The 69,441-nt window shown below is 41.0% G+C and overlaps 4 protein-coding genes, 1 long non-coding RNA gene, 3 other non-coding genes and 1 pseudogene across 12 annotated transcripts; 4 read left to right on the forward strand and 5 right to left on the reverse strand.

Moving 5' to 3' along the window:
- Positions 1-2,021: 2,021 nt before the first annotated feature.
- RPS12 (ribosomal protein S12) lies at positions 2,022-5,881 on the reverse strand. 2 transcript variants are annotated; one of them, XM_027746678.2, is made up of 6 exons: positions 5,845-5,881; positions 5,654-5,705; positions 5,151-5,267; positions 3,382-3,484; positions 2,857-2,958; positions 2,022-2,108 (listed from the first exon to the last, which is right to left on the reverse strand). In XM_027746678.2, the coding sequence occupies exons 2-6, from the start codon at positions 5,665-5,667 to the stop codon at positions 2,046-2,048; spliced, it is 399 nt and encodes a 132-aa protein (XP_027602479.1). In that variant the 5' UTR covers positions 5,668-5,705; positions 5,845-5,881; the 3' UTR covers positions 2,022-2,045. The 2 variants fall into 2 exon arrangements, with proteins under 2 accessions (XP_027602479.1, XP_039237711.1); XM_039381777.1 differs by lacking the exon at positions 5,845-5,881 and having other exon boundaries at positions 5,654-5,755.
- Positions 2,417-2,551, reverse strand: LOC114001486. Its single transcript, XR_003545581.1, has one exon. It is a non-coding gene; the product is annotated as a small nucleolar RNA SNORA33 (small nucleolar RNA).
- Positions 3,029-3,115, reverse strand: LOC114001487. Its single transcript, XR_003545582.1, has one exon. It is a non-coding gene; the product is annotated as a small nucleolar RNA SNORD100 (small nucleolar RNA).
- On the reverse strand, positions 4,346-4,420 carry LOC114001485. Its single transcript, XR_003545580.1, has one exon. It is a non-coding gene; the product is annotated as a small nucleolar RNA SNORD101 (small nucleolar RNA).
- Positions 5,882-7,725: 1,844 nt separating the features above from the next.
- On the reverse strand, positions 7,726-10,441 carry LOC120323343. Its single transcript, XR_005563690.1, has 2 exons — positions 8,915-10,441; positions 7,726-8,876 (listed from the first exon to the last, which is right to left on the reverse strand). It is a non-coding gene; the product is annotated as an uncharacterized LOC120323343 (long non-coding RNA).
- Positions 10,442-10,543: 102 nt separating this feature from the next.
- On the forward strand, positions 10,544-29,163 carry SLC18B1 (solute carrier family 18 member B1). 2 transcript variants are annotated; one of them, XM_027746671.2, is made up of 14 exons: positions 10,546-10,669; positions 11,137-11,276; positions 12,333-12,428; positions 14,072-14,145; positions 14,917-15,064; positions 17,890-18,046; positions 19,479-19,615; positions 21,368-21,469; positions 22,457-22,548; positions 23,513-23,608; positions 25,313-25,387; positions 26,847-26,940; positions 27,038-27,084; positions 28,324-29,163. In XM_027746671.2, the coding sequence occupies exons 1-14, from the start codon at positions 10,624-10,626 to the stop codon at positions 28,388-28,390; spliced, it is 1,371 nt and encodes a 456-aa protein (XP_027602472.1). In that variant the 5' UTR covers positions 10,546-10,623; the 3' UTR covers positions 28,391-29,163. The 2 variants fall into 2 exon arrangements, with proteins under 2 accessions (XP_027602473.1, XP_027602472.1); XM_027746672.2 differs by lacking the exon at positions 27,038-27,084 and having other exon boundaries at positions 10,544-10,669.
- A 1,878-nt stretch (positions 29,164-31,041) lies between these two features.
- Positions 31,042-34,381, forward strand: LOC114001473 (annotated as a pseudogene).
- Positions 34,382-35,897: 1,516 nt separating this feature from the next.
- On the forward strand, positions 35,898-49,375 carry LOC114001475 (pantetheinase-like). Of its 2 annotated transcripts, none has more exons than XM_039381762.1 (8): positions 35,898-35,966; positions 39,573-39,814; positions 39,919-40,049; positions 42,255-42,447; positions 43,895-44,186; positions 45,361-45,734; positions 47,975-48,145; positions 48,403-49,375. In XM_039381762.1, exons 2-8 carry the CDS (start codon positions 39,602-39,604, stop codon positions 48,529-48,531), a joined length of 1,503 nt encoding a protein of 500 aa, XP_039237696.1. In that variant the 5' UTR covers positions 35,898-35,966; positions 39,573-39,601; the 3' UTR covers positions 48,532-49,375. The 2 variants fall into 2 exon arrangements, with proteins under 2 accessions (XP_039237696.1, XP_027602476.1); XM_027746675.2 differs by lacking the exon at positions 35,898-35,966 and adding an exon at positions 37,812-37,925.
- A 1,514-nt stretch (positions 49,376-50,889) lies between these two features.
- On the forward strand, positions 50,890-57,794 carry LOC114001474 (vascular non-inflammatory molecule 2-like). Of its 2 annotated transcripts, XM_039381771.1 has the most exons (8): positions 50,890-50,946; positions 52,116-52,271; positions 52,376-52,506; positions 53,570-53,762; positions 54,354-54,645; positions 55,528-55,901; positions 56,055-56,225; positions 57,404-57,794. In XM_039381771.1, the coding sequence occupies exons 1-8, from the start codon at positions 50,890-50,892 to the stop codon at positions 57,533-57,535; spliced, it is 1,506 nt and encodes a 501-aa protein (XP_039237705.1). In that variant the 3' UTR covers positions 57,536-57,794. The 2 variants fall into 2 exon arrangements, with proteins under 2 accessions (XP_039237705.1, XP_027602474.1); XM_027746673.2 differs by lacking the exon at positions 50,890-50,946 and having other exon boundaries at positions 52,054-52,271.
- The last annotated feature ends 11,647 nt before the right edge of the window (positions 57,795-69,441 follow it).

A 69,441-nucleotide genomic window follows, 5' to 3' on the forward strand; every position in this document is an offset into this window, starting at 1 on the left:
ATTTGAATGTCTATGAATTTCATCTTTTTAAAAATCTTCACCCACTACCCTGGAGAGGCTTACTGAATTGCACATTTGTTACACTGCATCCAGAGACGCAAAGAATTCAGACTACTCCCAAGTGATAAAAAAAAGTTCTAGCTGAGTGGCATATTCAGGTAAACAATTTTCAACATCAGCAACACAGAGGCCATTGAACCCAAGTACTGAAATCCACCTTTGGATCCCAATTCCCTTTGTCAATTTAACCCTGATAAACAGCCAGCCAAGGAAAGGCAAACCACAAAGCCAAACCACAAAGCCCGTTAGACTGCCACCATCACCAGTTGCAAACAACTCTTTTCTCTATAATGTAGCTACAAATGTTATAAAAATTAGAACAAAGTGCATAACTATTTTATCCAAAACTCTTGCAAGATGCACCTTAAGACAGGACAAAAGATGAAGCATGTTTTAGTGTGCTTCTGTATACAAGTCACATACTCAAAATTATTAGCCAAACTCAACTGACAAAGTTTATCAATATTTAAGCCTCTCAACTCCATTCAAGAAATACTCCCTCATTCTCAATGTTGAGAAACCTTCAATAATTTAATGAAATGAGATCTGCAACTAAGGCTCCTATCTACCGATGACCTCTGTAATTTCAACTACATACTGAACAAATCCAAGTGGAAAATTTAACATTTGTATATTTGCGTTAACTTCCCTCAATTTGCAATACTAGCTTGACGTTAACTTAAAAACCACTTCATCTCCTTCATGGACAATTTCACAGAGAAGACTGAACGTACATCAAGTTCAGCAAAAGGATATAGACCTTGCCATGAAGCAGCCTTGAACAGATGACTCCATCATCAAGTACACCTGAAATTACTACTACAGAAACCTCTCAAACAATCAAAAGTCACCCAGATCTAGCTACTGTAAAGCTGTGATGGGGCCAAAACTAAGGGACACATCAAGAGCTTAAATGAGAGCAACAAGTCCATCTGAACAGAGCTGGAGAAGATGCTTGCCTCCACACTACACGAACAACTGGGGATAACAAAAGTGGAGTTACGAACCATAACAAAATTTGAAGTTGAAGAGCCTGAGAATAGATAAACATTCCTATCTCCTCAGCCTGCAGGTGCCAACCCTGCATATTCACATTCATATCTTACAGTTTATCAGCATAATGGAGCAATTCCTTATGACTCCACTTAGACCTCTTCTGCAGGAAAGGTGAGACACATAAAACAACTCACAGCAGAGATAAAAGCAATTAAATTCCAGTCTCAATCCCACACATCTAAAAAAAAAAAAAAAAACCAACAAAAACCTGGCAACACCACAAGTTCTGTACATCACTGAACTACTAAGGAAACCAAGACTCTGGGCAAGTTGGGAGTGAAACACTGCCTCATCTGAGCAAGTGAGAGCTCTACATGGCTACCTTGCCTACCAAGAACTACAGAATCAGATCAAGAAGTACATGACAGTACTTGTTATAAGATGCCAAAACCCTCAATCTGCCTCCATTGAAGCAGGGGAACCCGTAAAACATCTTGTGCCAACTGAGATTCCTGAATAAATTAAGATAGCATTTATGAAATTTCTGCAACATCGCAGAAGACCTGGGTAACGGTTAAGGTCGCTCTCCTGTTTCAGCAGAGGGAGCCAAATTTTCATCACAGATGCAGCTATACTTCAAGTTTTCCTTAACAAATTAATCAGAATCCCTGCAGAAGTACAGACCTAAGCACTACCAACGCAAAGCTAGTAATTAGCTGCCTGCATTTTTGCAACTAAAGCCGTGCAAAGTTATCCCAGCTGGTAATCTCTGGGGTAGGAAGAGGAAATAGAAGCACCAGAGAATAGGAACAGAAGGGCTCGCCGTGATCTTTTTAGCCAACTGAGAGTTAACATACTAGTAAACTACACCAACACTCGCAAAGTGCTTTCATCTTCTGATGTTATCCTTTGTAACTCAAAGAACTATTCCACAGACACCCAACCATTAATCACACATACACTAGTCAGGTTTAAAATTTATTTTTCATTCATTTCTTGCACTTGAAGTACTCTTCAATGACATCTTTGGCCTGAGATTCCTTGCCATAGTCCTGTAACACAAGATAACCCATTATTAACATACAGACCCATTCAAAATTTTACAACCTATTTTCTAAAGGACAAATGGGATTCTGACACTTTTTCTCAAAGCATTCTGAAAATTCCACATAAGTAACCTGAAGCGATCTGTCAGCTGGTTTTTCTTTTTTCTCTAATAAAAAGACTATTTCATTCAAATGTAACAACCATTAATAGGGAACTAAAAAGGCATCTTATCTGCTTAAAAGAAGTCAAGTAAAATGTGTGAAACAGTTGCAAAAGTACGAAAACATACAGAAGGTATTAGTCCTTATTGTGAAGCTGTAGCCATCTCATGGGACCTCAGAGACAACAAAGTCTTCAAGGCTCGTACTGTGGCTTTACTTTACCAGTGTCATTGTAAAATATGCTCCGCAAAACATTTTTAAGTTGAGCGGACACATTGAACTGGCATTTTTTTCTTAAGCAAAGCTTCCTATCTTCTAGTCAGGTCTTTCCTTTTAATGCTTACTGGCAAGTGGGCATAAAGACTTTAAGGACACAACCATTAACTCACAAAACATATATGAGTGTTTTAAATAAAAATGAAAGGGAATATAAAACACGGGAGCAGTTTATGTTCACTATCAACAATATAAAGTAACCGTTTATAAAAATTAATATAAGAGTTCCATTTAACAGTTCCTTATCTAAAGCAACCTTGTGTTTACTGCCTATTTTCACAAGTCAAGAAATAATCTATAATTAACATAATCTTACTTTGACAACCACACAACTGCAGCCCACTACTTTGCGAGGTTTTCCTTCTCTGTCGATCTTGCAGAGACCTACCCATTCGCCCAGCTTCTTGTTGTCATCAACCTGAGGTGCAGAGCATTGCATCACGTTAGAACTTGCCATTTCTAACATAACTGGGTTCAGCCCAAAAGCTGCTGTACTGTCAGAAGCTTTGGGTAACGGATGGCTGATTTCCTCACAGGCATCAGCAGAGGGAGCCAAAGTATCATCATCGTACAGCTTGTGCCCTCACGGCAGGACTCCTCCTGTGCTCCACCCACTCACGGCAATAATTCTATGCCTTGTTATACAGGACACAAGAAGTCACTTTTAACTTTGTACTGCTTGTATGCCAATCACACAGAACTAAACAACCTCTGCAAAGAGAAATTTTGCTTAGATAAGCCATACACAGAATTACAGAACAGTGTTTTAAAGATTCAGCTCTCTAAATGCTGAAACAAGGAGCACAACTGTTATAAACTTGTGTCTTAAGTTGACACTTACCTTTATTAAGTTGATCTGATGTTCTGCACAGAGTGCTTCAACTAATTTTACATATGTGGGTTCATCACAATTTGAAGCCAGAACACAGAGATGGGCTTGGCGTCTAAAAAAGAATGAAAACTGACACATGTAACTTCAGACAATACTTGAAGATTCTTTATAATAAAAATCATAAGTGAAAGAATTCAGCACATGCTTTTCTAGAGAATCACTTCCTAAGCTTCATTTTTGGTTATGCTTTTGAAATACTAAATATACTTTTGACATCATGTATCACTTCTGTTTTTAATATACATAACAGGCTATTCATAGTTAGCTTTATGATCAGATTCTATTCCAGTTTTCAAAGCTTTTAAAAATCCCACTAAATAAATTCTCAGCCATTGGAAAAATGTCAAATGACTGGATAAACACAAGGTCCCATAAAGAACTGGTGTCATTGTCAGAAAGCAACCAAGTTACAAGTTGCTTTTTCTTGTTTACCACAGATCACAGTAATTTAACATTAGAATTGTAATAACTAAAAGCTTGAATTTCCACATCAAGGTGTTATAAGCTCTTCAGAACAATCTTTTCTACTTACGTTCAAAGAAGCTGTTTTGACAGGGCCCCAATTCTAATTAGGATCTTTGTATACTGTGGTACAATGTTAAGACACCAAAGGGATACCTGACAACAGAGAGAGCTGAGTAGGTCTTCTATGCTTAACCTAGTGCAATGTGACCTCTAGAGACAACATCGTTTTCCTCTGTGACCTTCTTCATTATGTGTGTCACCAGAATGTCAGAAACGTTTCAAAGCAAGAACCATCACACCCAAACGTGTATAAACGTTATCCTTTGAACACACAGCATATGAAGCTGCAGGTGAACTCATAAGAATTCTTACAAAGTAGTTGTCAGTCACCTAAATTTTATTTTTCTTCCATTATTTAGCACCTTGTCTTAGAAGTTTTTGCATACAGGTTTGTCAGACAGCAGTTATCACTCATAAAACGAGTGAAGGGGTATCCGACAAACTGTGAAGTCATCACCCAAACACTGCAGCATTATCCTAAAGCACCTTCTGTTCTTAGAAGTGTGCTTCTGCATATAAACACACATAGGTGTGTATGTATGTGTATATATATGCATATATATAGTGCTTCACCCTACAAAAGACCATAACTGATTACCATGGTTCGCACATGAGACGAGTTTATTATTGCTTTGATATTGTACCAAAGCAGTTATCTACAGTTGCAACACACACACAAGAAATGAAGACAGCAAAAAAACCCAAACAAGTTATGATTTAAGTTTTTTTCAAATGCTAAACCAACTCTTCCAGGTTAAGTCTGACACATATTTAACCCAATTAAAATCTCAGAAAGTTTTGAGAAGACTTTATCACTTCTGAAAACACAAGGTTCTTGAGCCCCAGGTTTTAACAGCTACATGCTGCAAGCACCATTCCATTTTCTTCACAAAACCCACACACCCACATGAACAGTTGGTGGCACTGGGGTCACAGACAGAACCTAATGCACCAGATGATGCTATTCTCAAAATATAGATGCTAAACTCGATAATTCAAGATCACAGTTAAAGACCTCAAAACAGAGATTACAAAAGACAAAGATTACTGGCAGAAAACTGTGGTCTTGTTAAAGTTTTAGACTGAACACCCGGACAAAGTGACCATTGTATGTGTTTAATGTACCTCATCACAACGTACTTCACCCAGTTTTGCTGTTCATCACAGAAATAAACTGGTGACACAATACTTACTTGTCCAAGGCTTTGGCTGCTTCACGGATACCGCGAGCAAGGCCATCATGGATAAGTGCGGTCTTCAGCACTTCTTGCAGGGCGGTGTTAACATCCATTACACCTCCAGCAGTAATGCTAAAGAGAAGACAGACAATGTTATGATCGTGCCAACCTCTCACAGCTATAAGCAAAAACTTCCCGTTCACCAGCAAGCATCCCACAATTAAAAAAACACAGAAGAAACACAAGTTGAAGAACCAAGTCAAAAGGGTTACTAAGAAACGATGAGCTTGAAAGAGACCAAGGCGCTAACTCCTGGCGAGCAGCGAGCCGCGCTCTCTCCCGCAGCAGGGCCGCCATGCGTTACGGGCCCTGTCGGGCGGCTCCGCGTCCATCGCCCGGCCCCGGCCCGCAGGGAACTCGCCGCAGCCCCGCGCCGGGGCCCGCGCAGCCCCGACGCGCCGCAGAGCGAGACCCGGCGAGACGTGGCCCCTCCGCCCGCCGCCCCCGGCCCCGCTCACCCTTCCTCGGCCATGGCGCTCTCGGTGGGTGTGGTCCCCGCCCGGGTTCCTGCTGCAAATACAGACACAGGCCGCCCCGGTGAGCGGCGCCGGCCGCCCCGGGGCCCCCGCCCCGCCCGCTCCCGCCGCGATGCCCCGCGGCCCGGAGGGATCCCGCCCGGACGGGCCCCGGCGCCACCGCGAACACTCACCCGGCACCGCGCGCGCCGCCGCACAAAGAGAGAGGGACGTTTCCGCAGCGCACTCTTATAGCGCCACAGGACCCTGGCCCGCGCGCGCACGCGTGCGCGCCGGGGCTGTCCGTCGCGGTGCCTGATCGGCCGCGCACCCCCCCTCCACCCCACCCCCCCCCACCCCGTAGCTATCCACATGGAGATATGAGGAGGTTTGAAACCAAGGACTGGGGACGTGGTTTGAAACCGGAATTAAAAGATGAACGTGAACAGCTATAGGAAACAGCTGCAAATTGGCTTTGTGAATATATTTTATGGGCGATATCTGTACTGTTATCAATACCTGACCCCAGCCTGCAGCCACAGCAAAGGCACCTCTTCACTGAGGATTAAATACAGTTTCACAAGAAAGTCGGTTGGCTATTTTCTAGGCAAAGAATAGTGCAAATTGAGTCTCTGAAGGAATATTGTCACCCAACAGGTTCCTTAAGAAGGTAAATTGTTCTTTTTAATGGAAAAAACATTCGGTGCTTAAAGTATCCATTTCATTTGGGGAAGCAGCTTCCGTGGGAAAGCCAATTGCAGCAGCCGGACAGGGGCGCCTGGGCTGGGTCACATCGGCTGCCTTGGGGCAGCAAGTGCTTCTGGTGCTGCCATAGTGGTCTGGCCTCACCTGGCACTGTCCTTCTATCGCTGGCAGCCAAGAGATGGGGAGCACAGGGTACAGGCCTTAATTCTCTGTCAGCGGGGCACAGCACTGAGCTGCAGCTCAGAAACCTCACAAATGTGACTGTGCATCCCCATTCCTGTCAGGGACTCACACACGCCCGGGTGATCCAGCTGATGGCAAGCACAGCACGGCCACTGCATTGCAAACGTGTTCCCTGCTCGGGTGCTGTCAGTCTGACACGAGGCTTTGTCCATACCAGCTGCTAATGACCAGACAACGTGACTGTTGGTTGCTCTACCTTTGTAAAAAATACATAGTGGCAAAATATAAGAGAAACAGATAACGAATATTGACAGCCATGATTTGTGGCTAAAGCAATCAAACACATTTGTCACCATCATTGTCAGTCACCTTTTCCACAATATGTTCTTCTTTGATTTTCCTGGTGTTGCCAAGCAGCAGGATGTAGGCTAAATCCAGGTAGGGAAAAGAGAGTGCAAAGCAACCCACTGGAGCAGGTCAGGGCAGGGGAGGACAGAGATGGAAAATGGAAACTCCTCAGCTGGCTCATACCTGCCCCACATGCCCCCAGCTCGGGCAGCACCACCTTTTGTAGCCTGCCCGGGGGAAAGGCCTTGCTGGGGGCTGTAGCTGCAGCACTCACAGGCTCCAGCTGTGAGATATAGCTAATGTCAACTCTGAGGCAGGCACCTACGTACCTTTTATATTACTGAGATCTGGAAAGGGCAGAGGCTAACCTCTGAAAAAGTAAGGGAGACAGAAGTGTAGTGTGGGGGCTCCTATCTCCCTGCACTCTGAGCTACTGAGCAGGAATGGCACTGCCCACTTCTCACACTGACAGCCTCTGAGGTGCGATTGGCACCTCCAACTACTGACGGATGTTGTTTGAAACTCTGAACTGCAATCCCGGTTGCAACACACCAGTGGGTTTGTAACCACTGGAGTCACAACACAGGTATTCTAATTTAGCAGCTCCTGTGGGACATTTGTCCATGACTTCTTCCCTCCTTCCTCCACAAGAAATGGGAATGTGTAGTTTCACTTATAGTGCTCGGAATCATTTTCCCTATATCCACCTATCACTTAGTCTTCTTGTGCCCTTGAAAATCCCCAAAGACAGCTAATCTACAGAGTAGTTTTTGTACTGAGTGGAACAATAGACCATTATCTCCCCTAAGGGTTTGAAAGGATAACAAGAAGTCCATATCTAGCCATAAGACACATCAGTATTGCCAGAAAGTGCAATATACATTCAGTCCAGGAGATGGAAGTATGCACATATGAACAAATTTATGTTACAGCAAAAGTGATAATAACAAAGTATAATCTAATCTAATATTCTAGAAGCAGGATATTAAAAAACAGTTTTCCTAAAGCAGTTGCAAGAAAATAAAGCTGTGCTGAGATAAAAGACAGTGTAGAGAGGAGGTTTGCACTGGCACTGAACTCTGTGTGGAAATGTTGGTATAGCATAGTAGGAGTGTATATTCTGTGTAATAATTAATGGAAGTGTGTGATCTTGATGGAAAAAGTCCACTCTGCTGCACAGTGTGTTAATGTGAGCTCAGCATTCATGTCGGTGCTCTGCACACTATTGGCACTACTCCACCTGCTCCACTTTTCAGTCCATATTCCTACAAGGAATAGCTAGTTCCTTAAGCTCTGCATTTTCCCTTAGAGTTATGTCCATTCATCACCCTGCAGTTTAAATGTTGGCATACAGCCACAGGGAGGGAATGACATGTTTAAGCCAAGGATTGCAGTCCTGTATTAAAAGTACTTTTAGTCCACTTGAGGGTGAGTGGGGTAACAAGCAGTGTTAGAAAATGAGGAGCTGCCAGATGCAGTGCAAGAGCCTGTCTAGGTTCTAGAGGGCTGAGGTGGTGTTGGTGCAGACATTGATCTGCTGTTTCACTGAGCAGCCAGCCCCAGCACAGGAACTCAGTCCCCTCATTATAAACAGCGTAACATGCTGTCTATAAACTTGGATTTGGGGAGAGGAAGACGAGCTGCTGTCACATGACATTCAAGAATTTGGATTCTCTCCAGCCTGCTGTTCTGGGGTGATCCATTTGGACTCACTATCTTTCCACATATATTTAAAAATTCTTTGGTTATTGCTACTGCCCTCTGTGTTCTCCATTCAATTCCTTGACTCCCCCTGACTATCCCCCCTATCCAGGCTGGCAGCCTTCCTCTTTTTTTCCACTATGATCAAAATAGGAGCTGAACTTGGAGACTTTTTTGGAAGACCAGTACTGCAGTGAGGATATAATGGTTCACTCTGTCTCAGTCATCCTCTTCCTGCTCCTTTTTCCTTCCTCCATTTCTCTTCTTGTCTCTTGCTGGTAACCTTTACCTTCTCCTAACAATCACAACCCATATTTTAACCTTTACCTTCTCCTAACAACCACAACCCATATTTTCTTCAAAATGTCAGACTTCAGTGATAATTTTCCCATATTGTAAACTGTGGAGACTCAGGAACTGAGTTCCGAGCCATACAGACAGCAGCACAGTACAGTGAGGCAGCCAGGGAGGCAGATGAAAGTATCAGGTATTCCAGACTCCCAAGAGAAGTCTATGACACTGCTAAACTCTAAACTTTCTGAATTTCAGTTCAGAACAAACCTTGTGAAACTTACTCCCCTCTGACTTCTTTTTCTAGAAATACAAAGCACAGGCATGTGCTATAATGAAATTTCCAATGTCATGGGATAGAATTATCTCATTTTCCTTGCAGAACAAGATGTGATTTCTCAGTCTTGTGGAACATCAAGCTAGAAGCCTTCTTGCAAATAACACCAGTACGCATTTCACCTTACTCTTCCTAAACAACGATCTTACTTATTTCCTGGTATTTCCTGGTCATACAACAACAACAACAACAAAAGGTTCTGCATTATGAAGCTGGGAGGCCAGGCTATTTTTACCAAATTTCTTGCCCTATATCCACAGAAGTTTTGCTAACCAGCCCAGAGGTTTCCAAGTGCCTCCACACAAAGAAAAGAACAAGCAACCATATGCTGTTACTGTTTTTTGCATATATCATGCTTTTGTTATTGTCCTTTCGTGAACTCAGGATGACTTGCAAGTGCTCTTCCTTTTTTTTTATTTTTTGAGAGAGGGGTAAGGCTGCTCAAGAGGTAATATATATGAGAAGGATTTATGTTTATGTCTTTTTCTGGAGGTAGACAGAAAAAGATGAAGGTAGTTCTTACGGATTTTTCAACTTCACCGCCATTAATATATGCCACACAAAATATATTGTCCAAATAGGCTTCAGCAAAGGAACATGTTGCTGTTGTTCTTTCAGGCTGCTAAATAGCTTTTAGGTTTCCTAATCTTGTGATAAGAAAGTAGTTCTGCTTTTTTCCTGTCATGTGGGGTGTGGGATTCTAAACTTAGGTACATGGCAACATTTGCTCTGAAATGTCTTTTTTATGCATCTTAATATTATAACTGGTGACTAGATGGAGTACTGGCCTAGTTAAAATAGCACTTTTAAGATGTAATTACTGTTTTTTCTCTTCAAGCAACAGGTGGTCTTTTACCACATTTGGAAGAGATCCTGAGCTCACACCCCATCTCTCTCCTCATTTTCCTGCCCTGTGGATAGAAACTCGGGCCAAGTGCATTGATTATACCACCTCTCCCTCATCTCTAGCTTGAATTTACTCCTGGCCAGTTATAGCTATTAATTCTTGTGACAACTTTGTCGTTATGCTCTTGCACTTCTCTTTTATGGATCCTGTAACTTGCTAGAGGCCGTGTACGTCTCTAGATCGGCGATCTTTCTTGGTCTACCAGTCTTAAGAACGTATCGTGACTTCCCTGAGCCAGATGTGCAGCGTACCCCGCCAGCCGGCACGTTACTCTCAATGTGCCCAAAGCCCGGCGCTCTCCCGGCCCGGGCGGGCACTCCCCGCCGGCCGCACGCCGCTGCGGGCGCGCTCTGGGCGGGCCGCTCCCGCGGGCCGGGCATGCTCAGTGCCGGCGGCCGGGCTGGCGCTGGCCCAGGTGCTCGGTCAGCCCGCGGCCGCTGTCAGGCGGGGCGGCGGGAGGTGCCGCACGGTGTGGCTGTGGCAGGCGGCCGCTCCGTCCCCATGGCCAGCCGGGCGGCGGACGGCGCGGGCAGCGAGCGGCCCCCAGGTGGGAGGCGGGGGCGCCCCGCGCTTGTCCGCCCGCACGGCCGGGCAGGGGGCAGCTGCTGCCCCGCGGGCTCCGCACGCCGCGGCCGGGACGGGAAAGGGAACGGGAGCGCAGGGGAGCGGAGCAGGTCCCTGCAGGGGCTGGACGCCGCCGTGCCGCGCTCCGCGGCTGTCCCGGTGGGGCAGAGCGCGCACCGCGTGGGGCCGGGCGCGTCCGCGATGGGCTGACGGGCGGGGGCCGGCCCGCACCGCACGGGATCGCACCGCACGCAGCGGGCAGGTCTCGTCCGCACGGCGAAGTCCGCGCTCCTGCACGAGGGAATTAAGCAGCACGGCTTGATTTAATTCTCAGAGCAGGAGGGGTAGAAGCTCTTTTTGTGCGGCGTTTAATTTTCCAACCCGATTTGTAATTTGTTCCCCTCTATCAGGGAGATGATACTTTGTTGTTATTTTATTTTATATTTCTAGATGGTGGTGTGTCAGAAGCACTTGGTGAGGAATCAAGAGGGTTTACCAGAGAACAGCTATTTACGCTGGCTGCGACAGCTTCTATAAACTTCAGTTCAATGTTATGCTACTCAATCCTGGGACCCTTTTTCCCTTCAGAGGTAAACAAACAACTTAGTCAGCTACTCTTTACACTACTTTTTTTCCTTGTCGACACTTTTAGAAGTATCTTGAACTCCATGGGACCTTTATGGTTGGCTGTAAGCTCTGAGTTAAGACTTTTCAATTGGGGGAACTCAGCGATAGCCTGATGCTGGTGTAGTTTGTGTGTGTATGATGGTGACCTGGATCCCGTCCGTGGACTAATCTTCCCTGTGACTACAGAGGTGACAGCAAAGTAATGATATGAGATAGAAGGTGGATTCTTGGAGAACTTGAAATAGTTCTTTGCTCAGTGTTGCGTAGAGCTGAGATTAAATTCTGCCAATGTCCTGACTTGCATTTCAGTGCTCTTACCACTCAATGACTTTATTTATATCTGCCTCTCTGTTAACTCAGGCTGGGCCATCCTTAACTGTGTTAACTTCCTGATCTAGCAACTTTAGGGAAAAAAAAAAAAAATCTCTGCTTATGTGGAGTGAATACAATGTTTAAATATAGGATGAAAAAACTGGTCACAGTGCCTTCGGAGCAGAAGTCCATTTCTCTCATGACCAAATTGTTCCCAAGTATTTAAAACAAAATGTTTTTTTGGTTTAAATATTCCTATGTACTGCTTGTGCCCAAGTAAATATACTTTGCCAACCGAAGTAAGTAAAGAAATCGGTGCTTGTTATAAGGAGGCATGTTACAGTGAAGGTAACAGATATCTCCATTTACTGTCCTCTCACCATGCAAAGGATCAAAGTTTTGTAGCTAGCACTGTCGCACACCAGTGCGCACTGTATAAAGTCTCTCCGCTTGTTCAGCAAATAACACATTTTTCCATTCACTGAGGAATGAACATGGTTTTTCTCTTAGTTACATATTAGAAGTGCAATATGTCTTTAAATTGCTGTGTTGTTTTACCTTTGTTTAACCCCTGCTGCCTTTGAAAAAGGAAATTGCTTTCTAACTGCATTAATAGACAATTAAAAAAATTAAATGTACAAAGCATAAATGTTTTTCACCTCAAAAATTTGACTACATCTTTACGTGGTTGTGATCTTTTTTTCCAGGCAGAAAAAAAAGGTGCCAGTAACACCATTGTTGGCCTGATTTTTGGATGTTTTGCTTTGTTCAATTTCTTGTCTTCTTTAATCTTGGGAAATTATGTAAGTATAATTGGAGCTGTAACTTATTTCTATTCTGACACAGGTTGATACATGAAGACAGTTCTTTAAGGCTGAGGAAGAAGATGTCTCTTCAGTAGCGTTCCTGCAGACTTATGTATGCACTAATTGGAGTCTGGCCAGTTAGTCTGAATCTGATCTAAGTCTTGTCAGTGCTTCTGTAGTTCTTGAGGTAGCGCAGGGCAACGGACATGTAGCTGTTTTGTTTCTCTGGTTAACTGTTCTGTTTGCTTTGTAATCTGAGTAATTTGATGGTCAGTTCTGCTTTCTGTTACCTCCTTTCCCCTATCCCCCATTTTATTTGTTGCACTTGTATGTTCTGTTTGCCTTTGGCAACATTCTTAAGGTGTTTTGTTTTTGTTTTTTTTTCTTTAGTTAACTACGCCCCTTCTTCTTTTCTGGTATGTTGTCTTTTTTTTTTCTCTGCTGCTTAACTCAGTTTCCCCTTCAACTTCATTATGTAGTAATACGAGATAAATGTCTCCAGTTCTTGCAACTTGAGTTTTCCCACAGATTCAGGATTTTTCTCATGTTGGAGAAATTACAAATAAATTATATAACTGTTTGTTTATGTGCTGGAGCACTGCTGTCTATGCATTATTGGCTAGGGCTGCTCAGGATCATACCCTAAGCTGGGGCTGCTGCAGAGTTTGGCTGGGCAGCCTCTTTGCTGACCCTATGGTGAGTGCTTTTCTCTGGTGGTGAGGTGGCTCATCAAAGTGTCACCCAAGTGCCATTTGTAAGTCCAAGTCTTGGTGCCTGTGACGGCATTCAGCTGTGGCACAACCCCTCACTAAGTACTTTACAGGGGAGAGAGCGAGCGTGCCATCCTCACTGCAGACAGCTGAAGTGAGCATCAATAGACATAGACAGTGGAGCAATCAGAGATCCTGAGGGTTATAATGAAACTCAGCAAAATATGGGCTTTAGTAATAATGGCTGAAAGGCAGGGACTTTGTCCAGGTCTGGAAAAAAAAGGAGTCTGAAGTACCTGCTGCCCTTAGGGGAAGTTGCAGCATGTAATTAGAAGTTCAAATGTACTTTGTTATGGAAGTGAGTTAGCTTTATGGCATACCTCCTATCGTCCTTCACTCTACTGGATAGAGTGTAAAATGAAGAAAGGTGGGGTCCTTTCCCTGATTGTGAATGGGGAAGCCTGAAGCTACTGTACTTCCCATGCCAAAGCTTTGTGGTATTAAAAGTAGTGATAAATTTGCTTTAAAATCAGCTTCCATTGACTCCTCAACCATATACGTGACAGGTATTGCTGGCCTTCCCTCAGTGATGGTGCTGAAGCAGGAATGTATTACTTTGTGTTTGTTTATAGTGAGGACTGCTGCTGTAACCTGCTGCTCTGCAGAAGCTGCAGCATGCTGCTGCGACATAGTTAATTGCAGCATTGTCTTACCATTCTGAAAACTGGATTAAGTCACTTAACCGTTCAGAGTACTGTTAGGTTCAGTATTGCATAAAGGTACACCAGCAGAAGCAGTATCTCCAGATCTTTTAGTTACACGTGCTATAAAGTGCCCATAGTGTTTGATTTCTTAATAGTAACTTACGTTGGAAGATTTTTGATCTTTCCTTGAAGTACTAATATGTAAAAAATGGTACTTAATTTACAGCTTACACACATTGGAGCAAAATTCATGTTTGTGGCAGGGATATTTGTCTCAGGATGTGTGACCATTCTGTTTGGGTGAGTAATTTTTGTTGCATTTGTCTTCTAATCATTTTCATCCATATGAAAAGATGAACACAAAACCAAACTAGAAAATCTTGGGCATCTTTTGTGTGTTGGTTAGGTCACCTAACTTTTTACATCTTTAGTTTTTATCTTCCCCTTGTAAAGCAGAATGAACACTTCTCCCTTTCAGTAGGTTTCAAAGTCTGTTTACTACTTTGAAAACAGAGGAGGAAGGTTCATATATTTAAATAACTACTGTAGTTCATGAATAGTGAGAAGCCTGTCAAAATGCAGCAAAAAGGGAACTATTTCTACATAACGTTTTAATTTTTTTTTCCTGAAAATATTGAGTGCAAATGGGAAGCTTTACCTGGCAGGTGAAGAGGCTGTCACTCATTTTAGCAAAATAAATGTTTTATTAGCAAGGTAAGAATCTTTTCTTAGGTAGCTGTAACACATTGCATCAGACTGCTTGCACAGGTGATTGGAAAAGCTGTAAAATACAACAGAAGATGGCATTGGAGTTTTTCAGAAGTTAGGTTTTCCATGTTTTTTCCACTGCCAGACCAAGGGGAAAAGGAGAAAGCGGCCAGAAAGAAGTTGGTAGAGTTTCAATGACTTCAGCGATGCGATTCAAAAATATGTCACAATAGAAAGCATTAACTGTCTTGTAGCTGTGTCCTTTAATGAGTAAGAAATGATGCTCCAGGGCCCTTAGTAGATGACTCCTTGCATCCTGAGAGAGCTCCATTTACTGTTGGGAATTTTTTTTTTTTTTTTCAGAATGCTGGACAAGGTGCCAAGTGGACCAATGTTCATTAGTTTTTGCTTTTTAGTAAGAGCAATTGATGCAATAGGTTTTGCAGCAGCAATGACAGCATCGTTTTCAATCCTTGCAAAGGCGTTTCCCACTAACATAGCTACTGTCCTGGTAAGTGCAAAAAACAGTGTTAGAGCTGAGTACCTGCAATATGATAAATTGCCAGTGGGCAGCCTAAAACCAGGAGGAGAAAATCTGTTGTCTCATGTGCAGGTTTATTTGAAGTCACCACGTACTTTGTTTGCAATCTAGAATCACAGTCCTAGAACAAGTATAGACTTTAGCATAACTCCAATTAGGTGTAAATTAGGCGGTATATATTAGTTGCTTGTGCTTTGAGGACAGCTGACCACTGATGTCAGTATTTACCTCTTCAGTTGAAATCAGACTAATAAAATGCTAATACAGCTTTTAGTGACTACTTCTACATGGATAGTAAGAATCCATGTGGATTGATTACAAAAATTGATAAATTCATTCAAATAGTGTTGATTTAAATGCCTGAAAGATGCAAAACTGGAAACAATTTTGGCTTCATTTTTCTAGTCTATTGATAAAAGTTATGTATGAGAAGATGAGAGCTAGAACTTCTTGAACTCCAGAGGGGAGTATTTCTGCTCATCAATGATTCATTTCAACCTGAGATATTACCCTTATTTAGTTAGGTTTTTATGGTGTTAGGAAGAAAAATTTTGTATTTAATAAAATGCTGCTTTCTCTTTTTCAATAAATTCTGGTTTCAGTTCAAATATAGACTGACAGAAATAACTAGATTAAATTTTAATGAGTAAACAAATGTTGAGAACTTACTTAAGAGCATTAAATAAAATTGGAAAAGTTGATGGTTTTATTAAAACTGTTGTTAAGCTGTATAATTACTTCTGTAAGTAAATATCTATAAGAATATGTCCTCCTAACTAAAAAAAACCCTGCTAAATTGTATCAGCAGTAATCAGCTAGCATTTTCTTTGGAAAGCAGTTTGTATATTCTAATCATGTTTTGGATTTATTCAGTCAATAAGATTAAGGTTTCCTGTTTGCAAATTTTAAGATGTAATTTAAATAGGTAAGTAATGTTGACTTAAAGGGACTTAGCTATTCATCTTATAATCAGAATTAAAAAGTAATGAAATTCTGTTGTGGCAGCACAGTAACCGTGATATGTGGCTGAAAACGGTATGTGGTGATGAAGGTCATCTCAAGACCCCAATTAGAAATGCTACACAGCTCTGGCTTGGCAGCTACCTTTGTTTAAAATCTAGGAAGGGTTCTGTAAGAAGACAGATGACTTCTAAATGTTGGTCTGTTTACCATATTTTGTGTCTTGTTCTGCATGAGAATGAAATATCTTAAAATTCATTTATTTAGACATACTGTCCTTAAATGGACATGATGGAGAGTTCTTGTAACTCTGAGCTCTGAGGCAGGAGGCAGAAAAAAGAGCTCATGGTTTGAAGCAAGACACATCTTAGAGTAAAATTGTAAAGCCTGGGGGACTGGATGAGATATTTTTAGCCTTGCTTTTCATAGCCCTTCTTGATAGTGGTAGATACTGAAAAGCACTTCCTCTCCTTACCATTTTGGTATCAGTTTTCAGCCTACCTTTACTCCTTTGGTACCCTAGAGAATGTATGGGGAAGTTATTAAATATAGACACATCAGCCTTGTTGAAGTGGGAAGTTGAGCATGTGTCAACATGATCCCTCTGCTGGAGGAGGTATGGACTTCAGAACATAAGCAATCTCACTTTTCTTATGGAATCAGGTTTATCTTGTCCTCTAATCTGTACTAATGCAATGTCTCAGCTTCCCCTCCATCCCCGCCTCATTAATTTAGAATGTCTAAATGATGTACATCCTGATAAGAACTAAAATCTCGAAAATCAAATCAACCATTTTTTATGGTTGATGAGCAACACAAGTGAAAGCATTATTTGGTTACAGTTGTGTTAACAGCTATTCCACATGTCAGAATTTACCAAAATGTCTCAAATCTATCTGGAAATTTTGAAACTTACTAGTCATAGGTTGTTACTAGTTATTTCCTTTGCTGGGAAAACAAAAGGCTGCAACCCTAGGCTGACCTAGGGTAAAGAACTTGGCTGTTGCTGACTGTGCCTGGTTTTGGGCCATTTGACCACTCTGACTTGTATCAGTAAAATTAAAGATGAGGATGAGTACCTATACTATCTTTCTGGGTTCTAGAGGTTATCAAAACTTTAGCTGTAAGCAATTATTACCACCAGCTGTTACTGGTGGTCTAAGTGTTGATTAATCAAGTGTTGAGGCAGATGTTAACGGTGACTTGTAACACGAGGTAAGTATAATTTATTATTGTCCATTTACAAATTAGTATCTTAATAAAAAGGTACCAGATTATTAAATTATAGCCAAAACAAATCTGAAATTCCCCATTGCAATTTCATTATTATTTCCTACCCCTAAGGAGTGAATCGAAACAGTTATGAAGAGAAAGCTTTAACTTGGCACATGCACTTCATCCCATGAGATAATGACCCATCTGAATAGGTTTGTTTGGATCCTTCCCTTCACGCTGGAGTGTAATGGCAGGTGGGAGAGATATTTCGTTTAGCTTAAGTTTTCCTGCAGATACTCTCTGCCACTAGAGCATTCGCCTTGCCTCAGGACTGGGATCTGTTAGGTAACAGCAGAGTGGTGAATACTGCAGTTCAGGTGGTTCTCTGTAGTGAACCAAAAGAGGTCATGGCTGTCACACAGATAACTGTGAAATCCCTTTCACTGTTCCACCTTGTGAAGGTCACTACTAGCTGTTGTCCTTAGTGATGTAGTGTCTTTTTACTTTTCACTAGCCTGCCTAGGTTGTGCTGCCCCTTAGACAGATGGCTTGCTTTTTATCATTGCATCATATTTGCTCCACATACTGACTTCCTTTTTGCTTACCTTTTCATCCTTTAGGGCAGCCTTGAAATTTTTTCAGGACTCGGAATGGTGCTGGGCCCACCTTTAGGTGGTTTTTTGTATCAATCATTTGGTTATGAGGTCCCTTTCATTACTCTGGGATGTATAGTGTTGGTTTTCGTGCCTATGAATATGTGCATATTGCCAAAATATGGTAAGCATCCTTCTACCTGCCTCCTTCACTCACCTTTATTTTTCATGTATTTAAGTATCTTTAAAGCGTATCAGCTTCTGGAGTCTGATCCAAGTCAGAGGGCGAAGCTCCGGTTGAATTAGCTGATCGTCTTCATCAGGCCCATGTTTTAATGCTAACCTAAATGCATGTGTACAGATGGCCTGGAATGAATGCAACTCCTCATCCCTATTTCTGCAAACACTAAGAACTCTATGGAAGTGAACTGAGATATACTTTTGTTTTCTTTTGACTTCTTGGCTTCAGGGCTCATAAAGGACCAATTGCGTCTGCTTCATATAGGTTTGTCGTTGCAGCTAGTTGAAGAAAACCTGGAGATAGATTTTGCCTAAAACAAGAGAACTTGACAGTGTGTGTGGGGAAGCTAATTACAGGGAGAAAAAAAGAAGTTATTTGTACCAAATTATACAAGATCTGATTAACATGAAAGACTATTAAATTTAATAAATGAGGTGTTTAATGAAGTGCTGGAGGTCATGTAAATTTGACTAAATTTTATATGGTCCTGCTTGGACAGAAAACTAACTTAAAGATGTCTTCATACAAGATTGTAATTGCAAGGTTACAGTTCCATTATTCTTTTCTAGAGAAAAGAAAATGTAACTTTAAAATGCTTCTTTAAAAAATTGTGTATATTGGCTTTTAGAAGAAACTTGCAGTGATAAACCATATGCTGCTACTGCTGGCTTTCCCCCTGACCTCCCCAAGCTCTGAAGTTGTCTGGAGTCATGATATTACTGGCCAATTTGAAACGATGTTAAATAAATGTTAGCTCTGAGGTGGTGGATGCCAGTATTTGAACTTTTAGTTCTAATGTTTATTTTGAGACCACATTCAACTGTTAAAGGAGAAACAGCATCAGGAAAGAAGCCTGACGTAGAAGTACCATGTAACGATGATATCTGAAAGAAGTTTCCTGGAGTACAAACTGAACATATAGGAGACCCAAACACCTAGTTGCTTAAAAAGTCTGGAAGATCTCAACTGATAAATAACAATCTTTTAATCTTACTTTTAAACCGTGTTTCTTTGTTTGGATATGAATTGTTCATGTATGCGTGCATGTTGAGACATACCCGTAAGAATTTCACTGTGTATGTACTAGCAGAGAAGTAACTGTTTTTACACATAATTGGCGTAGTACATGCTTTTGTTCTTTTCAAGTTGGGGATTTGCAGTGTTGGAATCTAAATTGTGCACTTTTCTTCTTCACTACGAAATTAGGTTTTTTACTATAAAAATAGTATAGTGCATAGTAATCTACTATTGACTTTCATTTGTTATGAAAACAGGAGTAATAGGACTAGAAAAAGAGAAATACTGATTTCTATAGCAAAAAGATCAGTCACGAGCTTATGATAATGCAATTTTCCCCCCTTTTCTATTGAAACAGATTCAATCCCTAGCAAGGAATCCTTTTGGAAGCTTATACGTCTACCAAAAGTCTTAGTACTCTGTCTCACTATATTTTCTCTAAGTGCATGTTTGGGCTTTTTGGATCCCACAATGTCTCTATTTATTCTAAAGAAGGTAAGTCCTGCTAACATGCAGTGAACTCTTGAGTTGCTAAACAGTAAGTAACTGTTATAAATGTGGCTTAAATATCCAAAACAAAATTGAGCTTTATCCAATTACACTGCGTTAATTAACTGTTAATAGTATGATTTCCAAATAACTTGATTTCCACGGTACTGACAAGTCAATTTCCATTGACAGTGTCTCATCCTGCTGGATCTTGGTAACTTTGAGAACAAGGAAATGTAAGGCCTTTAAAAATGTGTTTTTTCCACGTAATTGGCTTTCAACAGCAAAGTACCTTCTCTGAATAGGGCACAGCAGCTGGTTTTGTAAGCAAGGGACTTTTTCTTCCTTCCTGAAATAAAATTCTTGAAAATTGCCACAGTCACTGACAGTGTTACATCTCTTGATGTGAACACTTGTTTTCCACAAAGTGGTGTCGCAGCTTTGCATTCTCTTACAGCAATCCTAAAATTAAACTGTTTACAACTATGTAGTTGCCAGCTGACTTAAGTCATTCATTAAAAAGGCAAATGACATTTTATTTATTTATTTATTATTTATTTTAATACTTATTTGTTTCCTACTTGATTTATTTATTTTTCCCTGTGGCGTTTAAGGTAATGGATTTGAAGTAAGTAGTTCCTCTGTGAAATTAAGCAATGCTCTTTGAGTGCTTTATTTATTGTTTTTCTAAGGGATAGTGTTTCACAGGTGGTTGTGCTCCTACTTTTTTCCTGTCTAGTACTGTACTTAGAGCACTCATCTGGGGTGAAGGCGACTTGGTGCTAACTGCTTTCATCAGTGGAGATGTGAATGTACATCTTCCATTACCCAGGAGGGGTCTGTAATTATCCCACTGTAGAATACTGTGTGCTTCTGTGGCTCTTCTGCTTTCCTTCTCTACTGTGCTAACAGATACTTGCTGTGAAAGGGCTATAGCCTTCTTGGCAGATGTTCTAACCACTGAATTAGAGTTATTATCATGTAGTTGCATATGGCAAGGAAATAACGAATATTTATTTAGTCAATGCCACATGAAACATCTTGGAATACCTTCTAACTGTTAGTCAAGGCACTCATTTGAGAGACTGGCATGCTTTTGGTTCATTACACATTTTGTTTCGGTACAGAAATGTGTCTCTGCATTAGGAAAATGTAAACCTCAGGGTGTTTGCAAAAGAACTCTTATTCATTCTCATAAAAATCATCCTCTGGTGGAAAAGTTGGAGCTGAGTTTTATAGCACTATTTACTTTTAAGATGCACTGATTAACAGTGGGTGGCTACAGTATTATGCTTTTCTAAATGCAAATCAAACTGAAGATTGGAGAAGTAAAGACTAAATCCATCTAAATTTCAGTGTCTGAAGTGTCTGTTTCAAATGTGTCAGATAGTAATGTTAGAAACCAGCGTGCTGTTGTAGGAGGCATAGCACAGTGTTTCGTCCTGTATATATATAAAGCATTATATTATATATATATTTATATATATATATATATAAAGCATTATTTAGGCTTTATATGAGTACAGTTGTGTCAGGTGTTTCTACCACTCCATGCTTAAAAGTGTTGCCGAAAGCAATGAAGCTGAAGCTCTGTTGATGACTTCAAATATTTGAAAAACCTCTGTATGGTATCAGTAAAATGCTTAAAATCATGCATTTCAGTATTTTGAACTAAAATATAATTCTTGAATTGTCCTCTAATAAATGTAGCATATATGGTTTGTTTTGGTTTTTTGTTTTGTTTATTCCTTTCCATAGTTCAAGCTCCCAGCTGGTTATGTGGGCTTGGTGTTCCTTGGTTTGGCACTCTCATACTCCTTGTCTTCTCCTCTCCTTGGACTTGTAAGCGACAAACTGCCAGTGAGTACTGTTAGGTAAAGATGGAGGACTTCCCATATTGAAGCAATGGATGTAGGTCTGGTCCTGTGAAGGGATCTGCCTTTCAAGATCTTGCGCATGGACCCATTACTGCCAAGTGGAAGGTCTCTTTTGCAAGGCCCAGGTAATTTAGGAATGTCCAATGCAGTAAAGGACATTGGACAAGCGGTTGAAGTGTGCTGAGCTTTTCTGGTGGACCGAGCACAAACTGTTTCCAGACAATATGGAATAGAGAGTGGGAAAATATGTCGCAGTTACCCCTGCTTTTGACCACATCTAATTGTATTAGCTTTTGAGAAGAGGATTAAAGGTGTTCTGGTTATCTGTATTGATTTTATCTCTTAAAAAGTTTAATATCCAAATTAGATCAGCACACTGGCTGGCTATAGTCCTTTAGCTCTTGAGAGCACCATAGAAAGAGACTTTGACAGTGATACGCCTAAAACTGCCTAGTTGAGAGGCACCGCAAATGGATCAAGAAAACCTACACTTTGAATGCTGTGCGTGAAGCACAGTGACAGTTTTCTGACACTGTGTTTTCTGACACTTTGTTTTCCTGACACAAAGTAATAATGGCCTTTCTACATGAGAATTACACAGAATCATAGAATGGCCTGGGTTGGAAGGAACCTTTAGGAGCAATGCTACATGATATTTCTTGTATTAAAGAAGAGTGAGACCTAAAATACTTTGCTAACAGAGAAGCACTATTGGTCAGTATCATAAAGAAATCTCTGTATTAAGCAGCTGCTGCCAGTGATTGCACTGGCGGTGAGGAAGCATGGATTCACTATTTCTTGATGGTGTTTAGAATTGGCAGAGAAAATTGAATTCCCATTTTGTCTGTAGTGATGGTCTCTACAGGAGTTGTACTTTTCAGATGAAGATTTAGAGCAGGAATATTAGGAAAGACAAAATAGCTACATTAGGAATTCACAAATTTTAAATTGCATACCTTGTCTTTCACAGTACATCAGGAAGTGGCTGCTGATAGCTGGAGGCTTACTGACAGCACTATCCTTTTTCATGTTAGGACCTGCTCCAGTGTTGCACATTGAAAGGTAATAACTGCCTCTTCTCGAGCCTGCCCCCTTATGTGATGTTTTCAGCCATGTCATGTGTGTCCTCAAGTTTATAATTAGCACCTCTGACCATGAAACAGTTTTATTTTAATGTCTAACATAAGACTGAGTGTAAAGCAGTGAAAGCATCTGAAAATGGAGATTTTACAGCTTCATAAATAGATCCTTTTCCTTTGTTTTTTTACTGTTACTGTGCTCATAATGATTTTTTCTCTCTATGTATAGCTTACTGAGGAAAGTGCCAGATTATAGTTTTGTCTTCAGCTAGCTAAGTAAAGGCAATGTCCATTGCACCTGAATGCTGTACTGCCATATCTCTCTGAGTTAATTCACAACAAAACACGCTGCTACATTTACAAAACAACTGTACAGTCTTTTGGCCCTAGGTCAGATACTGTGTTAAAGATGATAGGCTTGTTAATGTGTAGAATTCCTCCTAGGTTTCTAATTTTTAAAGAAGATTATATATTGAAACTGGTGAGGTGACATGTTTGAGCTGGTGAGAAAAAGAAATTAGTGATGTCTTCAATATTCTTTAGCTAAGTATATTTGCTTATAATATACTAGGCTACAAAATTTTAGCTTCAAAATCCTTCACTTCTGCAACAAACCAAGTCTGGAGCTTGGACAGATGCATTATTGAGTTAAGCTCATCTCTCGACCTCTTCTCTATGTGCTCCTCGTTAAATCAACTTAAGATTTTTAACTTATCAACAAAACTCCTTTTGATAAGAAAATATGTAATTTGAGCACAGGTTCTTCACATTCTTTTAAAAAGTCCTTTTTTAAAGCAAAGAACTGTATTTTTCAAGTCTTAGTATTGGCTTCAAGAAACATAGTTTGCTGATCAATCGTGGAGTGCTGACATAACAGCCTTCAGTCAAATGGAGTCCTTTGAAAAGAGTTTTAAGCAGCTAACTTCTTTTAAATGCTTCTTTTTCAGTCAGCTGTGGATGTTTGTGCTAGTGCTGGTTTTGATTGGCTTTTCCATTGGCATGAGTGCTATTCCAGTGTTTCCAGAGATACTGCAATGTGCGTAGTAAGTAACTTGGTCCAACCCATCTTTCATGCTACTGGCAGTAGGAAAATGCAACTATTTTTCAGGGGTGTTACACTCTGGATTTTAAGCCATAAACTGCCCAGAGCGGTTACATATTATTTAAGACTTTTTAAGCCTTTTGGTTCGTTATAACCTTGCATTTGTGTCTGGAGAAAGAGCCGCGCACACTTGTCTAAGAGAAATTTTTTTTAATTTGGCGAGAAAAATAAGACATTTTGGCAAAGGGTTTTACATATAACGGGTAACATATAACTGAAGAAAAGCATTTTACTAAAACACCCAGCACAAAGACCCATTCAACAGAAAACACCCCCTATAAATAAGCAATATACCAGCTTTAGTAAACCACAATTCATTTGTTTTAAGTTACCCACAAGAGAAGGAAAAGAGTAAAAGAAGACTGATGAAAAGCATAAAGAAAGAGAGAAGAAAGAAGGAAGGAGAAAGAGGAAAGGAAAAATGGTTACCAACAAGATTCGATGATTCACATGGTGCAGGCAGCAGGAGAGAAGAGAGAGAGAGAGCTCACAAGGAGTCTCATGTATTTATAGAGTTCAGTTTTCTCTCCCAGGTGGGATATCCAGTCAGTGCCTTCCAGGCCAGAGTGAGGTGTGCTATAGCCAGTCACAGGCTCCAGGGGTGTGGTGTCAATGGGCTACGGGGCAGGTCTGCCTTGACTGACAGCCCAGCTACAGGGCCTTCAGTGATGCCGTGTGCTCTGCATAGGCTCAGCCATGTTGGCTGCAGCCTTCTGGCTCTGCCATGTGCTCTCAGGGACCTGGCCCTCTTAGCTGCAGGCCGTGTGCTCTCAGCAGGCTTTATGTGATAAGACAGGCCTTACCTTGTACCTGCAGGTCTAGGCCCAGCCCTTCCCACAGACACGCACACACACACAGTGAGATGGTTCTGACCCATATCAATAGTTCAGTGAGATTTGGATCCCGTATCTCACAAGGGGTGAATATGAAGTGTGGCTTTTTTACCCCTCTTTGAGACAAAGGCAGCTAGTAACACTTGAATGCTTCCACTACTCCCTTATCTTAGTTTTTTCTGAATATCCTAGTCATTATACTCCCAATATAGCTTTGTAAATGTGTACCTCAGTACTAGGAACACACTGAAGTCCATCAGACTTTGGGTCTTATAGCATCTGGTGAACCTGTGTGTGATTTCATATACATTAGATTATTTCATCTTCTGAGGACTACTAATAGCAAGCAGCTTACACTGGATTTTCAAACTGTATTGGCTCTTACAGCTGCACCTGCAAGAGTCGTATGTGCTCAAAGTACAAGGTCCGTGTTGTGGCTTGGCAGTAATGACCTAGAAGGGTCTTGATTTACTCTTATTACTGTGTTCCTTTTGGAACAAGGTATTTTCTTCTTAAAAGCCAGCTGTCACTGTTTTACACTTGCCGTATGAAACATGGGGAATGAGTGTGATGTTGTGATGTTAGTGATTTTACTTGGAAGAAATTAGAGAGAAGGAGTAGCACTGCAATCCTCCAGAGAGGCAGCAAGGAAGAAAGTACTGGGTAAACAGACATTCTACTATGCACTTTGGATTGTTAACTAGTTATGTAGTGCGCAAATTAAAAGGAGGGGAAAAACTCCATAAGGAAAGGCTATAGACTGAGACACAATAATGTGTTGTACTACTCTTAACTGGTCTGTCTTTCTGCAGTGAGAATGGATTTGAAGAAGGTCTTAGTCTGCTGGGACTTGTGTCTGGACTCTTCAATGCCATGTGGTCCCTTGGGTATGTATACACCTTTTTGTAACCTAGGAGAGTTTGGTTGTTCTACACTATTGCCACACAAAACCTGGCTACATTATAACCAGAAGTCTTGCCTTGTAGCCATTATGTTGACCTTGATTCAAAAGTTTCTTGCTAGGCAGGTGACTAGTGGGCATGTTAAAATAAAGCTTTTTACCCAACAAAGGGTAAAACTGGTTTTGACAAGATCCTGAACTTGTCTTCCTTGAAATGTATTGTCCTGCATATCAAAAAACTGCAGTGATTAAGTGGATGTTTGCTTGCACTTCTGTGTGATCATTTTTCTTGTCATTTAATGCTCAGTACAGAGAGATCTGGACCCTAATTTTTCACAAAGCTGTGTCCACCCACATGAGGTGAGCTAGAAGGTCCCTGCTCCTGACTAATTCTGCTTTCCATTTTCCACATTTCCTCCTTTTGTATGTGATAGGGTAGAATCTTCTCTTTTTTTTCAGCCTCAGCAATTATTTAAGGTCTGTGTTTTTGTAACTTAGCAGAATGTGTCTGTATTTATTAGTCAGTGGTCATCAACACAGAAATGAATGAAAGGTGCTACTGGCTGAGTGACCCTTCAGAGTTGTCACTCAGTGGGAAGTGATAGAGTGCCCCTATTGACAGCCACTTCCAGGATATTTTCATCTGTCCTGGTAGTCCTCAGTGGCTGTGAGTTTGTTTCAGGGGCACAAATTTACACCATTTTTTACAAGCTCTAGCTGTCCAGATGTCATATTTATTTGGCATAGGATTCAGTACAGACATAGGTACTATAAAGTTACAAAACCTCAGTTTTATGCTGTTATCAAGCCCAGTTTTATAATGTAACTTTCTTCCAGGAAATCTCTCCAGTTTTACACAGTTTTGTCCCTTTTGTAGTGAGAGACCGTATCACTTAAGACCTTTCATAAAGGGACAGCAGCTGCATAACCTTTCATGGCATTTTTAGACAGGCATTAAAGGTGCAGGGCAGTTAAGATACAGCTCAACCTTGCAGTGACCATGTCTGTCACAATGTGCCTCCCCACCTGCCTATATTCACTAGTTCTTTGTCTTGAAGTTTGGAAGCTTTGTGTTTTGAGGGATCAGACTTTTAATTTCTCTTATGATAGAATTGATCAGTGTAGATGTTCTGATAGAACGTGGTCTTCAATGGGTTCTCTCTGCTGAAGAAGACTGCATTCAACTTTCTGATGTGGATCCTGTTTCCAGCTGAGGAGGTGACTAGACAGATTTACTGGGGAAATCAAAGAATTTACTTTGGAAAACAAAGAATTAATATTTACTGTGGGTAATAGGGAAGTTAGATCTGTGGAAGACAATTTCTTTGTTGACAAAAGTGAGAGAGTCTGTAAAGGCCACAAAACACAATAAAACAGTTCTCTGAGAATATGAGATGTTATCTTTTTTGTTTGGGATGCAAATACCTGATTTTTGTTTGTTACAGAGCATTTGCAGGTCCCATTCTGGGAGGATTTCTAAATGAAAAGCTGGGTTTTGAATGGGCCGCAGCCATCCAGGGAGGATGGGCACTGTTAAGTGTAAGTAGTAACACATTTTTTGTTTTATATCTATTGCAGTTACAAGCTATTGGATAAGGTTGTTATTATTATTTCAATTATAACTGTTTCCTCAAAGGGCCTTGCTACTGGAATATTCTATATCATTGAGGCAACAAGGAAAAGGTATGCTGAGATATTTATTCTTTATTTTACTTGCAGTCATATAAAGCAAACCTTTGAAATCTGTGCTTCCATTTTTTCCTCACTACCAACCTGATAATGAATGATGAGTAGTAAAAATACTGCTTAAATTATTTGTCTGTATGGTTTCCTAAATCCCTGCTGACCTAAACAGACACATAAACAGGGCAATGCTTATTCTATACAAGCAGCAGGACCATGACATTAATGAGCAAACCCTACTGATGTTTCCTCCAGAAGGGTGTCTGTGAGCTGGAGTTGGTTGGATGGTCATGTGCAGAGAATAGTGGTCAGTGGCTCAGTGTCCTGGTGGAGATCAGTGAAGAGTGGTGTCCCTCAGGGGTCTGCCTTGGGACCAGTGCTATTTAGTATCTTAAACAACAACGTAGATAATAGGATTGAGTGCACCTTTAGCAGATTTTCAGATGACTTCAAGCTGAGTGCTGCAGCTGACATACCTGAAGGATGGTGTGCCATCCAGAGGGACCTGGACAATCACAAGGGTGATTTTTCCCCTCCACCCCACTTTTCTGAGACCCCACTTAGAGTACTGCATCCAGCTCTGGGGCCCTCAGCATGGGAAAGATATGGACCTGTTGGAACAGGTCCAGAGGAGAACCAGAAAAAGGATCAAAGGGCTGGAACATCTCTTCTGTGAGGAAAGGCTGAGGGATTTGGAGTTGTTCAACCTGCAAAAGAAGGAGCTCTGGGGAGAACATATTGCAGCCTTTCAGTACTTAAAGGGAGCTTACAAGAAAGATGGGGACAAACTTTTTAGTAGGGCCTGTAGTGATAGGACAAATGGTTTTAAACTTAAAGAAAGTAGGTTCAGACTAGGTATGAGGAAAAAATTTTTACAGTGAGGGTAGTAAAACTCTGAACCAGGTTGTCCAGAGAGGTAGTGGATGTTTCATCCCTGGAAACATTCAAGACCAAGTTGGACATGGCTCTGAGCAACCTGATCTAGTTGAAGATATTACTGCCCATAGCAGGGTGGTTAGACTAGCTGACCTTTAAAGGTCGCTTTCAGTACAAACCATTATATGATAGTATGAATGAATAGTACATGGTTGGGTGCAATAGCAGGGAATCAAATCCAGTGATTCACATAGCTCTTTGCATGTAATATGCTTTTTTGCTTTTAATGCTGATATTGCATAGAAGTGTCTATAGAATATGCAACCTGTGTTTTCTCTCCTGTTCTTTTCCTTATGCAAACAGTTCCAGCCTGCAAAATTCTCCTGGTAATAATGAAGAAAGAACTCATCTCATGGGCAGTGAAACATAGCCAGACATACTTTTAATTCTCTGTTTACTATTGTGGTTTAACCTAGTATTGAGGTGACTGGACTTAAGAGTGCTTCATTATTCTGGAGCTGTGACATGATCCCTTATTGAACGACCAGTTGTGGTTTAGTTGTAGCTGCATTACTGTTTTGAAACACTAAACACTGACTGCCTTTCTTTTGGAAGTTCTCATAAGTGATGACTAACCCTCAGCTGTCAGCCTGTTTAATTGTGTTCCATGTACAGTGCACCGCTGTATGTGAAGAGACATGTTTTCAAATATCTGGTTTCTATACTTGTGTGTGCTGTGCATTATTCTTCGATAAAGGTCCTATTTTGCTACCATGATTTTCTGTACCTTTTTAAGGGAAGTTCATTATCTTGTAATACTGTAACTGATAACATAAAATGTTGAGACAGAATTTGAAATTATAAAGCATTACAAAGCACAATATTATTTTCAATAAAGCAACTTTTTTCCTAAGTTTTGTAAATTTTCTTAGAAAACCAAAGTCCAAAAGACTTTTTGTCTACCAGTATGTGTATTATCTTGAGAGTGCCTGAAGATAGGAGGCAAAAGTAATGAAGAGAAGAATTGCCATGTCTACACAGAACCAACTGATCTTCAATCCTGGAGGAGATTTGGCATCTTCTGTATATGTGTGCATACACACATGGACAGATATATGTATGTTTGTATTATATATGAAGACTCAGCTTGGTGTGTGTGAGATTTATATTGCTAATAAATCCTACCTGGAATGTTTGTACTAATTGCTTCTGCAACAGCAAATCTATCAAGAGTCTAGGGCTACTAAGGGAAAAAAAACATCTTCACCTCCTCCAGATGCTTGGCAAAAGAAACTCAAGGGGAACTGAGACAAGGACATACCTGGTAAACTCTCACTAGACTTCTTGACTTTGGTTGTGGCAAAAGTCTTTTAATTTGTCCTTGAGCTCATAACTCACTGGAAAGGGTACTGGAAGGGATTCTCTGTGGTACCCTTTTTCCATGAATAAGAAAAGTGGTCTGTCTCGCAATTTCCAATCAGTTTCTCTTATAAGTAGTTACTGGATTTTACATGAGAAATAATTCTTTCTCTGCCAGCGCTCTTTGGGACTAGCAAGAACAACTGCTCTAGTAGCCAGCTGTGAAACATCAGGGTATGAAAGGGCAGGCTTCCCCTAGGAACATCCTGTCAATATCTTTCTTTCCTTTTTGTATCAGGTGTTAGACTTTACTGAAATGAGGAGTGTACCCCTCAAGTTTTTATGAAATGCTGACCATGCCAGTGCTGATGATAAGCCAGGTGAGAAGGAGCTGAGAGAACTAGTTAGGCACAAGGGGCACAAGATACAGATCTATAGACATGAGACTTAATTAGCTTGTTTTGTGCAATGACTTGTTCACTTACCTCGTGTACTGTTAGGACTTCAGGGTGCCCAGGATTACCAGAAGAAACACAAATGTCATTGAAAGTAATGAGTTGTCCTGCTGCGTGTGAAAACTTCACCAGAGCACCAGTAGAAACTAGGCAGGCTTAACTAACTCCTCTAACTTCCTGGCAACATATCTTCTCCCTTGTTCATTCTTTCATGGGCACAATGGAGACAAAAGAAACATGAAAGGGAATCCTGATTTCCAAGTTTTTTGCCTTGTGAAATAATTCATAAGCATGTTCTCTTACTATGATTACCCAAAGGTCCTGGAACAATAGTTAAAGTAGGGCAGTCGGGTCTTCTATAGGAAGCTAAGCAACTCTCTGACTAGTGCTGTGCTTGTCTCATTCAGTGGCAGGTCTAAATACCCACCTGTCATTACCCACACAGTTGTACAAGCTGTGAAGCTGTGATGAGTGGGAACTGTGCCAGGTATAGCCAAACTACAACCAGCTAGACCAGAGCAGCCCTGAGCAGGAGTGGCACAGGTAGTGCCTATGTGGTGGTGCTGAGCTTGGAGTTACCTGCTTGCCTCTCGGAGCCCTGCCTGCTCCCTACGCCCTTCAGTTTCTATAGGAAAGTATGCGTGCTGGTCTCTGCTGAGATTTCCCAAACTGTTTTCCTGCGGTGACCTAGGCTTGCCTTGAGCTGTGTTACTGCAGCAATGCCACACCTGACTCATTCGAAGATGTGGCAGGTGATATTTCTTCGGCTGCCACACACAGTGGTGACTTCTCTGTAGTGGTGTAAGGCAGAATTGCTCAATGCTGGTGGCTCTCTTGCCTTTGATGCTGTGAGTTTTTCCAGGCAGGGTGATTGCATCTCCTGGTGTCAGCTTTCTGTCACCCTGGGAAACTTCCAGATATTGTGCAAGACTTCCTCTTTTTAAAGCCCTCTGCTTTTGCCTGCCTGTGGCCTCCTCTTGGATGATTTCCGGGCTCCAGACATGGGACTTCCTAAAGCCCTTTGGTGCTATCTGCTCTTGAGGCCTGTGCCCTGGGAACCTGTGTTGCAGCAGTCTGTGAGCACAACAGAGGACACTGAAGTGCCAGTTTCTCCTGAGGAACCCTTGATGCTGATGGACAAAAATATGGCAATTTTGGAAGTGGCCATCAAAGAAGCAGCCAGACAGCTATTGTGATCTCATTAGAGACATTTGTTTGAGTAAACATTGACTGTCTTTTCCTATCTTAATGGTGTTTTTGGTGGTTTGTATGTTGGTACCAGGATGCCCATATCATTGTGACTCTTGAAGATGGCATTTGTGGCTGGGTCTTCACAAGGGAAACAATATACCCTTGTCTTGAGGATATCCCAAATTCACAGGTGGACTGGATTCCATGTGCTGATCCTGGAAGGTATTGTCCCTATTATAAATGGGGGAACAGTGACAAGAAAGATGGCTACCTTTAGGAGCCGTGATTGATAGTTTTAAGTGTCTTGGAGCAACTGCTATGAAATGAAGCCAGGTTAGTCATGTAGTTGCCATAAATAGCTTCAGACAACTTTGTAGTTTTTCTCTGTCATTTTTCTTCACTGTAACTCTCTTTATTTGTACACCAGAAAGGTTGAGATTTATTTAAAAGAAGAAACTTATGGAATCTACATTTCAGTAAGTTATTCTATGCATATTGTAGAAAATGTTTACATTATGAGAATATTAGGAATATTTCTGAATAAAATAACAGCTACAACTGAAAGAATATACTGCACAATTCCAAACTTACATTTTTGAATCATGATTTGGTAGCCTTTTTATTCTGTTATTTTTCTTAATAAATTGCTCCATTTTTTGAAGCTGCAATAGGCAAGTAACAATACATACCATAGAAGAAACAAATCAGAAGCTACCTCAGCACATCAGCCAAAAGGAGAGCTGCAGCAGAATGGCTGAGATTAGCCCATGTGTTGGTGTAATATCGATGCTGTGCCACATGCCGGCAGCAGAAGGGAGACTTGAAGGTGCAAAGATTTGCTTTCACTGCAAGGAAACCCTTGTGTTCCTCAGTTAATGTGAGGTGATGCAAGAGTTTCAGCATGCTATGCTTTGAAGCACAAATCTGCTGCCTTCTGTCAAATAACAGAAAATAACAGTCTCTGATTAGATATGGCTAACCTAGACCTATCACTCTTGTGATCTTTAATCTTAGCGTTAGAATTTTTATGGATCGAATAGTTTTGATCATTTACTTCTTTCTTCCTTCCCTGCTGATTAGGTTTGCTTCCTCACCCATGCTGGAAAGACTGAGCTGTCTGGCAAGGAATAACTCCATCTGTGTGGTTGCAAATATGGGAGACAGGAAACCATGCAATTCCAGTGATCCAAGGTGACCAAGTGATTATCCAATATTATCTTTGACTCAGAAGGGAAACCTGATGGCTTGTTATCCCAAGGTGAGAGGATTTTACAATGTTCAGGAAGTGATTATGATTCTCAGGTGATTAAAGATGAGAAACAGAAACTGCTTCCCAGGCTTAAATGTGTTTCTACATAGAATTGTTATAGAGCAAGTGTCAGAGGGCAGGTGGAAGCCAGTGCCTTACAATATCTTTGTTCCTGCTATTCTGAATTTAATAGCAAGTAGTTAAATGAAATTAATTAGAGCTCAATAAGCCCTCTGTTTTTACTGCATCTCAGTAGGAAGTGACACTTAAGATATTTAAACATTAATGTCCTAAATAAACTCTTGCTAACTAAATACAAATCCCCTACACTGGTATAAATCAGAACCACAGTTATTTGTGCTTGACTTCTCTTGCAGTGGTATGATTCTCCTCTTTGAAACTGAGGTATAGCATGTTCACAAAACATGTTCTCCATTACCTGTATTTAAGTGAATGAGTATTCAATGTTTTTTAACTTAAATGGTTGGATTTCTTTTCTAATATTTTATTTCCTCCATTCTCTTTTCCATGAACAGTACAACCTTTTTATGACAGAGAAACAGTTTAATTACCCTAAGGATCCAGGATTTGTGACTTTCAATACATCCTTTGGCTACTTTGGCATTTTCACTTGCACAGGCATACTCTGTCATGTGGTAGAGTATGCTCTAGACCACTCCAGCTCTGGTCTTGGCAAGCAGATTTCAGGTTGACACCATTCTGTTCCCAACTGCTTGGATTAACACTCTTCCACTGTTGTCAGCAGTCCAGTTTCACTCAGTGTGGGCCATGGGAACAGGCATCAACTTTCTTCAGCAAATATGCACAACTCCACTTTAGGTGTCATAGGTAATGTGATATTGTTCTAATTGGTCTTGTTCACATGGGCAACATTTATATCTGTGTAGTGCAGTTCACCTGAGTAGAAATTCCTATCAGCAGGCATACACACATGTCAACAGGATTAGGACAGGAGTACTTGTAAAGATATAAAGGATTTAAAAATGTGCTATGTCAGAACTCAGAAATGCTTAAGTTGACTATAACACTTTTAGTTATTTGTTAAATAATGAGTCCTGAGAGTTTATGAGTGTTATTCTTCATCGTCTGACCCTGGTGTTTATCATTGTTTTGGTCACATGAAAGCCCAAACTTTGTTTTCTCCACTAGGTGGAAACCTGACTCTGAGAAATGTTCTTGTGAGTCCTGTAAATAGTACCTCTGGGCTGGAGACATTGTATCACGTTTTCTTTGCAGGCTTTGTTTTCATTATTTTTCCTAAGCAGATGCTAGACGTCAAGCACAAATTTTGTGTGCATGTGCTTGCAGAATTGAGAGAAACTTCCTGCTACAATGTAGCTCTAAACTTTGCCGTCAAGTAAAAGCAGATCCAGGCCATTCCGTTACTTATGTTGTTGATAACCCAGTGTCACACAACTCTTATTCCTTATGGATAGGTTTTCCTCTGGGCATTAAAGATTTCTGTATTTATGTAAAGCACTTGAATAAGGATGTGAATTTTGGTAATATCTTTTACATACAGAACTTTTTGATTTGACAGTGTTACCACTTATTTTAGTCAGAATTAGTGATTTCTAATGCAGTTAAACTCAAGGAAGAATGTATAGCTTCAGCCACTCAAATCATATATAATCAGCACACTAATTTTGTCACTTACAATACTTGAAACATCAGAGGTTGGTCTACTTTCTGTTGATTGCAAAAAACATTAGGTTACAATTGTAGTCTGTGAAGGCTTAATTTAGTTTCAAAACATTCTGGTAAACATTAGACTAAAATTTTGCACACATATAATTAGTGAATACTGCTTACCTGTCCCATGCACTTGCTTTCAGATTAGAAGCTTTCTGGTGTTATGTGTTTGCAGGGCGTGGTATTTATGCCCCAGACAGTCCAAAAGCATATTATTACAATGCTGTAATGGATAATGGTCACCTTTTGGTGACAGAACTGACTTCATGCTCACGTCTCTCTCCTGACTATGCTGGTGCTGTTAACTGGAAATTTTATGCCAGCAAGATCAAACAGCTTCCATCAAACAGACACTATTTCAGTGGGGTCATTTACCATGATCTCATCTCCTTCATAGTACTCACTGAGTCTGAAGGAAATCATGCCATTTGTCAGCAGGGCCTCTCTTGCTATCTGAGTTACAAGATGGTAGAGAAGCAGCAAGATGAAATTTATGTTCTGGGTGCCTTTGATGGGCTACATGTCATTGAAGGAGAGTATTATTTGCAGGTAAGAGTTTTCTGCTCTCATTTCAGCAGTGGGAAGGCTGCAATACTCTCTTTACAGTCCATTTCCATTTGTTCCATTTTTTATTTGAGAGCATTTAAGACAAGGCATTTTTTAGGCCCCCTGGAAAAGGTTTGTTTTCTTCATGATACATTTTGTCTTCATTAAGGGTGTTGATTTTCTAAGTTAGAAATGATGGAAGTGAAGACCTTGGGTTGACCATATGCTGCCACACTTCAACAATGTGAGGTCACTCAGCAATTTTGTCAAGGACAGAACAAGATAGATACATATCCGTGCTGGTTGTAATTTCTGGAACACATCTTGCGTAAGTTGCTCTTCAGGTTTTGCAGGTTGTAGGTTTGGGAGGATTTATTGCTGAGGGGAGACCTTTTTGCTCTCTGCAACTACCTGAAAGGAGGTTGTGGCAAGGTGTGGGTTGGTTTCTCCTCCCAAGTGACAAGTGACAAGAGGAAATGACCTCAAGTTGTGCCAGGGCAAGTTTAGATTGGGTATCAGGAAAAATGTATTCCCTGAAAGGGTTGTCAAGCATTGAAACAGGCTGCCCAGGGACATGGTTGAGTCACCATTCCTGAAGGTGTTTAAGGGATATGTTGATGTGGTCCTTAGGGGTATACTTTAGTGGTGGGCTTGGCAGTGCTGGGTTAATGATTGGACTTGATCAGTTTAAAGGTCTTTTCCAACCTAAATGACTCTGTGATTCTAAGGAGATTTCTGTATATGTGTAAAAAAGGGAGAGAAGAGTGTAGAGTTCTACCTGTCTTCATAGGTTGTTCTTGTCACTCTTTCTGCTTAGTAGTTTGTACCATTGTGCTGATGTGATTCTCTACCATGTGGTTATTTAAAAGAAATAAGAAGCTAAATACGATATAACATTTGTATTTACATTGCCAGTGTATTGATTCTTTAAAATTTTTCTGTTAAACTTTTTTTTAGCATGCTATATATCTTTTCTATATATATAAAAATATACAGAGAATATATAGAGTATGGCTTCAGTTTTTTTGGAAACTCAGTAACTGCTCTAGGTCACATCTGTGACTAAATGCATACATATTATGCATTAATGCACACACTTATAAACACGTGCAAATGCAGACACAAGGCTTTGCTGCAGTGTTGGCAAAGAACTGTCTTTTTACAAAGTTTCAAGTGCCATCCTTGGATATTCTTGGGCTAAATAAATGAGCAGATATGTTGGATCATTTTTTTCTCATAACAGCTTTTCTTGCTGTCAATTCCAGCTCTTGATTGTTGAAAGCTTAATGGTATTTTGCCTTCCTGTATCCTCCTCACTGCAGATATGCACACTGCTCAAGTGCAAGAGCACAAACCTGGACACATGTGGGCAGCCAGTGGAGACAGCTCAGGCCAAATTTGAGGTGTTCTCCCTCAGTGGCACATTTGGCACCCACTACATCTTTCCAGAAGAGCGGTACAGTGGGGTGCAGCTGGCACCTGGGGAGTTCGAGGTAATGGGGCACCCTTGTGATATGTCAGACTTGTAACACAAATGGTCAAAAAGCTACTTGTAGTTATCAGTGTCCTCTGTTTCATTAACTGCCTTGAGTTCAAGGCAGTTTTATTTCTGTCTGATTTTCCTGGTTGTATTCATACAGAGGGTCCATCTTGCCAATTCCCTTCTTCCCTGTCCCCCCCAAATCCCCTAGAACAAGATCTCCCTCAAGACAAAGTGTAGTTTTTTTTCAAACTTCACAGTAGCTCCATTTGAGATTGGAGGTCTCTCACCTAGATCGACATTATTAAATATTTTTTTTGTGTTTGCCATGCAATAGTACTGCTGTGATGATGTTCCTGCTTATTTTACTTTTCCATAACTAAGTGCTATCTGATGGATGTCTGATAAGTTGGACTACTACATCTAAGCCAGTTTTGAGTGTAACACTCTTTGGGAGGTGGTATGATAAGGACCCTCCACACACACAGCAAGTTTCACCATGATTTCACTACAGATCCTTAAATATTTAATCGCCTTTTTCTGTATTGCTAATTAATCATAATGTTAATTAATGTTAAATAATACTAATACTCATAATTATAATGGCATTCTATTTCTAAAGTTCCCTTATCTAACAGTATAGTCGTTGCACATTGATTTATTGACTTGATTTTGCAGCAAAAATAAATTACTCTGCTGGACGGTTGTGTTTGTGTTTTTATGTAGTCGCTTTGGTTGTCATGGGCTTGGGATAGGCACTGGGGACAATAGAAAATAAATTCCTCTGACTTTAATGGTGTAGGATTTAGGCACATAAGAGTGGGTTGTGGCCCAACAAAAACCAATTTTTAATTATTTGAAATATTTGATGGGGTAACAGAAGCCATTTCTACAATACTGTTCTGCCCCATCTCTGGACATGCACTGTTCTAAACCAGAACATCTAAAGGTTCTCATTTAATTTGAAAAAGAAAACAAGCCTCCAATCACCATTGATTCAAAAAACAATTATTCAAGTCAGCACACGATGTAATGTGTTATCACACCGTGCCCTAACTCACAGCTAGAGGAGTCTACTTTGGATCTTTCTTGGCCACATATTTAGGATGTGGAAAATTTCCTTTCCACAAAACTTGTTGATAACCTTTTCCAAGCAGGCAAGTGGGTGTGTTTCAAAAATTCTCAAAATGAGCAATTTTTCAAGAGTATATCTGTGTACCTATTAAATGGTTGCTCATGCTGGTGTGAGAGAGAGTCAAGACTATGCCAGCAGGTGTTGTTAAGGGGCAGTGAAGAGCTTGAACAGATGGAATGCACTGGCATGTGTGAGGGTGCAGGCCCTGAAGACTGTACTTTTTAGGCAAGTGGACTGGATTACTTTGTGTGGTGCTGCTAAGGTTTCTATGTGTGGCTAATTCTGTTGTTTGTTCTGCAGGTTTGTTTGGAATTAAAAACATTGTTTACATTTATTCTGACCAACATAATAAAAAAACCAGACTTCCAGGGTGCAAGATACATTGTTTTTTTAACAAAATGAATGTTTTAAAAACAAGATTTTTGTCTGTTAAAGTATCAAATTAGAATCCTCTACAATTCATATAGTAGAAATAATGTACTCTACTTGTTTGTGGAAGGCAAGTACTGTATCTTTAAGTTTATATCTGTGCCCTAGGATATGGTGTCCTGTTACAGCTAAGTAAAATGACTATGTGCTGTTGCAAAAAATAAACTGCTTCTGATTTCCTCATCCCTGCCCACATGTACTCACTGCTGTGTAGTGATTGCATGGTTGCAGGTCTGACGTTTCACACAGGCTTCTCCACAGCAAGATTAACCCTTCAAATGCACAGTAGTCTTCCACACACTCTGTCTTAGCACAAGAAAAGAAGCAGGAGCAGTCTGAAGACAAGACTCCCTCTATAGCTAAGCCGATTTAGCACCAAATTGCCTCCTGTTTCACAGAAGTTCTCAGGTAACCGTCATCATCAGGCAGTAGCAGAGATGGGGGCGGGTACGGTACAGGAAGAGTGGATTGAGAGGATAGAGGTGTGGAAAGCAGACAGACTTCTAGATAAGTTTCCCCTTACGTTGTCCACAGCAACATATAGCCTGGACTACTGCAGTTTTGTTAAGTTTATTCAGTGTGTTTGTTTGTTAACTTGTGTTAGTTCCTTGTTCCTGGGTGAGCTCCCAGCCCTGCAGGCAGTAGGCAGATGGAGGCAAACAGGGATGCCTCCGCCCCACTGTACTACGGAAACCCCCTTGTTCTGGCAGTGTGACTTGAACTTTGCAGGGCAGTAAATTTTTCTGTTTAACCCTGCCAGGTCAGTCACTTTTCTGGCTGACGTCCTCTCTACTGCTAAAGAAGGGAGCATTTACTACTTCCTCCTTTAGGCTGGTGTCTAATTGTGGTTAATATGATTCAACACATATTTGATTTGGGAAGAAAAATGGGGCGGAGAGGAGGGGAAGGCTTCCAAGCTACATTAGTTCAAGTATCACCGAAATCTCTATTGCAACCTTTAAAAGGCTCACATTTAGTAATGTGTAGAGAAGTACTTAGAGGTGAATGTTACCAAATAGAAATCAGTGTTCCCAATGGTTGAAATGCTCAGTCAGCACTACTCTTGCAGAGAACTTTGTGGTATCTACATTCATCCACAAGTCTGTAATTTCTGAGCCAGCTCTACAGTGGCAGTCTGTTGTAGCTGAAAGCAGACAGCCTATTCTGCTTTCCACTGTTCAGACAGCCTTTCTCAAGTGAAAATACTGCAACTCCTAGAAAGACAAAAAATTGAAAATGTCATAGCAACAAATGCATTTGAACTGAGTTGAAGATTAAAAGTGAAGGCCTCTCAATACACAGCATGTTCCTGGGGACAAGAAAGGTATGCAGAGGAGCAGGCATGCTTACTGCTCTTCTGCTTCAGGTTAGTGAGAGCCAGGCAATGAGTTACTTACCTGCCTGATTTCAGAGGAAAACATTCCCTCCAGATTTGTGTTTTCTGATGGAATGCTGTTGGAAAGTGATGTACAGCTAAAGTGACTGGGAGAGAAACTTGGATGAACTCAAGGAACAGTTCTGTTGCTGACATTTGAAGTATATGACATCAAGTACAGTGAGATGCTAATGCAATTACTCTGGTCTAAAGAAACTCACTGCACATACTAGCACAACATAGGAATTGAGGAATATGAAGATACTAGCATAAAGCAGTTTTTAAGACCCTCAGTTTTGCCACTCAGACTTCACAGAACACTAGCTCCATGGGTGACACATCCACCTTTCACCTGGGTGAAGAGTGAACCAACAGAGATAGCAAAAGTCTATTGAATCAGTGACAGAGAAAAGTATACAAAAAAAATTGGACTGTTAGTTCTAGACATGTTTGTAATGACTTACTTTTTTATTGGCACAATTAGTCTTGGCATTGTCGAGTATTTTAGTTTTGTTCAGTTGCAACATCCTTAGTGTGTGCTGTTATACCTTCCCGTATGTCACGCTTGGTTCCAAGGTAATGTTTTAACAGACCAGCAGTTCCTCCCTCTTTCAAAGTTGAACTTTGTCCCTCTTTTCTTTTCTATGCATCTTCCTTTTGCACTGTTTTCCATGGCTCAGAGTACTCCAGAAGCTGCAAGGCACCAACCATGCTCCTTTCCCAGCCTCTCCTGCATGCTGGGGTATTCGCACTCGCAGTCCTTCAGGCCCTTGCCTCCGACACCTTCATTGCAGCCGTCTACGAGCACGCAGTCATCCTGCCAGATCCCACTGACAAGCCTGTTTCTCCCGATGATGCTTTGGCCCTGATGAACAAAAACATGGATGTCTTGGAAGGGGCCATAAAGGAAGCCGCCCAGCAGGTACCAGATGTATCATGAGGGTTGTTAATTCGTGTTTTCTGCTCTGTCTGACCCCCCTGGTTATATGTTGATGGGCGAGCTTTTAACAGAGCTTGTTGTGACAGGGTGCCCACATCATTGTGACTCCTGAAGATGGCATCTATGGCTGGCAATTCACAAGAGAATCCATCTACCCGTACCTGGAGGATATCCCTGCTCCAGTGGTGAACTGGATTCCCTGCACTGACCCCTCAAGGTGATTCCTTCTGCAGTGATTTATGTGGTTTCAAACTAATATCTCATGGAGTCATGAGCAGCTCCCACTAAATGCATAGGAACTGCTAATGCTTTTGACATAAGTTTCAATTAAATTTGAGTTTGAAGGTAAGTACATGATAAAATATATAGCGTGTCCATGACTAATTGGTGAGGGAAACATTAAAAACTTTTTTTTTTATTTAATTAGACTCTTCAAGGAGAAATTCAAACAACATACAGAATTTGAGTTATGAAAAGTAGAGGAAATGTCTTTTTTTTTGGAAAAGCTTTGATGCCAGAATATGCTGCTTCTCATTCTACTTTCAATTTTTTCACATTATTTTGAATAGAACTGACTGTAAGTTATTAACACCGGGTTTTCTTCGTTTTTTGTTTGTCTTTTACAAATGCCATGTTCAAAAAATGCACACACACCATTTTTCTGAACAGCTAAGAACTAGTTTCTGAGAAGCTAATAATAGAGGTGATGAGATCAGTAGTCAAAGTTCAAACCTCAGAGTGATACAAACCCAGAAACTTCTAATCGTAGTTTTCCACAATTAAGGTAAGATAAAGTCTGAATTGCTAGAGTGTCTGTGATGTAGAACATGATCTGTCATTCAAGCAGCATATTCCAGCAGTGACAAACTAACCTGTAGTTGAGTGCTGGACTTCAGAGTCTTACAGCTTACACTTTAAGTGCTCAGCTGTGGAACTGCAACCATGGTCTGCCTTCTTCACCACAGTTTTCTGCACCTTCTTGATGAGGAGGAGCTTGTTATATCTGTGAGGATATAATTCTTCAATGGTTCTGAGAAGTGTCATAATGGGGAACCATGCAGGATGTGCAACTTTTTACTGAGATATAAGTAACTAAAATATACAGCCTTTCAGTGAATCACAGAATCACAGAATATGCCAAGTTGGAAGGGACCCACAAAGATCATAAATTTCAACTCCTGGCCCTGAACAGAACCATCCCCAAGAGACACACTGTGTGCCCAAGAGTATTGTCCAAATGCTTCTTGAACTCTGTCAGGCTTAGTGCTGTGATCACTTCCCTGGAGAGCCTATTCCACCACCCAACCACCCTCTGGGTGAAGAACCTTTTTCTAATATCCAACCTAAACCTCCTCTGACACAACTGCAGACCATTCCCTTGGGTTCTGTCACTGGTCACCAGAGAGGAGATCAGTGTCTGCCCCTCCTCTTCCCCTCACGAGGACATTGTTTCCCCTCAGTCTCCTCCAGACTGAACAAGTCAAGTGAGCTCAGCCACTCCTCATACAGCTTCCCCTCAAGGCCTTTTACCATCTTTGTTGTCCTCCTTTAGATGCTTTCCAAAAGCTTAATGTCTTTGTGGAGTGTGGGGTGGCAATGTGTCTAAGCAAGTCTTTATTCCAGTTCTTCACACAGTTTTTGCAGATGTGATCTCACTGTTCTAAATCAGGGGTTTCATTAGCAGCTTTTGGTAATATAACACCTACCATCACTGTCTGGCATACCTCATTCCTTGCTGCTATATGTGTATCTTGCATGATGGTCCTTCTTGTGTGGCCCATGCACACCTTGCAAAGCCATATGCATTGCCACATTGCAGAGGGGGATGGCTGCTCTCTTTATGGCCTAGTATGAGTGCTTCAGATGTGGTGCCAGTGTCTGGCACATGGCCTGTCATATCTTTAAATTAATAGCCCACTGCTCTTCATGCCATGGCTAGAGGTCTAAGTGCTCCTGCCCATGGGAGGAGGTGAATTGCCTTGACCCTTTCCTTTGCACTATTCCACAGCTCAACTCTCTTAGTGTGCTAAGGGCCCAGAGCTATGGTCCTTAGGTGTCACTATGCCAGATGCTAAAATATTTTCCAGTGTGACATCAAGTTAGTGTCTTCCTCTGGAAGAGAGTCCTCTTCTAGCCTTTCCCAACCCGAGGATTATCTGCTTACTGCAGAGCACATTCCAGGTGCTGAAGGTGACTGGCAGACATGTCCCTGCGTATGCCAATGGGAAGGGTCCAGGACCCACCCCAAGGTGCAGGAGGCAATCTGAGGCAGCACTGCAGCAACTCTGTGTATCTGCCTGCCCTGCCATGGCTACAGGGTCAAAGGTGCAGCTGGTGTGCCCTCAAGCACTCCAGTGATAGACATAACCGATAGCACAGGTTTTGTTAATGTTTTTTTTTTTCCTTCCCTAAAATGCATTAGATTTGGTCCAGCACCAGTGCAGGAACGACTCAGCTGCATGGCCAGGAATAACTCCATCTATGTGGTTGCAAACATTGGGGACAAGAAACCATGTAACTCCAGTGATCCCGGCTGCCCCAGTGACGGTCGCTACCAGTACAATACAGATGTCGTCTTTGATCCAGAGGGGAAACTGGTGGCTCGTTACCATAAGGTAAAGTGGCCTTGGAAAGGCAGGAACTAATTTTCCTCTACTTCCAAAATGTCTCATTTGGAAAGAGAATTAGATGCCAGTCATTGTCCCATGTCAGAGTTCTGCTTCTGTTTATAATTTGAAAGAATCTCTCTCTTGCTATGAAGTATTGATGCCAAATTTGCATTTCCTGTCATGTTTCTCAAAACAGACTGGTATGAAAAATGATTGCTCTGGTGCAATTTAGTGGCATATGATTTTGGTTGACTTCCTCAGATCATTAAATCCCTACTACTGGAAATCCTGCTGCTTAAGCAGCTTCAGTTTTCAATGCCAGGTTTTCACCAGACTACCCCTTCATGTTCCAGGATTTGAAAATATTCATCTGTATCTCATTATAGATGAGTACTCTGCTTTGAGAAAGACAGGCCCCTTCCTGTAAATTTTTTTCTGATGCTGTTTCAGCACTGGTTTTGTACAATGGGAATTATTTGGACAAAACCATGGACCTAAGAGGGATGTTAAAAGAGATGAGGGCTTTAAAACATTTGCACCCAATGAAAGTTCTTTCAGTATTATGTTCTTTCCTGCAAGTTCCATCAAAGTTGTTTATGAATTGTGTGCCAGGTATCATGCCAATGTGGCTAGAGTGAAGTCAGTTGTTTATTTAATGCACTTTGGGCCCAGTGTTTCACCTTGTTGTTCAGAGATGATGCCAAGATATTTATTTGTGAGCAAACTGGGTGATAATGCGAGTCTGGCCCCCCCCCTCATTCCAACCTAGCATGACCCAGGTGCTGAATTATAAGTTCAGTAAATTTGGACCTCTTTTCTGGTTTGGTGTCCATGTTTATTGTCCAGGCCACTTGGACAGTAATAAAGAGTTGTTAAAAAACATGTATGTGAAGGAAAAAGGAAAATGTTGGAAACCAAGAATGTTTGCAAACTTGGATTTTTCTGTTGGCTCATATCATCTGCCTTTCCCCCATCAGCCCATCCTTTGTTTTCTTCTCTGTTCTACAGTCTTCCAGTACTGTCTCATGCTTCATGCTGGTGTTGTGTACTTACAGTACTTCTGGGCATCTCCACACCAAGGTCACCAATTCTGTCTCTTGGGACCAGAACCTCCCTGCTCCTCTTAAATTATTATTATTATTATTCTGTGGGCATTTTGGTCACCAGAAGTATAAACCAGGTAGGGAGAGTGGAGAGATTATTTTTATGATGACATCAGCAGACCTGAAGACAGCCAACTGCTTTCCTAGCTAGATGCCAGGGCAATATGTGTGTCCCCATATCCAGCTTTTGGGTACTACGATCATACAATTTTAGCCTGACTTCCTACATGTGAGGGGTTCCAACACAGGTCAAAAATTTTCACAAGTCATTCTGAGCAGTTTTAGGGAATGACTCCAGGATCTCGCAGTAAGTGCCTCTAACTGATTTCTCTTTTTTCCTTCCCCTACAGTATAATCTTTTTACAACAGAAACTCAGTTTAATTACCCAAAAGAGCCAGAAGCTGTCACCTTTGAGACTCCCTTTGGGAAGTTCGGCATTTTCACTTGCTTTGACATCCTTTTCCATGAGCCTGCAGTGGTCCTGGTGAGCAAGATGCAGGTGGACACTGTGCTGTTCCCGACGGCTTGGATGAATGTCCTGCCATTTCTGACTGCAGTTGAGTTTCACTCTGCCTGGGCTATGGGTATGCGTGTCAACCTGTTAGCTGCCAATACTCACAAAACCAGCTTGGCAATGACAGGTAATTTCACTCTGTCAGAAAAATCTTTATAACCTTGAATCTATATGTCTTGTTCTACAAGGTGATTTTGCAGAGGAATATAATGTGTTTATCTGGAAGTCTAGTCACCAAATTTTAAACCTGACAGATTCCATCTGTTGCCATACAAGGCACAGCAAAACTTGTAGTGTTTTCTTTGCCCTAGCTTCTTAGGATTTTCCTTTGTTCTCTAATGTCTCTAAACAATTAGTAAGTTACTTACTACTTACTGTTCCTTATACCTGAATAGAAATTTTGCCACTTAGGCTCTTTTCCTCTCCACTTCTAAGTCTGTGATCGAATGCCAAACTGTAAATATACTGGTAAACCATGTACATGGCTACATTTATTCTGGCCAAATTAAAGACTTATTTGTAGCCGTATTTAACATGGTTATGGAAGAGCTTTAAAAACAAACTTTCAAATCTGTTGCAGTAACACTGCTAAGAAGTCCACATTTTCACTTTACAATGTAGGACTGATTTTTTAGAGCTTAGTTTATGGGAAAGTGTATTTCAGTTAGACCAGTATCTTCACTGAGCTGTGAAACCACAGTATTGTCTTTGGGCTTCTCATTTGACATGCCCGAGAGGCTTCTGCTTGTTGTCCGTTTTATGCGGCTCTTTGGCAGTGGTGGGTATGACAGGTCTACTTTGATTTCCCTTGGTTGCTTGGTACTGGTCAGATGTGAATTCCCCACACTGGGAGGAGTTCTCAACCAGTTTAAAGGGGGCTGGACAACTGCTCCCTCCTTAAGTTTTCACCAGGACCGGCCTGTGATACTTGACTATGTTGTGCTTTGGATTGTCTCAATCATGGGTGGTCCTTTCACTTCAATTAGCTGAGAATAAAGGAATTGCCAAGTAACTTAATTGCGTACAGGAGAAAAGAGAACGGAGGAGGCTATAAATAGAATCAGAACAGAACAGAAATAACATCCTCTTCCTTTGGCTACACTGAGCAGACCTCACCCAGGGGAATAAATGCTATTCTTTGCCAAAGCACGAGCTCTATGTACTGAGTTGTCAATGGTCACCTTTAGTGAGACTAAAATTTCTGTAATCTTTATGGAATAGTTGATGAGCTAGCAGTAGGGACACTTAAAAGGACAATATGATTTTTTTAATTCTTGAACTGACTGTTGTGCTCTCCTCAGGGAGTGGTATTTATGCACCAGACGGAGCCAGGACATACTCCTACAATATGAAAACTGAAGATGGTCACCTCCTCATTGCCGAACTAGATGCACACCCTTGTCTTTCTCCTGCCTCCCCACCTGCTGTCAGCTGGAGCTCATATGCTTTGAGTGTCAAAAGATTGTCACAAGATGACCGTGATTTCAAAGGAATCATCTTTCATGACCAGTTCACTTTCACTGAGCTCACTAAGCCTGGGGGAAATCTCACTGTCTGCCAAAAAGACCTCTGCTGTCACTTGAGCTACAAGATGGCAGGGAAACGAGATGATGAAGTTTACGTGCTGGGTGCTTTTGATGGGCTTCATGTTGTTGAAGGACAGTACTATCTGCAGGTAATTCTTTGGAGGGGCTTACTTGCTTTAGGAAGCTTTTTTACAGGGAGAAACTTTCAGCTCCATGGTGGAAAAACACAATGATTCTCTTGTATGCTGGAGTCCTGGTGTTGTTTTTGTTAGCAATGGAAAGGAGTTGCTAAAACATCCAAGCCTACTTACCTTTAAAACCAACAAAGGCAGTGGAGAGGTGTCTAAGCTTCTTTTAAATTCCCAAAGTACACTCACTATTTTTTTGGGTGTGCAATATTGCCTAAATTTAGATCTTCTGTGACCATCTGCAGTAATTATTCTGAATCTCCTCTGCATCACAGAATCACAGAATAGTTAGGATTGAATGGAGTTCTCTGGAGATCATATAGTCCAACACCCTGCCAAGGCAGGGTCACCTAGAGCAGGTTACACGGGAATGCATCTGGGTGGGTTTTGAATGTCTCCAGAGAGGGAGAATCCACGAATATCCTGGGCAGCCTGTTCCAGTGCTCTGCCACCCTGAATGTAAAGAATTTCTCCCTCATGTTGAGGTGAACTTTCTTGTGTTTTAGTTTATGGCCATTGCTCCTCATCCTGTCACTGAGCACCACTGAAGAAAGTCTGGGACCATCCTCTTGGCACTTTGAGATATTTATATGCATTGATAAAATCCCCTCTCAGTCTTTTCTAGACTAAACAGACTCAGCTCCTGCAGTTTCTCCTCATAAAAGAGATGTTCCAGACCCCTAATCATCCTTTTGACCCTCCCCTGGACCCTCTCCAGTATCCCCTTGTCTTTCTTGTACTGAGGAGCCCAGAACTGGGCACAGTACTCCACATGGGGCCTCACTGTATCTTCCTCAGAGAGTTACTGTTAAAAATCAGTTGATCATAGCTATCTTTATAAGACAGTTTAAAGTCACAGAGATGTTAATTTTTTTCATTACCCACATCATAGCAATGAAGTTTACTGAAATGGCATATGACTTTTACTGGAAATATCCTGTCTTCCTCTCTTTTAATCAAATGTTTGGGAAGACAGTGAGTTACATCCTGGCTGAATTTGCTTAAAGCCATATCTGAAAATATTCTTTGCCTTCATAATTAAGTTGTTGTGCCACCAGACTATACTTTTTTTTTAGTTACTTCTGTCTGTCAGCACAGCCTCTGCATACCAGCTGGTACAGACTCCAGGATATGAGGGAAGGTCTTAAACAGAAAACAGCTCATCTAATGCATTTATGAAGGTAGCTTGAACAAATTCAGTTCTTGGTGAGCTTGGTTGTAAAATTTATTTCAGTGGTTGTGGAAGCTGCCAGGTAGTCTCTACGAGTACTGAAAGTTCTAGAGAAGACAGGAATTTCTACTCTTCCTTTTTCCCTCAGTATTTTTTCATTTCTTCAGAACATATTCTTTATTTCTCTGCTTATTTGCATTTCAACACAAAACTATATTCATTGAAGAATAATACTTCTGATTTTTGCAAATATGCTTCTGTTCCCCCATATCTGACAAAATAGAAAAACTCCATGATTATGAGCAAAACCAGCCAACATCTTCGAATCACTCCTGAATAATAGGAGTGCTAGCACCCTATTTCATATTTCCTCTTGAAGACCATAAATATTTATCAGCTGGATAATTAAGGACAATAGGGAAACACTGATTCCTACTTTCCTCTATGTGCTACAATTGCTAACACTAAATTCTAACAGAAGATGCTAACTTCATCACCTTGGCCTGTATTCACCAGGATTTGGATAGGGAATATCAAATTGAGGTTTCCCATGGACTACCAGGCCATCTAATGAGGTGTCATTACCAACATGTACAAATACTAGTAGGCAGACCTGGGTGTATACTTGCACAGTGTACCCATGACAAGGACTTTGTTTCATTTGCCTAAAATTTCCATTCACAAACTTATCTTACACATGGGAAAGGAACCTTCAAATAAGAGAACTGGCAATAGGAAGAATTAGTGGAAGTGACAAGACTGGGCTTCAGAGGTGAAATAAGGTACTCTGGCAGCACTTACATCAGAAGCAGTCTATTTGTAACTACTAAGGCAATGCAGGTCTGGAATACTGCCAGTCAGATCAAGGGGTGAAAAATAAGGTACAACTAGAAAGGAGTTGCCCGAAGATTATGAAAAAGATCCTGTGACTCTCATCTGCTCTGACACATACCAGCTTTGATGACACAAGGCTTTCCTATCAGAGTGTTTCTATCTTGCTAAATACGTTGTTGTCTTCTCCTCCCTGCAGATATGCACACTGCTCAAGTGCAAGAGCACAGACCTGGACACATGTGGGCAGCCAGTGGAGACGGCTGAGACCGAGTTTGAGATGTTCTCCCTCAGCGGCACATTTGGCACCAACTACGTCTTTCCAGAGGTGTTGTACAGTGGAGTGCAACTGGCCCCTGGGGAGTTTGAGGTAATGGAATACCCTGGAGCTGTGTCATGCCAGGTCCTCTGCAGGATAGTCATGGAATTAACTGTGTCAAAGCAGCCAAAGTGAACTTGCTCATAGGGAATAATTGATCTATGAAATACCTTTTAATGAAATCACTAGTTTCGGTAAGAGATAGGGTCTGATGTTCCTTCTTCCTGTTTGTCACATTTTTCTGAGCTCTTAGTATGTTCATATAGGTACTTCTCTAATCACATTCTTCTCTTACCTTTTTCAATCAGGTACTGAATGATGGGCGCTTGATAAATAAGACAAAACCGACAAAACCAGTCGTTACTGTGACACTTTTTGGACGGTGGTATGAAAATGATCATCTGAAACAAGACCCACAGCCAGCAGCCTTTCTGTGATTGAAGCTGAACACTGTTTCCGAATGAGATACAGCATCCTCTACTACAACAAAGCCTGCCACCAATTCTTGGTCAGAACACGACATGAATCATCATTTCTTGGAAATCTCCGTTGAACCAAAACTTGGAATCAAAACCTCAAGTTATTCTGCTTATCAGTTCTGAAAAACAGCTTGGCAACACCTCCTGTCTGCACTGGATGCTATTCAGTGATGGAACTGTTTGCAACCAGTAAACAAGTCACTGAGTTACCTGGTATCACATAGCAGCTCCTCCCTCACGTGTTCTCTATGTCTTTCTAGTCGTATAACACCAACATATTTGAAATAAGCCTTGTCCTTTACTCCTTCCTGTTAATGCTGCCCTGTAGATGAATTTACTCTAGGGATTAGAGGATTTAGAATTCTACTTCAGACCAACTACTCCTGGTGAGAAGGCACTGTTCACATCTTTGGTTCCTCTTCTCCCCCAGTGACCTGTGTTTTGTTGCTGCTGCTGGACCCTAGTGACCTTCTTTCAGCACGTGAGTTTCAGCACATGTGCATGATTTGTGGCTGTGTCCTTAAGAGTGGTCAGAGACCTCTATTAATCTTCTTTCTCCTTCCTTTTCTCCACACTGGCACCATTACTTGCCTCACCATGATGCTCTCAAGGTCCTCAATCCCGTGTATTTCTGTTATGGAGCTGGTGAGACACTGGGAATGCAAATACTTTCCAAACACCAGCACTGATTACCACTGCTGTGTGCCATATGACCTTTTTTGTTTTCAAATGTAAATAAATACTCACATGTGACATAACATAGTCTCATGTCTAATAAACATAATGACATGTTTATCAAAAACCCCAGACAATATTCTCTGACTCATGAAAACTCAGCATCATTGCTGCTAGAGCCATGCTGTCTTAAAACCTAGTTCACTGTTGGAGCCAGTTACTGTCTGACCACAGACTGATCACGGTCCAGCAAGGGATTTTCCAGTGTGGTCCTCTTCCTGTGGGTAGAAATTCAGGGCAGATACTGTACTTGTGCCTTGGGAACCTAGTGGGTGATACACAACTTTCTCCCAGGGAAAGGATCTGGATTTACTGGAAGCACCCAGGAAAGTCTCAGCAGGAGTTGTGTGGCCACTCTCAGAACTGAGAGGCAGCTTCTTCAGATTTGCTCACTGCTCTTGCCAGTCCTCTGGATAAGGGAATGCGTGCGCTTGTAGTATATAGCTTAACCCTGAATCTGGTGAGTACCTTGAATCCAGGATTTGATTCCAGGCCATTGTTTTTTGGTTAAGGTATATTTGTATGTTGAGTATTTTCCTGTACAAGACTGGCATAAGCCATCATGGCACTAAATTCTTTTTGCTACAAAGATTGCATAACACTTATTGTGAAATGTGTTATTGTGTAAAATGAGTCAAGCATACAGAAAGTAATCTTATACAAGTCCACCCATTACCCACATACCAACTTACTCTGTATAAAGACAAGGCTGTGTATAGCCACAGATGGCAATAAACACTTCTTCGAGGGCAGTGCAGAAAAAACCATTTTGGTACCTGACAGCTGAGTCAGAACCAAAGAAGGTAAGAAACTTGGGTAACCAAATACAAGTGATTTTTGTGCACATGCAGCTTTAGCTTCAAGATTTCTTCTGGAGTGATCCGTAGGCATAAGAAAGCAGGTTGCAATAGGCAAAATTTAGAAACTGTGGCTCCTATTCATGATGCTCTTCAAACAGAGACCTTTGGGCATCAGAGATCTTCAGAGCTCGGTTATTGAGTGGTGGGTGTGCTAATGGATTTGCTCAGACAATCAGCCTGCCTGGCACCACCCTGAGATGTGCAGCAGCCCCCAAAGACCCTGAAACTCTGAGCTGGTGCTGTGCTGAGCTGGGGTGGCACAGGTAGTGCCCATGCTGGGGCCCGGCCACCTGCCTCCTGCAACCATGCCGACACCCCTCACTGCCAGGTTGGGGCAGGAATGTGTCCATGCTTGTCTCTGCCAAGATTTCCTGAACTTATTTTCTTATTGTGACTCAGGTTTGCCTTGAACTGTGTTACTGCAGCAATGCTATCCCTGAACTTTTTGTAAATCTGTCAAGTGATATGTTTCTTCAGCTGCAGCACAGTGGTGACTTCTCAGTGACTTCCTGCCGGGGATGTAAGGCAGAATTGCTCAATGCTGGTGGCTCTCTTGCCTTTGATATTGTGAGACTTTCCAGGCAGGGTGATTGCATTTCCCAGTGTCTGTTGGCTTTCTGCCACCCTGGGGAATTCCAAGGTTTCATGCAAGACTTCCTCCTTTAAATCCCAGTCTTTGCTTGCCCACAGCCTCCTCTTGGGTGACTTCCAGGCTCCAGACATGGGGCTTCCTAAAGCTTGTGCCTCTGCCATGTTTTTGGTGCTGTCCGCTCTGGAAGCCTGTCACCTGCAAACCTATGTCAAAGCTGTCTATGAGCTCAACATAGTCTTAGAATCACAGAATTACTGAAGTGTTGGTTTCTCCTGAGGAAGCCTTGGTGCTGATGGAGGAAAAATCAGTCTTTTGGGTGACACAACATAGTGAAGAGGAAGGTTTTTTCAGGATGAAGAATATTTTCTTTGGCTTCCTGCTAAGTGGTAAATTATGAACCAGGTTATGTTCTTTCATCCTCACAGATATACCACGAGTTCTAACTAAGGTTTTTTCTAGGCCTCACCTGAAACTATAGTAGTAATATTCTATTTACGAAATACTGTGCTAAAAATTACCTTCCATGAGAAAAAAACCAAACAAACCTGCTTTCTAAGGGTAATTTCAAATTGCTTTTGGTGCAAAAACTTCCTTTTGAAAGGACAATAGTAAGGAAAAAAATCTGTGTTGTTTAATTCTTTCTCACAAAACAAGCAAGTATGTTAGCTCTAGGCAGAGAGGTCAGCATAGTTCAAGGGATAGTTTGCAGTGTGAGCCCAGCAAGGAGGACATTCTCAAGGCACCCACTACAACTATAGTAAGCCACTGGCCAAAAGCAAGAAGTATGGCAGGACTGCGTGTCTCATAAGCGCTAATAAATCATCTGCACTCTGAAACATGACAGCTGTACTTCATGCAGGTGGTCTGCCTTCGGCACTGGCTGAAGCTTTAACTGATGGCACCATGTGCAGTAAGGTTATATGTAGTAGTGTGCCCAAACCAAGGGAGTCTGGGCTCGCACCAACATGGGTTTAAAAGCCTGGATAGGGATGTGCAAATGGAGTGTTCAAGTGCTCCTTCTAATGGAGCCCCTTGTAGATTAGCATTGCTTCTGACAAGCTCTGTTCACCTTTTGTTCTCCTTTTATTTTAAACATTTCTTATTGGAAACAAGATCCCATTCCTAGAAATGTTCCTTTGACTTTTTATTGTAAATAAATGTCCTGATTGTTGGCAGAAATATTCTCAGATTACTCAACAGGAGATTATTTCCAAAGCAAATTTATTAGTCTTTACTCCTCCTCTTTCTATCTGCTTTATATTCCCCATGCCTGATCCAGGAGCTGTGAGGCACCAGCCATGCTCCCTTCCCAGCCTCTCCTGCATGCTGGGGTATTCGCACTCGCAGTCCTTCAGGCCCTTGCCTCCGACACCTTCATTGCAGCCGTCTACGAGCACGCAGTCATCCTGCCAGATCCCACTGACAAGCCTGTTTCTCCCGATGATGCTTTGGCCCTGATGAACAAAAACATGGATGTCTTGGAAGGGGCCATAAAGGAAGCCGCCCAGCAGGTACCAGATGTATCATGAGGGTTGTTAATTAGTGTTTTCTGCTCTGTCTGACCCCCCTGGTTATGTGCTGATGGGCGAGCTTTTAACAGAGCTTGTTGTGACAGGGTGCCCACATCATTGTGACTCCTGAAGATGGCATCTATGGCTGGCAATTCACAAGAGAATCCATCTACCCGTACCTGGAGGATATCCCTGCTCCAGTGGTGAACTGGATTCCCTGCACTGACCCCTCAAGGTGATTCCTTCTGCAGTGATTTATGTGGTTTCGAACTAGTATCTCATGGAGTCATGAACAGCTCCCACTAAATGCATAGGAACTGCTAATTTTTTAATCTGTTAAAAATCACAAGTACTGCAGACATGAGATACACCAAAAAGAAGTCTTAATTAAATGGTAATGGGAATATGCCAAGTAAAGAGCATTGAGACAGTTTTACTTTAAAACTTACAAAAGGATGAAAATGAGGAAATTTTAGGCAAAATAATTATTTTAAAAACATGTAAAATTTTATCAGTTCAGATCACTTGTGAAAATCCTGTAAGTATAAGCTAGTTTATTATCATATCAGATGCATAGATCAGACTAAGTGATAGAGTCCTCAGCTCATGTGGCTGAGTTATTTATAAAGCAAATTGCACAAGATATTTATCTAGATCTGAAAGAAGTGTCTTCTGGAAATCCAGCCACTTCCACAATCTGCTGTGTTACACAGAACTCCTCTGAATCTGTGTCAGCAGGGGACACCAAGAGGACTGAGTTTGTGTCTAAGCTAAGCTTTTATATTCTTTTCTGAGGCTTTACAAAGCTAGATTTCAGGAGTCCTCAGCTCTGTAAATGCTGTGTCCACTTTTTGCTAAAGGCTTACAGACAGCTGCCTAAAACAAAGTGAAGATTATTAAAAAAAAGACTAAAATTGTCTTTTGAAATCAAAGCTTAGAGATGTTTGATTTTTAAGTTATTTTAAATTTATGTCTGTATATGATTTATTCTCCCCTTTGTTTTTTGAAGCTCTTCATATCTTGTGCATGTTAGCTGGGAATTCTCTCCACACAGAAAATAACATGGTTAAGGGTACAGGAAAGAAGAACACAGGGACACCATTTTTTTTAAAGATAAAAGACACTGTCAATGTAAAATGATGCTATGAACAGAGAGGAAGATGAACAGAAACTATGATTTGATCAATTTCTTTTGCATATGGGGATGTGCAAACAATAAAAGTATTTTGAATGCATTTCTTCTACAGATGCACTTAAACTTCTAGAAGTTTTTTCTTCTTTCACTGAAAATACATTAGATTTGGTCCAGCACCAGTGCAGGAACGACTCAGCTGCATGGCCAGGAATAACTCCATCTATGTGGTTGCAAACATTGGGGACAAGAAACCATGTAACTCCAGTGATCCCGGCTGCCCCAGTGACGGTCGCTACCAGTACAATACGGATGTCGTCTTTGATCCAGAGGGGAAACTGGTGGCTCGTTATCACAAGGTAAGGAGGTGCTTCAGCATCATCCTGTAATTTATTATCAATATATTTTTCATCTCTCTATCACCAATTTCAGCTTGTTTTTACAATAATTTAACATTATTATAAATTGTCAACCAACTCAGGATGATTTGATGCAAGGATCTTGCAGCCAGAAGGAAAAATAAGCAAGTGCTTGACCAATCAGACATTATTCCCAGGTTCATCACAGATGCAGAGAGCTTACCAGCTGCCAAATACATAAAGGCTACATTTATGATAGTAAATGGTAAAGAAACAGTGACAGAGTTTTCCATACTCCATAAATGTTAGCTCATCCTTGATACATTCTTAGCCAAGTTAGTCTGCCAAGTCTTGGCAGAGTTTAGCATCTAATATTGGCTGGGCTTTGCTTCCAGGAGGTAGATGGGGCACAGCTACCCCATTTTGTAGGTGGATAGGGTCAGCTGGATGGTTTTAAACCGGCTGTGCAGGCCGGCTCAGGTACCTCAACTCCCAGCTTTGCTTTAAAGCCTATCTCAGATGCAAAATAGGTGTTCATAATCTTGAGGCGTTTTTTTTAAGTTTCTAATATGACATTTTTTTCACCTGCAGTACAACCTGTTTAGAGGTGAAACTCAGTTTAATTACCCAAAAGAGCCAGAAGTTGTCACCTTTGAGACTCCCTTTGGGAAGTTCGGCATTTTCACTTGCTTTGACATCCTTTTCCATGAGCCTGCAGTGGTCCTTGTGAGCAAGATGCAGGTGGACACTGTACTGTTCCCGACGGCTTGGATGAATGTTCTGCCATTTCTGACTGCAGTTGAGTTTCATTCTGCCTGGGCTATGGGCATGGGTGTCAATTTACTTTCAGCAAATACTCACAACATCAGCTTTGCAATGACAGGTGAGTTACATTCAGGAATTGTCCTCAGATTCAGAAGCAGGCAGAAATGTTTTAGACATAGTGAAGTCTCAGGAAAACAGTGTTTTAATCAGACTAAAGATCTTCGTGGTACCATCCTAAATGTAATAAACACCTTCAGGCATTAAAATGTTGAATGTACTGGAAAAGGTAAAATTAGAAAGCCCATGACATTAAATTTTGATAAGTTGAAAGTGGAATTTTATTTCAAAAACAGCTCTTTCAAAAATTCAAAAAGAATTTTCATTCTTTTGTTTAGAAGCAGCATTTTTTTAAAAAAATTCAATCAACAGTTAAGTAGAGAAAAAATGTTTCAATTGAAATTAATAATGTAAAACCAAAAGGAGGATTCCTATTGTATATTGAATAAAATATTTTCAGATTTTGGGGCTGCTAAGGAATTAGAGATATATATGTTTTGTTTTGCTCTGAATAGATATTTTCTGCCTTTTTTTTCCTATAAACTGAGAAAATGTTGTAGCTGCATCTGTAACTCTTCTCTGAAGCCTGAGTGAAAACCACAAAGGAACATTTTTGCCTGCCCTAAATAAACTGAATTGAGTTTAAGCCACGACCCTGTGTTTCATCCAGTTAAACATAACTACCCCCATGGTTTCCTTATTTGTCAAATATACCCCTCTTAGAGCCCTGATCTATATTAACATTAACCTAAGTTTTAACACTATGATGGATATTGTAGCAGTTCTGTGTTTTAAAATTCTTCCAAAACTCTCCATAAGGTATTAACAGACAATACTGTAACTGACAAACAGTACCAGTGTGGCATGGGGGGGTGACTGGTCCCCCTGCCAAACCATGCTCTGGAGTGCTGGCTAACAGAGGGCTGCTGGTTGTCCTTGACAGGCAGTGGGCTGTTCACTCCAGAAGGACCTGCCGCCTACCATTATGACACTGGAACTGAGGAGGGATGTCTCCTGCTAGCAGAGTTGAGCGCATACCCCTGTCTTTCCCCCACTTACCCTCCTGCCATCAACTGGAGTTTGTATGCCACAAGTATCAAGAAATTTCCAGGAGAAAATGACACTTTTTCGGGATCTGTCCGGCGGGATATATTCACTTTCAGTGAACTCAGGCGCAAAACTGGAAATTACACCGTTTGCCAAGGAGACCTCTGCTGTCATCTGGTCTATCAGATGTCAAACAAGAGGAAAAACGAAGTTTATGTCCTGGGTGCATTTGATGGGCTTCACGGTTCTCTCATAAAATACCATTGGCAGGTAATTGTTTTTTTAGGGGTGAATGTGGCTACCCCAACCACCCCAAACCACTTGTCAGCTACTGCATACTGAGAACTTTTCTTGATATCAAATCCAGCTCTTGATTTTGAAAGTTTAGTGGTGTTTTACCTTTCTTTATCCTCCTCCTCGCAGATATGCACACTGCTCAAGTGCAAGAGCACAGACCTGGACACATGTGGGCAGCCAGTGGAGACGGCTCAGACCAAGTTTGAGATGTTCTCCCTCAGCGGCACATTTGGCACCAACTACGTCTTTCCAGAAGTGTTGTACAGTGGGGTGCAGCTGGCCCCTGGGGAGTTTGAGGTAAGGGGGCACCCTGGAGCTGTTTGATGCAAAGTTTTCCAGGCTGTGGTGCTGAAAACTGGCATGTCAGCAAAGTCCCACTCAAGAACCACTTTTGTTGGTTTTGCAAACTGTAACTCAAAAGGACACATTAAAACAGGTGGATTGAATTATATCCATCATATCAACCTCAATGCTGAGGCTGAGAATCTCTTTAGTGTTTTCTGTAGCAAATACACCTTCCCACTTCAGGTCCCAAATCTATAAACAACAGCTTTCAAGGAGCTATTTTCTACAGGTTTCTGCTGATGGGCATTTTAGGAGAAAAAGAAATCAAATACTCTTGAGAAGTTGTCCAAATGAGAAAAATTGCTTAGGAGTATCATGTGTAAGAGCAGAGATCCTACTCAGTTAAAAATGTTAAAAACAATTTTTTAGGGCTTTGTAGTGTTTATTTTTTTATTTGGAACTTAGAAGAGGCAATGAAGACAGTGAAAAAGATCTGAAAAGTTTTAGGGGAAACAAGGGTGACTTTTTTACAAGGTAGGGAATTGAAAAGCATTGTTCACCTTGCATACTTTTTTTTGAATGGGACTTCTGTAAAAATATACACATCAAAGAATTTATTGGTATGCTATGATCATAGTCTAACTTAAAAATTATATGTTGTATTTTTTTAACAAATGCATGCTTATTTTTTGTCACAGAGGCTCTTAAAAAGTTGCCGGTGTTCATAGTCTCTGAACAGCAGTGATTTCAAATTGATATGTAAAAAGTAACTAAGAAAAGCTACATATGACCGGTAGCTTGAAATTTTCTACTTCCATCTGAAAATTGTTTAGAGGTCTACAAATAAAAAAATATTTCAAATCTGTCCTAGATATGTATATAGCTTTCATTGCCTTCTGTGAGTATAATGAGAACCTAACAAATCAGTTATTCTCACTCTCACCTTCTCTTGTGGTGGAGAAAATGATCTTTTTTTTCCATAGATAGAGAAATGTTTAAAGACCTCCTGGTCCAAGGAAATGTGGGAAGGCTATAGTGGGAAGGCTATGGCAGAGCCAGAGGGAATTCTGGTTTCTTTCATTCTCATGAGTGTTTAAAAGTGTTGCATCAAAATATTCAACATCTAAGTTCTATGCAATATTGCTACTCTGTAATGGACTGTTAGTGTCAATCTTTCTCTTTTCGATTAGGTTCTACGTGACGGACGTTTGAAAAGTAAACATGGCACATCGAAACCGCTCATAACAGCGACACTTTTTGGAAGGCTTTATGAGAAGGATCTGCCACATCCTCTCGAACCTCCCAATAACATGACTCCTTAGGTGTTACACAATCACATAGACAGGAGGGGAATTTCCTCATGACACGTAGCAGTTATCCTGTATGATTCCTGTTCTGCAATCTTGCACTTCTGCTCAGTGGCTGCGGCAGTTTGGTTTATTTAGGAGAAAGGGAAGTGATCACTCCATTGTGTGTAACTTTTTAACAGTGCTTGAGCCAGAGCAATTATTTTTTAGTGTGAGTGCTCTGTCACATGAAACTTTTAAGTAGAAATTTCATTTCCCCCAAGGTATCGTATAGATTGCTAGGACAAGAGTAAAAAGAAGACTGTTACCAAAACATATGAAATGTGGTTTGTCATTTTACTGCAGAACAAATTTTCTCCGAAGAAGCTCATGATTTCTGTTATTCCATGTGCTGTGGCTTCTTAGCATGCAATTTTGGAGGCTCTTTCCAGGAATTATTTCATCCTGGAAATAAAACAGCTGAGCTTGTACTTAGGGGAGGGACTCTACCACTTGGGAGTAGTCAGTCAAAACAGGCAGGGATTCAAAGTTGTGCTTGCTGGTGCCTGAGTTGTGGGGGTAGCACAGACTAGTCTTCCATCAAACAGAAGAGGTTTTGGTCAAGCATGGTTATGACTGACCCGTGGCAAGCCTAATCCCACATGACTGTTCCGTGTGTAGTGCATATGGGGTCCAGAATTTCAAGACACAGATGGCCATGCTAAGAGTGAGAATTGACCCTGCTCCCAAGCCAGTCCGGTACACTCCAGGAGCCTCTTGTGTTGTCCATAATGGACAACAGTTTGAGAAGGGCAAACAAGATTGACCAGGCTGCTTGTGAAGGTCTGCAGTGTCATCCTGTTTACGGGTTTGCACTGGGGTCAGCACAGTCAGGCACACACCACGTAAAGCATCTCCACAGCAGAGCAGCTGGGAGCTTCTCCCTGGGGGTGCTCCCCTTGGTCATGCTTCCCTGTCTGTCTTCAGTGCTGCTCGCTCAGGCCTCTGCACTTGAAAAGCTCAAGGAACCTCCCTGAGAAAGGCAAGAGTTATCCTGACTTGTAAGCTCTGGAACTGAAATGCATCCTAAACCAGTTTTTGATGCAAAAACATAACTCTGTCAGCTACCCCTGCACCCTGCTTTTTTGCTCTCTACCTCTGGTACCTTTCTGTTCTAGGCTTGGTGATTCCTTGAGACAGCTCAGGCCTTGTCTCCAGCAGGTAGGTCTGAAAGAAAGAAGGAGTCCATCTGGGGGGATCTGCTGCATCCCACAGCCCTCTCACCTCACAGGCACTACCAGACCTGCCCACTCAGTCATGGAGGTGGAGCCACAGCTCCTCCCACTCATGCCCCTGCTGCTCACCTCCATCTCCCCTGAGGCTGCACTTCTGGCAAAATACGCTGTTATTACCTGGCCTAGAATTGTTCGAGTGGAAAAGAAGACAAAAACCAAAACTGACAAAGGGGAACCGCTACTGGAATAGCATGTGAAAGCAATTTGTCTTTTTTTTTTCACAATCAAAGCAGTTTATTAAAATCTTTTTTCACTGCTTGGCAATCGACAAAAAAAAAAGAAGAATCTGAAACCATTTTAGAAATAAATGCCTCATGGAATCATCAGTGACACTTTTGGAATAAATAAACTAAAGTCAACAGTAGGCAAAAAGCAGATTTACCAGGTCAACTGGTTAGAGCGTGGTGTTAAAAACACCAAGGTTATGGGTTCTATCCCTGTATGGGCCATTCACTCAAGAGTTGGACTTGATGATCCTTGTGGGTCCCTTCTAACTCAGAATATTCTGTGATTCTGTGAAATACTTTGCAGGTTTATAGTAATCTAAATACTAAGTATTTCAGGAACTCTAGACATTAAGTTTATTATTACTAGTTTTATCTTTCTTCTATCATATGCAAACTTCCGAAAGTATCTGTAGCAGTGGAATCAGTGAGAGTTCATTAGTGTTAATGAAACTGGGCCCCTGGGAAGACAACTAAATTTTTAAAGAAATTTCTTTTTTTAATTTAATGGCAGATTTTATGCCATGTTCTGCTCCCTTATCCCTATCTAGACTGTGATAATTGAACATAAAAATCTCTCACATATTGCTTGCTGGCATTTCTGAAGTTTTGAGTACTTCCCAGGTACCTACTGACTGTTTACGTTGTCAGAGCTGGACACAGATAGGATACAATTAATATTGCTAGTTAAATAGCTTACAGGATATCAGAAAAGGACTCTTGGATTTCATCCGTTGAGGGTGCAGAAGTCCAGGATTCTTTGAAAATTACACTAAAACTGTGAAGAATGGCAGACCTGCAGTTCAATGTGCTGCACAGCTTTCCTCTCCCTGAGAGGGTTCCAAAAGTGACATAGAATGGACCTCTGAGGAATTTATTAATCCCTTTCCCATTTCGGATGACAAAGCAAGAATTTAGATGAGCAGAGAATTAAGTTGCATGGACTGTTGCAGCAGCCTCAGAATAGCTCCATCATTTTAATACACAAGCACCACAACCCCTGTTTTTGGGTAAGGATTCCCTGGAGGGATTGCAAAAACCAACCAGATCTTCACCTCAGTGACTACAGAAACAAACTACAGAAACATTCAGGATACAGAAGTAGAGAGGTAATAAATGACAGATGCAACAAATCACATTTATCTGGAACAGTTTCTGTTAAATTCACAGAAGGTTAACCAGCTATGTAGTTACTTTCCTACCTGCTAGGTGGGAGTTAGAAAACAGAGAATATTGGCTCGTCTTTAGTAAAAAAAAAAAAAAAATAGAATCTTGTCCTATGCTTTCCTTATGAGACAGAATTTGAGTTTCTGAAAGAACTGGAATATTTACTGACTCTGGGACAGATGTGCCAGAGGAGGAAAATCAAATTAATTTATAAGTAATTCACGTAAATAACCCCACCTCAAAAGCTACTGCAGATGGTATCTTAATGAACCCCATCCTTTTCTGAGCTGGAAAAGCCTGCTCTTCACACGTCAATATTTCTTCCTTCTACCTTGATGCTGGCCAAAGCAAACAAGACCCACCGGTCCACAGTGTTTCTGATCCCACAGAAAGAAAAACAAGTCCGTAATAGATTTTATTGATGCAAGATTTCAGATGAAGGTAGAAAAATACTCCATTAAACCAAATATGATCCAAACCTTGCATCTGACTTAAGTAAAACTGGTAACAATTTTAGAGAAACTTTGACTGAAATCTAATGTACTTTACTGTACATATTGAATTAAAGTAAACAGGCCTTGAGGAAAAAACAATCTGGGTGTTTTTAAGAGAGCAGGACTCTTCAGCCATGTCCTTGTACATATATTTAAGTCATCGTGACCTCAAGCTATACATTAAGTAATGTGGAACAGTGAGGTACAATCAGAGATTGTGCAAATATTGTACCCAGTAATTCAAAACTAGATGTTAATGAACAACTCATGTTATCATAGGTGAATTACTGGCAGCGTGGGACACTGTTCCCAGGTACACTGAATTAGTGTAGGTATAGTGAGTGACAAATAGAATGACCATGACCTGAGTTTGAATTGCAGAATTTCTAATTAACCAACAATCAAATTATAAACCCACTTCATCCAGACAGATGTATTTACAATGTCACTGTCCACCATCAGGATAGGAAAGCTGAAAAAGAGAAATAACTTGAATAGGCCAATAAAGACAGCAGCAATTATCACAAGGCTTACTTTAGTTAATACAGAAATGCTTCTCAGTGGCTTGTGATGGACTATGAGACGTCATGGACCCCAACAGAGAAGTAATTCCAGTATGCCTTCTAAAAATGAACCTCTTGACGCTGTAGACAAACAACACCTCCTACTGAAGCCATAGATGAGCATGACAGCATTACCAAGTGTTGTCTATCTGTGAATTAGGCACAGATAAAAAGGATCAGTCCTGGTGAAACAGAAACTTTGCATACTGACAACACTATGTTATTTTCTCTTTCAGTCTGGAAAAAAAAAGTAAGAATTAGCAGAAGCACTTGCAGCCACCACTTGTGAAAGTATCAAAATGTTTCTTGTAGCCACTCATTACCATAAAGTTGTAAGCGAAATACTCCATTGTCTGTTCAGATATTCTCATGACAGAAGAGAATTTCTACTAAAAATATGTACAATATAAGAAATGCATTGTAACTACATGATTTTAACTTTGTCTATCTATTGTCTTTTGCTGCTTCTGATGTTAGAGTTAATTTTTATGAACTCATAGTTTGATAGCTGTGACAGTGTCGGCATATAAGAGCAGCAAGGAGTGTATAAAGCAGAGATATATTTTAATGTCAAAAATATAGCAAATCTTTAGGAAACGCCTTTTCAGAAAAAAAAAGGGAGAATAATATTTGCATACAGTTGGTTGTCCAGTTTATGTACTGCAAAATGTAATAACATAAAACTAAAATAAAGTAATTTAACCACCTTAGAGATAGTTCTCAGGAGCAAATGATGATTTTTGTAACAGCAATTTTTGAACATTTACTTCTAAATGAGTGTTAGGAGTGCGAGATGTACTTGAATTTGTCAAATGAAACGTTAAGGTCTGTGCTTATAGGATGATTATTTTTATACTCTTAAATTCACCTTACTGTGTTTTCTAGCCATATGAGACTGTGTTTTGTACACTGAAGAAGGACTATGTAGTTATAGGTTTTGGATTCTCTAAGGAAGATGCGTTGGGGTTTGTTGCAGATAAAACTTTCTTGTCGAATTTATGGATGATTTTGGAAAAATCTAAATTTTATTCTATAAAATTTATGCAAATCTTAGAGAAAATATAATAATGACAAGCAGTTTCCATTAAATTGAGCAAAGAAAATACGTTGGACTCTAGGTCCATGCCATTGCTACGTTACAGACTCTTTAGGATTCACTCTCCCATACTTTTTAGAGACCTTTCCAAGTTTTCCATACAGCATTTATTCCTGTGCTGATTAAGTGCTGCTAAATAATACCTAAAGCTCTCCCTTTCATTCATTTTGTCTCCACTAAGAGCCAGAAATCTTCACCTATGGGTCCAATTGAGGTCCAATAAAGTCAAATCAGAGCAGTGAGTTTGCTATAGTACCAGTCTAATCAATGGTGGTATGTCAGTTTGCATCTACTGATTGTGCATCTGCAGACACAGAGATGTTCTGCATTTAGCTGTGAATTCAAACAGCCATAATCTGTGAATTCAATCAGCCATGTCCATCATGGAGGTTCTCGCACCACTTGAGTGGGTTTGGTTGTAGATGGAAGTCATCAATTCTGACCAGGAGAGTCCAGAGACGGTGACTAATATAGCTCCCACCTTTGCAAAAGTTGAGGGCACTGACCCTGTAAAATTCCCAGTATCTTAGTTTGTCATCCAGCTGACAAACTGTAGAAAAATTGATCAAAAACATACAAACTTCCCTACTTCATTATAGTTGTCTTCTCCAATTTTCTCAGACATGTTTTTAAGCTGAGTTGGCTGCAATAGCTAAAATACACAAATAGTGAAAATACACTGTAGTTCATTGGGAACTTACTTTTAAAAAGAAAAATTATTCTTGCCTAAGAAGAAATCAAATATATCTGACAGTGAGATATGAAAAGGAAGAGCAAACTGTGAAAAGAAGGCCATTAATACATAATGATGCACTTCCTGGTAGCTAAGCTGAATGACAGAAAGCCTTTGACAGGTGTGAGTAAAAAAGTATGTGTGGTGCCTTTCATAACTGGTGTCAGTTAGCTGTTCCTCAAGAGTATCCGATGTCTGTATGTATAAGCACTGTATAAAAGCTTAAGTTTGATCAGTCATCATTATCTAACAACAGGCTTAAACATTTTTTTGTTGAAGAGTTTCTGAGTCAATTTTTAATGTCACACTAAGCTTTTTAGATTGTGTATTCATGGTAACATTAACCTCTGTTTGCAGGAACTCTTCCAAATTCAGTATTAGACTAAACAAAAAACAGAAGGGTTGTGCAACACTTAGTGTAATGACTCTTGTGTTTTGCCAAGGGAGTCTTACAATGCTTCTTGTTTTCTACTGAGTCTATTCTTACAGATCATTGTCCCTTCTGTCACCAAGGATGTGACCTGTATTCCTCCTTGACTTTCTAAGGCTCATCATTAGCTAAAATCTAGATTTCTTACAAACACTTGCAATGTGGAAGGGAGAAGCAGTAGCAATTGCAGATAAGAACAAAATGGACTATAGAGGATGAAAAAAGGAGGTGGGAGAGGAGGAGAGATACTTTCTCTTCATCAGTCCTCACCTGCATGAACAAAAAGTTATGCAAGCTGGTAGAGGCACATTTAAACAGCTAAAAGTCCTGTTGCTGCCATCTCTTCCTTCTCAGTGTCATGGGTATTGAACAGGTGATAGCTAGCAAGCAAGAACTTGATAAAAAGTAATAAATCAAATTCAAATTGATTTACCTCTTCTTTGGTGACCTGATATTTAATTGATATACAGCACCTACTGAGAAGATAAATGAAATTTTTCTGGTGAAAAAAATAGGCTGCCCAGGCATGTCTCTGTGAGACTGGGCAGCAGAGGGTAGGCATGAAAAGGTACAGCCTCTGACACTGGGAATTTCTGCACTAGTTGAGTTGCTGTTTCTGCAGAGACATGATACCAGTGATGTTCATGCACAGCATTGCTGCTTCCTGCTGCAGGAAACAACTGTGGAAGCAAAAGATGGCACTGCCAGATTGCCCCCTTAAAAATGGCCCACAGTACAGTAGCACTGGAATCTGCAGCCTATTGGACTTGCAAATGGACTGTTAGAAGCAGTCAAATTTGTTCAATATTTCTAGGAAAACAACATGTGTCTGTTGTAGTCAAATTCAGCATCAGAAAGACAACAGAGAACAGTCCATGAGAATGGAGGCTACAGGAGGTTGCTTATTGACATATAAACCTTTTTTGGCAACTTAAGGTTTCAGCGGCTTCCAATGGAGTAGTCACACTTCCTGACCAGAATGTGACATTTCAAGACCGTGATTTCACCAAGAGTTGTCCTTCTTGTTCAGCCTGATGTTCTCTTGTGCCACCTTGCTAGTGCCATACTTTACTAACTCCCAAGCCCACCCCAAACCCCCAGGGAGAAGTTACAAACTGAGCCCCACAAGTCCCACTAAGGGCTCAGAGAAACCTCAGGGGAGCAGAAGCTGAAAGGCCTGGCTTTCTACCAGTACAGCCCACCAATTGATGCACACAAACTGACCTGAAGTGGGTCAATCCTCCTCTCTGGGATAACTTTTTTGAAAGAAGAATGCTCCTTCTTGGGTTCCAGAGCAATACTAAACCTCTTGTTGTTTGAAGATGATGGATGCTGTCAATGAGCTGCAGGTATAGTTCTCTGGTATGGTAAAAGGTATATAAATAAGAAAGCAACACCTCTTAAATCTCTGCTACAAAGCATATAAGCATCAGAGCATCACAAATAACTGACTAGCAGAATTTTTCATTTGAAGGAAACAACATCTTTTTAATCAGTCTTGTTCTCAAATATGGTCAAAGTATTATGCTTAGAGTTTTTTGAAAATGTCCAGTCTGGGATAGACAAATCAAATTTTCAAAGATAACTGAAATTGTTAAAGTTTGTTAACATTACAGAAAATTGAAAGGAGGGAGTAAAACATTGGACAATCTTAAAAATAGTTCAGTGCTGCTAAGTCCATCTGTACCTTGACCACAATGAACGTTTCTCTTCATTTTGCATGCTTCTTTCCCTGAGCCTGGCTTTAACTTACTTCAAATGGATTAATCTTTGCATATGCTAGTGGCTTGTGTCAGAATAGATTTATTACATGCTTATCTTTTCTGAATATTATAGATTTACGTCATCCTGTTGATGAGATTTTTCCATCAGGCTGTAAACCAGTCAGACCAAGCACGCAGCCACTCAGCTGGGAGTTTCACGTGGGATGAGTCACTGCTGCGCTGTTCCTCACACAGGCTCTGCCGGGTTGTGAGGAGGAAATGACTCCTGAGAAGGTACCGCCTCCGTGTCATGCAGTCTGAAATACGATCAGCTGCTAATATACTAGTCTAGGATATTACTTTGTTTCATAGATGAATCTGCTATAGTTAGCACTGAAGGTAATATTGTTACTCTGCACAAATCACTGCGTTCTTCCTGTAATGAACAGCAATAGCACCAGCAGCAATGAGATTTTGGTGATAGCTGAGAGAATGATTTTAAAGCCATTCCCAATAGATGAAAGAGAAACATAGCTAGGGGGCAAAACACTTTTCAGGCTCAGCTATGAATTCTGAGTAAGGCTCTTTACTTTCTGTGAAGTTATTCAAGGGCCATGAGGACAGAATAGAATCATACCTGTTTACTGCTCACCTCCTCCCTCCTCTGTGTTTGCCTTCTTGTTGGAGGTGGTGTTCAGAGGTCAACAAATATAGACAAAGCAGTCAAAGTCCTAAATTAATTCATGCTAGATTTTGGATGCACAGAAACACTGGAGAGGCATAAGAGACCTGCCCTACTGTGCATGTGCTTCTGCTCTGGACACACAGAGCAGCTGGGGTGATTTGCCTGCCCTGCCAGGGCGAGAAGCAAGGGCCTGCTTCTGCCCTCTGGAGCCCTGGTGCTGCTCTCTGGCAGAGCAGTTTTGCTACTGAGTGAAGGCAATGAACTACATTACAGCATTACTTAGCAGGGCTACCAAATATGCACCCTGTGCAGAGACAGTTTCTCAGCTTCATATGGATGTATTTGCTTTGCTGTTAAAACATTACTTTCTTGGAATCCCTTTTCCTCTGTGCATTTCACAGATTTGTATTTATATTGGGGTTTGGATTTATAGTCCTCATCCTAAGCGTTACACTTTGAGAAAGAGCACAAACATTACATCACTCTGTATAAACAGCTATTTTTATTTGGCAAGGAAAAGTGATGGTTTCCACTGAAAACTAAGTATAGAAACCATGGGAAAAGTTCTAGAGGTCAATCATCTCATCTATTCTCCTTTAAATTCCTCTGGTATAAATCTGGGCTAATTTCAGGCTAGCTTCAGTGGAATTGCATGAGGTTTACAGAAATAGCATTCAAATTAGTCATCAGCACATCTTCTTGTTTAACACATATAATGAAATAATTATTTTGAACTAATAGTTTATTGGGAATTTGTGATTTTTCCTAAATTTCAAACATATGAATGGAAACTTAGGAAGAGAAACAATTTTTAAAATGAACCATATGGAAATGAGCAATGTTCCTCTGTCTATTGGATACTGTAAAATTATATTTTCTGCCAAATGACCAAACTGTACCCACAGAAATGCAAGCTAAAATAATTACAGTAGAAATCAATGTTGTCCTGCTTTTTTTTTTAATGGTAACCATTCACATTTCCATTCCCTTTTCTGTTCCTTGCCATTTCCATTGTCTCTTCCACAGTCTTGCACAAGAAGGATAGAATGATTTTTCAACACATTTTTCAAATGGGTTTGATTTCTGGCAAAAGTGCTGTTTTCATTCCCTTCTGTACTGTTTTTCATTTTAATTATTTTATGTTTTAAAAACAAACAAATAAGAAGAGTAGAAGGCCCAAGGTATTCTAGACACTATGACAACATCTCTTTTTGTTGGTTTTCCAAAAATCTGAAAACTACTTATTGCAGAAATACAAGTTTTTCAGAATAGAAAGCCACAGCAACAATTTTGTAAAGTCTTTACTTTGAATTTTGATGCTTCTTTACTATGTGATAGATTCAAAAGACTGTTAAACACTGACTATTTTTAAGTGCTTTGAGGTGTCACAAAAATAGAGCTCGACATATTTCTCTTTGATATTATAAATAACAACTCTGTGAATATTTTCATGATCCACATGAGCACTAAGACGCAAGAAAATGCCTGTTTGAAGCGTCTGCCCGAACAGCATGAAAGCTTCTTGCTAAAGTGTTCCTTCTTGCTCTAAATTAGCAGACATTTGCTTAACTACTTAATTATCTTGATATCTTAAAGGCTGCTGCTTTACTTTTATTCCAACAAACATACCCTTAAATACCACCCTCCCCATGCTCACAGCTTCCTTTAGAACTGTGGTTCAGTCCTTTCCAATGCGTATGGGTCTTGCAGTACAAGTTGGTACTGAGATACTGAATATCAAACACTATGCCTGTGGGTTTGTGTTCAGTAGAAGAGTGAAGGGCATTTCCCAAAACAGTGTATACAGAGACTTATGGTGTGGTCTCCAGCAGTTCCAACTGCAGGCAGCCTCCTGCCTGGAGGAGCACCTGCTGGACCCCATGCCACTCCCATCCCTGCTGAGGGAAGTCGTGCTCACCAACCAGCCCCAGAGCAGTCCCCCTGCTACGTTTTGCAAAGTACATGGTAGGTGTTTTGCAGCCCTTGGCCCCAAGAGGATTTTGGTAGGAGCAGGAAGGCTGGCCAGCTCCACAGATGAGGCTTTTCTTTTTTAGAGGTGAAGTCAAGAAGGGAGCCCAGTCACACTGATAGTAGGGACAAAATTGTCCTTTAATGTCACTAGGTCACTTAGTTATTTCAAAGTATATAGGCAATGCTGGTAGTCAACAAGAGAGCAAACATGGCCTGTCCAAGGGACTAGTGCTTAAGCTGGCTGCCCTCAGATTTCTTATTTGAACTTCACCGCCACCAGCAAATTCCAGTGTCAAGCACACAGTGCTGGCAGACAAGATACAATTGTCATACGGACAGTATGCCTGATAAACCCTGCAACATGTTGTTTTGCATCATGAGGTTTTGACTCTTCCTCTTCATTTTATTTCATCTCCCTGAGAACTCCTAACACTTCCAAAATCCTCAGCAGGTTTAAAAAGAAGCAGGTTGTGTCCTGGAGAAATGTCACATGTAAGAGGAAGAATGACAAGTTGTAATTGAATTTTATTGCAAACCAGGAACTGGAGGGAAACGCTCCTTGACCAGACTTCCAACCTGGCCCTGAGGAGAGGCAGAGCAAAACCCACACTCCATAGCTGACTGCTGCCTGCCTGTCTGCAGCAGGGAAGACCTGCTCAAGGCAGGAGAAGGCTCCCTCGACACAGGGGGACCCCCAGAGTTTTGCTGGTTGCTGTCAGGGAGATGCCTCTGAAACAATCACTTGAAACAGAGCTGCCTTTTCAGATTGTCCCCTTGAGTTTTGGCCTCTGCATCACTCAAAGGAGAGGGTATGGAGGAAGAGCAGTGTGTTCATGCATGGATGGCCTTTGACTAAGTTCCCACAATGAGCTGGCCACCAGACTTCTTAATAATGATGAGTTCTGCACAGAGTAAGGCAACATGGATTTGTTCCCCTCAATTTTACCTTCCTATAAAGTGTATATGTCAAGACAGTAATTACCAGGCCCTAAACCTTCACTCCTCAAAGAGAAGTACCTGGCTGCAAGGAAGCACACTGCTGTGCATTTCAGAAGGGTGAAGGCCTCTTTCAGAGTCCAGTATTTGGGTACCTAAAATGTCTTTTTCACATTCCCTCAAATCTGAGAAATCGGACCTGGCTCCTCTCCTCGACATACTCTCTCGATTCTCTTAAGTGGTTTCTCACTCAGCCCCATCATTTTTTCTGCACTTTTTTTCATTGGAACACTCTCTTCCCATAGCAAGGAGAACCTTGCAGTGCAATATGCCATTCTGTCTATGAGTGCAGGCTCAAAAAAAAAAAATCAACAAAAAACGAACTGAGTTGCTTGCATTAATTTTGATTTTTGAGCACATAACATAACACAGTTAATCCAAGTCATCAGAGTAGTTTGCAAGAAGTGGTATCCTAAGATACCATATTCCATATGCCCCTGAGTCATGCAGCATAACTAGGTTTTAGCTGATGGTCACCAGTCTTTGATACTTAGCAGTATCACCGTTTTAAAAGGCTGCACGGTCCTTTGTGGAGCAAAAAATCAATGCTTCTTGTCCGTGAGTCTGGTACAGCCAATAATAGGT

Source organism: Pipra filicauda, unplaced genomic scaffold (assembly GCF_003945595.2).
Source record: "Pipra filicauda isolate LSUMZ 115617 unplaced genomic scaffold, ASM394559v2 scaffold23_size5868930_pilon, whole genome shotgun sequence".
NCBI lineage: Eukaryota > Metazoa > Chordata > Aves > Passeriformes > Pipridae > Pipra > Pipra filicauda.

What these genes read in the sequence shown, in the direction of transcription:
- SLC18B1 (XM_027746671.2), top strand. Translation starts at nt 10,624, where the DNA reads ATGGCCAGCCGGGCGGCGGACGGCGCGGGCAGCGAGCGGCCCCCAG. An exon ending in CCAGTGTTGCACATTGAAAG is followed by an intron (nt 22,549 to 23,512) that starts GTAATAACTGCC and finishes CTTCTTTTTCAG; the next exon opens with TCAGCTGTGGATGTTTGTGC. An exon ending in GAGGATGGGCACTGTTAAGT is followed by an intron (nt 26,941 to 27,037) that starts GTAAGTAGTAAC and finishes GTTTCCTCAAAG; the next exon opens with GGCCTTGCTACTGGAATATT.
- LOC114001475 (XM_039381762.1), top strand. Translation starts at nt 39,602, where the DNA reads ATGCTCCTTTCCCAGCCTCTCCTGCATGCTGGGGTATTCGCACTCGCA. An exon ending in TAAAGGAAGCCGCCCAGCAG is followed by an intron (nt 39,815 to 39,918) that starts GTACCAGATGTA and finishes TTGTTGTGACAG; the next exon opens with GGTGCCCACATCATTGTGAC. An exon ending in AAGGACAGTACTATCTGCAG is followed by an intron (nt 45,735 to 47,974) that starts GTAATTCTTTGG and finishes TCCTCCCTGCAG; the next exon opens with ATATGCACACTGCTCAAGTG.
- RPS12 (XM_027746678.2), bottom strand. An exon ending in GCAGCCAAAGCCTTGGACAA is followed by an intron (nt 3,485 to 5,150) that starts GTAAGTATTGTG and finishes ATTCTTTTTTAG; the next exon opens with ACGCCAAGCCCATCTCTGTG. An exon ending in GCAGTTGTGTGGTTGTCAAA is followed by an intron (nt 2,109 to 2,856) that starts GTAAGATTATGT and finishes CTTGTGTTACAG; the next exon opens with GACTATGGCAAGGAATCTCA.
- LOC114001474 (XM_039381771.1), top strand. Translation starts at nt 50,890, where the DNA reads ATGGGGCTTCCTAAAGCTTGTGCCTCTGCCATGTTTTTGGTGCTGTCC. An exon ending in TGGTGCTGTCCGCTCTGGAA is followed by an intron (nt 50,947 to 52,115) that starts GCCTGTCACCTG and finishes GCAGTCCTTCAG; the next exon opens with GCCCTTGCCTCCGACACCTT. An exon ending in TCATAAAATACCATTGGCAG is followed by an intron (nt 55,902 to 56,054) that starts GTAATTGTTTTT and finishes TCCTCCTCGCAG; the next exon opens with ATATGCACACTGCTCAAGTG.